Source organism: Zalophus californianus, chromosome 6 (assembly GCF_009762305.2).
Source record: "Zalophus californianus isolate mZalCal1 chromosome 6, mZalCal1.pri.v2, whole genome shotgun sequence".
In the NCBI taxonomy this organism is placed as follows: Eukaryota; Metazoa; Chordata; class Mammalia; order Carnivora; family Otariidae; genus Zalophus; species Zalophus californianus.
The window spans coordinates 41,773,956-41,846,044 of record NC_045600.1 but is presented as its reverse complement, the minus strand read 5'-3'; the positions used below and the strand labels follow the sequence as shown (position 1 = coordinate 41,846,044).

General features: G+C 41.1%; 2 protein-coding genes and 1 pseudogene across 7 annotated transcripts in view; 2 read left to right on the top strand and 1 right to left on the bottom strand.

Moving 5' to 3' along the window:
- Positions 1-5,022, top strand: part of NAA30 (N-alpha-acetyltransferase 30, NatC catalytic subunit) — a 19,955-nt gene extending 14,933 nt beyond the window's left edge. The window contains exon 5 of the mRNA XM_027571295.2: positions 1,587-5,022. Within this exon, the coding sequence (XP_027427096.1) occupies positions 1,587-1,724 (138 nt within the window). The 3' untranslated portion in view covers positions 1,725-5,022. The remainder of the gene's footprint in view (positions 1-1,586) is intronic.
- Positions 5,023-26,929: 21,907 nt separating this feature from the next.
- On the top strand, positions 26,930-27,989 carry LOC113909951 (annotated as a pseudogene).
- Positions 27,990-43,264: 15,275 nt separating this feature from the next.
- On the bottom strand, positions 43,265-70,337 carry CCDC198 (coiled-coil domain containing 198). 6 transcript variants are annotated; one of them, XM_027572530.2, is made up of 6 exons: positions 69,978-70,337; positions 67,000-67,082; positions 55,517-55,603; positions 54,051-54,152; positions 53,097-53,241; positions 43,265-45,577 (listed from the first exon to the last, which is right to left on the bottom strand). In XM_027572530.2, the coding sequence occupies exons 1-6, from the start codon at positions 70,198-70,200 to the stop codon at positions 45,342-45,344; spliced, it is 876 nt and encodes a 291-aa protein (XP_027428331.1). In that variant the 5' UTR covers positions 70,201-70,337; the 3' UTR covers positions 43,265-45,341. The 6 variants fall into 6 exon arrangements, with proteins under 6 accessions (XP_027428331.1, XP_027428332.1, XP_027428335.1 ...); XM_027572531.2 differs by having other exon boundaries at positions 53,097-53,238; XM_027572534.2 differs by having other exon boundaries at positions 66,953-67,082; positions 69,978-70,041.
- Between the last annotated feature and the right edge of the window lie 1,752 nt (positions 70,338-72,089).

Sequence of the window (72,089 nt, the reverse complement as noted above, 5' to 3'; positions counted from 1 at the left end):
TAATTACAGTGAAAGTTGATGGCAGCTTGGACTAGAATAGTATCATTAGGGATAGAAAGAAAAGGGTCGATTTGAGAAATTTAAGAGAGAATTGAAATACTCGGTGCTTGGTTGTTTGTAGGGGGGCGTGAGAAGAAAGAAGTTCAACAATGACTCTTGGTTTCAGGTTTAAGGGTTGGTAGGATGGAGATCTTGTTACTAAGATGTGGAATTGTGGAGGAGAAGTTGATCATGAGTTCAGTTTTGGATAGGTTGAGTTGAGATATATTCTTTTTCCTATTATTTACGTCCGTTTGAATTCTTGTCAGGTATTTTGATAGCTTGAGATAGAACAGAGAGACTCATAGGCTTTACTTGGGACTTTAATTATACTCTGCTTTTTTTGTCCCACTTCAAACACCTGAGGGTTATGACATCCCAGCAGTAACTGTGACTCACTGTGTTGGTAATTCTCAATGAGGTAGGTTGAGAATCAATAGAAAGGCAAATAGAGCTGTGTATCTAAAAGGTGGGAGGTTGGGATAGAGGATGTTTTGGTAGAGGAAGGTAGAAACAAATTAAAAAAAGGAAATCACACAATATCAAAAAGTATCACTTATTGTCAGGGCCATTGGTTCAGTAATATTAAAAAAGATTCAGAAGTCAATACTTTATGTGTTCTTCTGTTAAGTGTTGATATCCATAATATGTAGTCATTTTGTTCTCAGACTGTAGTCTCCCAACTAGCAGCATCAGCATCAACTAGCAATTTTTTAAAAATACAGATTCTTGGGCTCCATCCCAAATCTACTCAGAAACCCTGGAGGAGGGGTCTCAGCAATCTATTTTAACAAACCCTCCAGTTAACTAATGTTTGGGTACTTTTGGTCTAAAATCAGTAAAGGGTCAGATGAGTAAATATTTTAGACTTTGCAGACTATAGATCTCTGGTGCAGCTGTTCAACTCTGCTCCTTGTGTTGAGAAAGCAGTCCTAGACAGCATGTAAACAAATGGGCATGGTTGTGTTCCAGTAAAACTTTATTTACAGAAGCAGGCAATAGGCACATTTGGCCCAAGAGCTATAATTTGCAGATTCTGGTGTAGACTCTAGACAATATGGTAATTGTTGCCAGGATAAATGATGACAAATTAATGAAAATACAGGAGTTCAGAGGTCAATTTGAATAGTTTCAAGTACTGGTCAATTTTCTTCAAAGTTTTTATTGTAGATTTTTTTCTTTTCTTTGTCTTTTTGTCACACTATTTTTCTCCACAGGGAAGTAATTCATCTTTGTTTTAGTATAAAACATATATTCTCATTGCTAAAACTTTCAAAGATCACAAAAAAACCAATAGAACAGGACATGTTCACATTCCTACCTCTCCTTGCCCCAAGAGAAAATTACTATCACAATTTCCGTGACCATTTTTCTGGGTTCTTTCTGTACATCATTAACATTTATTGTTTCACCATCAATTTTAAAACAGATACGGTATGTTTTTCTTAAATATTTGAAATGCTTATATGGGATTTGTCAAATTATGAAATTACAAAATTAATTTCAAATATATGAAATTGTAACTTAGTTTTCTCCTCTTTTCAAAGGTTGTTTTGGAAACAGAAATAACGAATAAGTCTGCTTTGAAACTTTATGAAAATCTTGGTTTTGTTCGAGATAAGAGGCTGTTCAGATACTATTTAAATGGAGTTGATGCACTGCGACTTAAATTGTGGCTGCGTTGAGAAACTGACATCAAGGAACAACTTTCCAACCACGCAGAATCGACCTTTGCATGCAATGCAATTTGTACAAAATTGCTTTGCAGGTGGATTTAGTAATTTCCATGCAGCTCTTATCTGTCAGTGTCTCATTGAGTGTCGCACAATATTTGTTGCACTTTGGCATGGCGCATTTGTTCCGAATTAAAAGAGATTGTTTTAAACTTAAAGAGTTCTTTTGGTACCAGCAAGATGTGCCAGTTGATAGCCAAGATTTGTTTGTTCATTTGCAAAGTCTGCTGACAATGTCATTTACACAGTGATCATTTTGTCACAGAACCAGTAAGTGGAACATGATTTTTGTTCCTTAAAAAAGCCAATGTAGATTGTAAAAATCTCCAGGTTATACTAACATTTCACATGAAACCTGCCATAGTTTTCTGAAGAGGGTGGGGGAAAAACTTCAATTTTAGGTTTTATTTTTTCAATATTAAATTTTCCATTCTTGAATATTGGTACCTCAGTGATTAGTGAATGAAAAAAATGTTATGTAGGGTTGGGTGTGTCTTACAATGAGTAAAGATAACAATTAAATTGCGTCTGCCAGTGCCTGTGTAGATAAATATATTTGTCTTCATCTCTAGTTTTTGAATGCATGCTATCTTTTCCTTTTCTTTAAGGTCTTTGCAAGCAAACTTTTGTTTTTATTTAAATTCTAAATTTGATAATAAATTATTTCAGATTTTTATAATTTGGATACTTTTTTCCAGGTGAGTGACAGAGTGGTTTACTGTAAAGTCCCTTTTTTCCTTACAGTAAGAAGTTGAATCTACTTGGAAAATCTTTGAGAAATGACTCAAAAAGGGATGAGAAAAGTTGATGGAGCCGGGAATTGCTGGGTTTTTGGATGCACTTTTTTTTTGAGAGTGAGGGAATTTTTGGAAAAGAATAGAAAATTAATGTAAATTGGTATGATTTTATTTAATCAAAATTATCGCTAAGCTGTGACGAACAGCTTTTACAAAGCAGCTGGAACTTTTCCCACTTGATTTGGATTTCACATTGCTTCTATTTCTTAAAATGCTTCACTTTTGGTTCTTGGTCTTGGAAGTAAATTTCAAGGTGCATTGTATCCATTTTAAACTGATTTTATTTTATTTTCACTTATTTGAGCAAATTCTTGGGGAAGCTTTGCTTAGTCCTCAAAAAAACAAAAGGGAAAATTGTAAAAAATTTTTGGAATGAGTTCTATGGGTTTTCTTAATAGTTATTACCATGTTCAGTTACATTGTATTTTGGCCAATCTGTGCAGTGTAACAAATTTTAAAGTTAATTGCTTTCAATTGAGTCAGGAAACCTGTGATGGATAATTTAACTGGAAAACCTAGGTACCCATAAAAAAAAAAATTGATGCTCTGTGAAAAATGTTTTGTAGGATTCTATGTTGTTTTTTCTTTAATTTGGATATGCTTTACTTCTGCTCTAGGATTTGGTTTGAATTTTATTTTATGGCTATAATTACTGTATTTTTAAAAACCCTACCTCCATTAACAGTTGGTAAAAGCCCCCTTTCAGGAAAGTTTGTTGCCTTTTTTTTTTTTTTTTTTTTAAAGGAAAGCTGCTCCTTGCTCAGTGTAGTGTCTTGAAAGTGAACATGGTATTAAGTACTTTTAAAATAATGATACACAGATTTGGTGAAAATAAAATCTTCCTGCTGGTGGGATCATTTATAGTTCCTTATTTTTAAAGACAACTTTTTTTTTCCATTTTATGTTGCTCTTGAAAGTTTAATCGGCAGAATACTGATTACATTAAAAATGTGATGATCACACAATACTCAGCTTTCCAGCTGACGATTTTGAGTATGTCTATGCTCAAATGTCATTTGGGCTCTAGCATTTAGAGGAATGCCAATCCTAGTGATGCTTCTGTTATTTTTAATATGGAGGGAACTGAGCTAAAACAGTTATCAAATTTTATCTCACCACTTTATATTTGACTTGCTGAGAGTAATGATAGTTGATGAACATACAGTTGCTTGACTCACTAATGGGGACAGTTCCAAAGTAGATACATGCTGGATTTTCATTTCAACCATTATGTTTTTGGCACGTTGTCAATGAAACCATTTCTACTGACCTTTTGCCCCAGAATTGACCAGGTTTTGCTGAACTGACTGGGTGTTTTTGTAAACATGACCTTAACATGTGGCTAAAAAGTCAGATGGTTGCTGTATTGTTCAATTGATGTATGTTGAATATAAATGTCTCCCTTATGTCTTTCATTGGTTATGCAAAAATTGTTTACTTAAGTAGACTGAAATTTTACTTTCTAGCTTGATAACCCAGCATCAAAACTAAGTCTCCATTCCAGTTGAAGTAGCATCATACATTAATTTACTTTTTGATAGTGGGCTTTCATTTTTCTTAATATGATCTTAAAACAGTCCCATTTAAAATTGATAGAGTGAGTTCACTTGGCTAAAACTGAGCAAAATTGGTGCAACTTTCTTTTAACGGGGTGCTGCCTCTTTAAGACTGACTGTACTATCCACTGACACTGGTTTGGCAGTTGGTACTGCTGAACATTTTTATACATGCTACCATGAAGCTATATATGTTAGTATTGAAGAAGCTAACGGGTATACTATCTTTTTTGATATGTGGGCTGATTGTAATTTCCCTTACTTTAGGATGAAACTACTCTAGAGAAGTCCACAGATCAGAAACCAGACAGTAGTTTTTGAAGTTGAAGCCAACAAAATAAAAAAAAAAAAATTACTATTAAAAAATTGGTTTTGAGATTTTCTGCCTCTTCCCCAAATTACCCTCCCTACTTGCTTGACAAATCTATGTAAAGGAGTTTGTTTGTCACATGTTTTAATTTTACCTTGCCCTGTGTTACGGTATTGGCTGACATGTATAAGACTGGATGTGTATATTTATTATGGTGTCTAAAAATCATGAAGTTCATCACTTTCCAGGAGCATAGATAAAAGCAAATTGGTAGTGCATCAGAGTTACTTTTCAGTGCACCATGACATCACTAAAATGAGTGCTATAATGTTACAGGGCTTTCAGGTTTGTAAAAACATAACCATAAATTATATTGACGTCAGATATGAGTTGAGTATCTATAAAATATCACGTGTATCTCAAAATATTGGACTGCTGTTTGATGACTGGATATTGCTGCATAATTTTCTTCTATTGTCCCATATCCTTTTGGAGAGAGAGATTTAATGGGATTTGAAATGTGCAAGATGTCTAAATAAGATGCAGTCAAATAAAGTTGGTTAAGTTGTGTTTGCATTTTTCTTTTAGATACAGCTGTGTGCATTTTATGATTGAGTTGTTCTGCTTTTACCTAAGAAAAAAAGCCAAGCAATCCATTCAGTTCACCACTTCCTGCCTCCCATCCAAGAATTATTTGGAAGAAGTGATATATAATTGTTATCTACTTTGTGTTCTGACAAAGTAAATTTAAAAATAACAGCATGAATTTGATTTTCCTAAAAGTATTCAAAGTTAGTCAACTCAGATATCAGATATCAATACAAATGAGAGCATTTTTGCATGTATAAAACCAAAACTTGGTTTTTTTGTCCTTGTCCCATAGCAATTTATTCCTAAGACCGTTTTTATTTTAATTTACTACCTTTTTTGTTTGTACTTAAGTAATGTTTCTCCCCCCCCTTGTTAAGACACCAAAGTAGAATAGAGCAATATCTGGGCTATTTGCCTCATTCTTGTAAGAAGCTTTAGTAGTTATGTATGCTTTTATATTTAAAGATTTATGGATGTTAGTGGAAGAAAGATGTTTTAAATGTGAGTACTAAATTACTTTCATCATCCATGCAGTATTCACTTTGTTCTTTTATAGTTAGTAAAAATGGCTGAGTTCATGTTTTACTTGAATCTTAAATGGAACTCCTGAATACCTCAAAAATTGTCTAAAGATCAGAAAGTTGTTAGCATCCTTGGACACCTATGAACAGAGATCAGTATTAATCTGTAGCCCAGCGATATAGTGAGTGATAACTTTTAAACAACTTTTAAAAGAGTGAAAAATCTTATGAGCATATAGCACACTGCACTTTTTTTCAGATCAGTGCTGTCCAATGGCACTTTTTACAATAATAAAAATGTTCTTTGTGCTCTCCAGTATGGTAGCCACTAGTCACATACAGCTAGTGAGCCCTTGAAGAACAGCTAGTATGATTGAAGAACTGAATTTTTAATTTTAATTAATTGAAATTTAAGTAATCACAGGTGGTTAGTGGCTACTGTATTGGACAGCATAGCTTTAGATAATATTTAAGCAGTAGTAACTAAGGAAAGTATTTTTTCAATAGGATTTTTAAGACTACCAAGTTACTGAAATATGAAATGGAAGCATCAGGCTTAAAAATCTCTGAGCAAGGGAACGGCCGCACTGTTTATGTTGATTGTCTGTCGCATCCATACAGTATTTGACACCACCTCTCTCCTGTCCCCGTTGTGATGTAGCCCTTTTGAGAAAAGCGGCCCTTAAAGTTTTTATTTGGAAATTTTCTCGGTTGCAGAGATGCACAGATTCAAGTGCCAATAATTAGTTTCTGATGAGACTGTCATGTCTTTTTAGTGTTAAAATATTTTACATAGTTAAACCTAATAATTTCTCATTGTAGATGAATTTGAAGTCATTTCACCTCTGAATGAGATTGGTCATTTCTCATTTTACCAGTGTTCAAACTGGAACATAGAAATATATCATACTTGTACTTTAATTCTGGAAGATAATTCATACTGAAGCAAAGGCAATTGTTTTTGTTTTTGAGAGAACAAGATTTTGCTGTGTTCTCTGGCCATGTCGTGTGTCACCCTTGGTTCTAGCTGGTCATGTAGTTGGTGTAACTCATCAAAAGGACAGGAGTGGGGTTGAAAAACACCTGGCCAAGGGGAGTGCCAGGCTTGGTACGGTTTGTTCCCACTACTGGGGAAGAGCTCAAAGCATATGTTTGATAGCAATCAGTGTCTGATCGTCATATGAAAAGACCTAGGGATAACAAAGACCACCAAAGTGCCAAAATCTAATCCTAAAAAAAATGTGAACAATGCAGGGGTTATAATGTAAGGTTTTTATAATGCTAAGAAATAAGCTCATTTTTAGTTACGGAGTTTCATTACTACCTCTTTGCTGTATAAATATATCTCAGTTTTCTAATACCTCAATTTTCCTGAGAATCTGTATGTACGTTTTTGTAAATAAAAGAATTTACCATATGCTAGGGGAAGGACCTGGCTTTTAAAGAAATTGTATAAAGACCGTTGTTACTGGATTTGTTAAACAGTGAATCGATTTGAAACTTCTTTAAAACATTTTATAGCCTTTTCTGGTCCCCTTGACTGAGGTGTTTTGTTTTGTTTTCTTTCTTTTTTTAGTAAACATAATCTTATTTAGTGATATCTGTGTTCAGGAAGCATGTACACTCATTTGTTAATTTACAACTGCAAAGATTTGTATGTCTCCTATGTTTTCCTTTCATGCCAAAGAAACACTTTTTTAAAAGCCAGCAGGTTGCACGAACTTTTTTTTGCCCCTTATACAGGCATTCTTAAGTTTTATTTCCTGGGATTTAGATACTTTCCAGAAAAAATATCTTCAATTTTTTAGTTAAAGCTAGTGGTAATAATTTGTGAAAAGACATGTTTTTAGGAATGCATTAGTTCCATTAAGGAAGTAATGAGAGTTTTAAGGAACTGTGCTGCATTCAGTCCACAATTGCATGAACCTTTTTAAAGCCAGTATAAGATATAATTGCTAAATTGTGTGTGTGTATGTGAACTACTCAGGATTCAATGGCATAACATGTAGGGGATTGATCACTATTATCTGTAGGGCCAGATTTCCCATGATTGCACATGGCTGTTGACCTTATTTTTAAGGGGGCTAAACCTGCTGCCTTTAAACTTTGCTATCTCCCTTCCTCCAACTGTGGCTGTAAACAGTGACTCTGCATAGTCAGCTAGCATTATACTTGATTCTACTGTGAATGCAAATAAAATTTGTTAAGTCCATCAAGTATTAACTAGGTAAATGTAAACTGATTTCAACCTTGTCTTTGGCCAAGTCTACTTGATAGCTTATGATAATTTGGAAGTGAATTACATCAATATGAATGTGAACATTGTGTTTGAGTTATTGTGGGAATAATTATTCATATTTGGAACTGATAACATTTATTTAAAAGTGTTTATTTCCATCCTTATGGGGCACGTTTCTTAACCTCTCTGAGCCTTTAGTGATTACTACCCGAAAGGCATATTCTGAAGAAAAAATGAGATAATTTGTATAATTTACCTTAACAATTCCTAGTAGCTTACTGCACAGTAAAAAATAAATGATTATTATTGGCATTTAATATTGGTATATCTATTAATATACATGCCATATGAGTATATAGTAATTTTGTATTTTGGCATTGGGTTTTGTAGAGCCATTTAAACAGTGAAAGTCATCTAAATATTATATATTAGATCTTATGAGAGTAGCCCAAACTAGCAAGTGAAGAAAAAAAACTTTGTCTTTTTATTGTAGAGAATATTAAAATAGGTAGAAGACTAGAATGATCTCTTTGTGTACTTAACTAGGTCCAACACCCATGGCCAATCTGGCCCTGTCCATTCCCCACCATCCCTTCTCACATTTTTTCCGAAACAAATCCCAGAGATTGTATCTTACCTACAAATATTTCAGTACTTATCTCAAATGGTAAGGTCTCATTTTAAATAAAACCACAATACCATTACACACAATAATCTTTAATCATCATATAACCAGTATTAGTGCTCCAATTTCTAGGAAATTGTTTTTAATAGTATTGAGATGCGTAAAAAGTGGAGGGTAAATATAATGAATACAGAGGAGGCCACTTTTGCAAAGAGGATGAAAGATTTCTGTTATAAGGACAATAGACCCCCAAGTAGGTAAATTTGGAGGTACAGACAAATGATTAAGGGGAGGAAAGTGGGAAAGCAGAGTAAGGTTGAAAGCAGGGGCTGTGTCTTGCATCCCCATTACCTGTGGGCATAGTAAGACACAGATGTTTATTGGGGGGAAAATGGAATTGATAAATCTGGTGAAATTGCCAACAGTGACAAAGGAATGACTCTTAGGAGAAGGGGTTAGGCTTTTGAAATAAAATCAACAAACCATGGCAGAAAAGACGGTGAGCAGGAAAGAAAATGGGTGGTAAAATGGGCAGAAAATTTTAATGGAGATGGCTCAGCAAGTGAATGCAGGGTTTTTGTTGTTTTTTCTTTTGGAAGAAGATGAAGTGGGGAAAGGTAAGGATCACCTTATAATCAAACACCCCGATACTGTGGTCAAAAGAGATCAGTAGAGGAATAATTCAGGATAAATTCATCACAGCCATTTTTAGAATTTATAAGAAAGTCAAACTACATGGCCAGAAATGCATCAGATCAGGAGACTTATTTTGTACCGTAGCTTACACTAAATGTGTATAGAGTATGAATTACCTACACGATTGTGGCTCTCATCTCAAACCAGTGAGTTCAATTTTCTTTTTGTTTAAAAGAGCACCTGACTGGAGAAACAGAACACCTGGGCGTATTTGCACAACTTACTGAGGAGAGGATCAGTGTGGTCTGGCCTGATACGGGATACTTGGAGCTGCTGGGGTGTGACCCCCTCAGCTTGAGGTGGAGAGACCTATGATTAATGTTCTTTCTCCAGTGCTGTGAGGGCGGTAGAGTAATAGCGGTGGTAAGTCGGATATCGGCAAGGCTGCCTTACAGTTTTCAAAGCAGTTTCACCGACTTTCACTCAATCGTCCAAAAGGTCTTTTGAGATGGAAAGATAAAACCAATACTCAAAGTGCTTAAATGACACCTCCGTCTGAGGTCACACAGCAGTGATGAGACCCGAACCCAGGCCTCCTGAGTCTCCTCTATCTTGTTTTCTTCCTACCACACATGGATGATGAAACCCAAAGACAACAGAGTCCAGTATGTTTAATTCTGGTGGATAAAATTGAAACTTTAATGAATTCTACTAAATTATTTAAATTCAGCCGTTGGATTCAGCATAAGCTTTCAATGCTCTCTTAAACTGTTTAATAGGTCCAATTTGTAAAATCCATGGAAGGATTTAGGATCAAGTGATTCTTAATATCTAATTGGTTTCTAATAATTAGGTCTATAGTATCTTTCAAGAGGACTGATACTGGTTTCTTTTTTTTTTTTTAAAGATTTTATTTATTTATTTGACAAAGACACAGCGAGAGAGGGAACACAAGCGGGGGAGCGGGAGAGGGAGAAGCAGGCTTCCTACAGAGCTGGGAGCCCGATGCGGGGCTCGATCCCAGGGCCTTGGGATCAGGACCTGAGCTGAAGGCAGTTGCTTAATGACTGAGCCACCCAGGCGCCCCGGTTTCTTTTTTAAAACAAAGTTTCCTTATGCATTGTCCCATTCTGTGAAGGTTGAAATGAATACTTATATTTAATTTTAAATTTTCCAAATGTTGTGCTTTAGCCTGTAACTCTCTTGCCATATTTCCAGTAAACTTTTACTTGTCAAATTTCAAATAAGCCCATGGAAATACTTTTTTTTTTAAGAGAAAGAATGAAGTTCATAGGAAAACTACCTTGATTATTAATCAAGTTTGAAGTCCAATTAAAGTATGTAAAAATAGTTAAAAACACCTTGCAAAATCGGTCATACTAATATTCTCTTTATAGTGCTAAGCCTATGTTAGAGCAAACATTAAGACATTATTTTTGTGTATATATGTATGTGTGTGTATGTATGTATCCGTGTGTATATGTATATACGTGTGAATATATTTTTTAAAGAGACCCTTTTCCTGGTGGTAAAAACTTGCTTGAATTAGAGTAGCAACTGGTAGTTATAAAATGTGAAGTGACTGGGTTTGCCTATAAAGCTGCCTTGAAACACAGTAGGATGCTTATAGGCAAAACCGGTGCCACTTGGTAACACTGGTCAGGTCAGGAATGTTGAGCATAGGATGAAAGAAGAACTTTGTCATCTCCCTACTCATAAAAACGGGGTTATCAATATTTGCCTTTCAGGTGGGTGATGTCGGTTCCACTGGAATGGGACTCCACGACAGCAGGGAATTTGTTCATGGCTGTATGTTTTCACTGCCTAGAACAGTGCCTGGAACATATTAGGCATAAAATAAATGTTTATTACATAAATGTATTAATTGATGCAGATTGCTTTTTAAGGTGCACAACAGAAAGTTTTCAGACTTAAAATCAGAGGCATCAAAGGTGTTAACTGGCTAGCCAGTCGATCTTTATGTATTTCCCTCCCTCCCTTTCTCTCCCCCTCCTACATTCTTCATGGGAAGTATACATCCTCTGCTGACATTCTTTACCTTTACAGCATAAGGTCATGAGATATGATGTTCTGCCAGGAGGCAATAGCTCTATTCCGTTATCTAGTAAACAATTCCCAAGCCCCTGCGCTGGGCCAGGCATCGTGCTGGGCACTAAGAAGACAGAGCCAGTCAAATGGCTCTTGAAAGGTTCACAGGCCAACCTGCTCTGTGTGATATGCAGAGGTGATCACCAGATTATTATGATTGCAGAGATGTTGACAAGGCAAAAACTCTGGAGACTCAGTAAGATCCCAGATATTTTTCTTTCTGAATTATTTTCCTGCGCTTTTTAATAGAGAAAGGCCTACTGTATTGTGAAGATAAAGATTTTTTTTTATCATGTCAGACATTCAAATCCTCAGGCACAGAAATCCAAATACAATTAACCCTGAATCGTAAATTAGACCTAGGAATTTGAACAAGGAGGTTTTATGGAAATTGAGATATCTGATTCATATATTTTATTCCAAATGAAATAACTTTTCATAAACCTAATGCAGTTGGACATGTATTTTGTTTTAAAGTTATCCATACCTAACTTCAGTTATGAGGAATAACTTAAGTGATTTTAAAACTAACAGTGCTTTTAAAACTTACAGTGTACATGTTCAAGTTTGTCTAACCTGTAACTTAAATTTTCCCATTCTTCGGCCACCTGATATTGCTACTTGTCTCCCCCACCCCAAGAACCTTGTCAGATCAGCTATCCACTCCACTTGCTGGCAAGGCCAAGAACAGGAACATACATTTTCCGGCAGAGCAGCCTACTGACAGCAAGGAGAATCAAGGCCAAAAAACAGGGTCATTTTTATATACAGAAAAATAGATGGAAGTAAAAGGGATCCAGCCAGCTAGGGCCAACAATCTGGTTATTTACATAGGCAGAAGAAGGGGAGAGAGTATTAGCAGAGATTTTTGTGGACTGAAGTAGAGGGTTCTGAGTCTTTATACAGAATGATTTTACTTTTTACAAAAAGACATTTTAAAATATTGTAAGGATATTATTTTTTTCCAAATGAATGTCAGCAAAAATCATCACATCTACCTTGAAGCTTTTTTGCTTAGTTTGCCTTAACGGGGGAAAATATGATTGACTTCTCTGTGTGTGTGAGTCAACCATATTTTTGACTTGGTTGGCAAGTACTGAATTCTCTTTTGAATGGTCACATAACTATTGTGTGAGCCTCATTTTTTTTAACCTTCAGGGATTTAATTAACTACCAGCTTATGTATTTGGATAGGTAGGTAGAGGGATACCTGGGAAGTAATTTTAATCCTTTCGGTCCCAAATCTGAGCATGGACAATGAATCCGCATTGGGCAGACAATGGGAAACCATGCAGCACAAACCCCAAAGGAGTGGTGGATTGCTGCGGGCATTAGAAGAGATGTTTCAGTTCCCAGCTGGGACACATCATTTAGTCCTCTGACCTTTACTGAGCATGCACTATGTGCTAGACGTTGCGCCTGGCACTGTAGAAGAAAACCTCCACTCCTTTCACATCAAGTAGTCCATGAGGTCCAAGTCGGCAGAAGTCTAGGGAAGGGAAGACAAAGTGCTAATGGAAAGCCTGGGGATCCTGGAGTTCTTTGTATTCTCCAAACAGTCCGTATATTCTAATGGGAAGCTTGGGAACACTTAAATAAGCATTCAGATGTGTGGTGAGTCAGAGCTGTGCAAGGCAAATTTTGAAAGATTAATTAAGAAACGAGGGAGAAGTCCTCTTCCCTGTAAGCAGTTTCAAACTGGGCGTTGCAAGTAGTGCGGTTTGGCTGGATCTTTTCAGCAGACTAATTTTCTCTTTTCGGGTCATAACCAGCATCGTGTAGCCTCTCTCTGTCCCTCCTCTTCAAGGCAAAATTCAAGAAAGCCGTGTGCGAGTACTGTGTGTGTGTGTGTGTGTGTGTGTGTGTGTGTGTGCTTCAAGGCAAAATTCAAGAAAGCCGTGTGCGAGTAGTGTGTGTGTGTGTGTGTGTGTGTGTGTGTGTGTGTGTGTGTGTGTGTGTGTGTGTGTGTGTGTGTGTGTGTGTGTCCCTCGGCCGGCTGCGCTGCTGCCCCCTTCTGGAAGCATCTCGGCCACAGAGGGCCGCCGCGCCCAGTGGTAGGCGCGTCAGAGCGTCGCGCGTATCGGAAGGCTGAAGGCCGGGTCTGGGGGGCAGTCAAGGCGCAGTGGTCCTGCCGGGTGGGGCCGAGGGGCCAGCCCAGCGCCCAGCCCAGCGCCCAGCCCAGCGCGCACACTCCCCGTGCCAGCCCAGCCGCCCTCTCTGCTCAAGCCTGCTCCCTCCGACTCCTCCCTGACAGCTTCCATCTCAGTCCGCTCGCCGTTAACAGGTAACGCTCGCTCCGCGTGCCTCGAGGGCTCAGAGGCTGGTGGAGCGACTGAGGCCCTTCCGGAAAACAGCGGCCAGACTCGCCATCTTTGTGTTTCTGCCGGCCAGGGACGACGGGCTATTGGAGGCCTGTGGCGGGAAAACGAGAGCCGCCACCAGGGTCGTGGTGTAAGGGGAGGATCATGAAAAGACTCAGCCCCATCGAAATGAAGTCGGGGTGAAAAGCACTGCTTGGGAGTCAGAGAGCTTTGGGTTCAAATCATGGCTGTGTTTGCCTTTGGATGAGTTATTTGGATACTTGGAACCTCCATTTTCTCATCTGGAAAATAGAAATAATAAAAGTGACTTCATTTATTTGCGGTGCTGATTGGATATTAGCAAGGGCTGTGACATGATATACTCAAATGTATCATCATCATCATTTAATGCTGAAGTATTCAGAGCCTGTTTCACACAAGGCAGTCCCAGGACAGAGCATCAACCTCTCCAGCTCTCTGGGGTCTGAGGATATAAGGGTAGAAGCCAAATATAAGACTACACAAGTAGTGGCTGCCATCTGGGCTGAAGAGCCCAGCCTCTGATCCTTTTGGACCTTTGGGACAAATGTGACCAAAGTCAGGCCACCAAGGCCTGGATGATAATGTTCTACAACCAGAGGAGTCCTGTATTTGGGAATGACGTCGAAAGACAAATACCGCATGATCTCACTTACACGAGGAAACTAACATAGTGAAACTCGTAGAAGCAGCGTGTAGAATGGTGGGTGCCAGAGGCTGGGAGTGGCGGATGGAGAATGAGAAGATGTTGATCAGGGGGTATAAAGCTTCACTTCTGCTGGTTGGATGAGTTTTGGAGATCTAACATACTGCAAAGTGACTGTAGTTAACAATACTGTATTGTATACCTGAAACTTGCTAAGAGAATAGATCTTAAGTGTTCTCACCACACACACACACACACACACACACACACACACACACACACACAAAAGGGAACAAGGAAATAGTAACTATATGAGGTAATGGATATGTTTTTTATCTTCATTGCAGTGATCATTTCACAATGTATATGTATATCAAAACACCCAATGGTACACCTTAAGTATATACAATTTTTATTTGTCAGTCATACCTCAGTAAAACTGTGTGTGTGTTGTGTGTGTGTGAGAGAGAGAGAGAGAAAGAAAGAGAGAGATTCCCAGTCCTGCTTTCCATACCCCAATTCTCACTAAACTTGTCTCCCAGCTGAAGATGGATAGATCCAGACTTGACGAGTATGAATTCTTGGGCAGGAGCATTTTCTAATAGACTTCATGCTTCCACTATACTTCCCTCAGATCTGCTATGGTGCTGTGGTGGTGATCTAGGTAAAATGACATAATTGCAAAAGAAGAGGGGATAGGAAGCAATAAATTTAATCTAGAATATTTACAAATAATATGTATCACATCCATAGCTATTTGTGACTTATTCCTGATAGTAGTTAACACATACATATTTGCAAAAGGTGTTCTTTTTCATAGAGTTAATGGCATCCCTATAATGATGTCACTTGAGCCCACGTGATTCTGATATACTTTCTTGAATGGAAGAGAAATGAGTAGGGTTCCTCCAGGAGATGTGTAAGGAGGTGTGTCACACTTTAAATATCATCCATAGTGTGCAGCAACAGAAAACAAGTTCGAGAGCTGCTAGGACTGAACTAGGAGTTGGGGATCATGATTTTCTTCCAGGTTTGTCCCGACTCTTGGATACTCCCATTTTGTTTTAGTACATACTGTTCGGGAGTAGCTGTTTGACATAAGTAACACTCAACTGAGGAAGAAAGAATGTTGAGTCAAGAGTCTCTAAGAATATAGAGGAAAATGAATTAAAAATGGCAATAAGTATTTTTCAGTGTCTTTTATAAACAACCTCTTCTGTCTGCCTTTTAACCAAAGCCAACTAAAGGTAGCTAAACACTTAGCAGTTGGCCATGACAGTGAGACGACCAGAGGCGTTGGCAGTACGGAGGTCAGCTCGGACTGAGGTAGCTCTTATTTGCAGAGCACTTTCCCTCTTGCTTGGGTTTGGGTTGAGATGTTTACCTTAAATTGGTTTCTATCTGGGCACCTTAGGATTTCTCTTCACTGAGATGGTATATCTGTCACAGAATCTTGCCCTGAGTTATTACTATAAACTGGAGTCTAGAAAAAAACAGAGAATGTTGAGGCATAGCACACAGCATCTTGTATTGTGGTTAATTATATGGGCTTTGATATTAGAAAGTCTGGGTTCAAAGCCAGATGCAGCCGCTTACTGGCTTGTTGATCCTGGAGAGTTTAATCACTCAGAGCATCTGGTTTCCTTTACTGTAACATGAAGAGAATAATGATAGTCCTTTATTTCACAGGAAAATAGGCAGGATCAAATAAAACAACGTAGGTAACATATTTGGGAGAGGGCCTGCCACAGAGTAAGTATTTAATACACGCGACTTGCCCGTATTATTGTTATTAGTGGAAAATATCAGGACTTGCATTTTGCAAAATACAAAAAGCAAGTACCTGTTGTTTTTAGCAATGAAGATCTGAATATTATGTGAGTTTCGAAGATGGGAATTGGGGCAAGAGAATCAAACTGTGGACACAAGGTCCGTCTTTGCAATGGGTTTCATCCCAGGAAGCTATGGGCAGAGCCTTCAGCTACGTCGTTATCCTACACTCAGCTGAGATCTGTCATCTGACAGGAGGGGCTGCATTTCTTACTGCAAAGCTCTGAGCATCCTGGACAATACCTTCTTCCACCTGGATTGAGTTACTGATGGTCCTTACAGGGCTCTCTTCCTCAAGGCTAGATGTGTACTACTCACTTATTTATGGAGATTAAATCTTTCCTTTTATATTTAATCCACTCTTCAGAGTTGGCACTTGGGATGACTTTTTTTCTTTTTTAATGAAATTTCCAATTTCTGAGATTAGGGTATGCCTACTTAAAAAACTTTTTATTTTAAAATAATTTCAAATTTACAGAAAATTTGCAACAGATTATTATGTTATCATTATTATCAAAGGACTCCTATATATCTTTCATCAAGATTTCCCAATTGTTAATGTAGGGAACCACTCAGAACCTCAGAGTTGGTATAAAGATTATTTCAAGCTCAAGATATTTGAGAATCAAGAGATGCAGGAAGAAACCTTCCTGGGGCTTTCCTTATCTGACTAAAAGCAGCAATTTCTGGAAAATAAGACTACCATAAATTCCTTCTTTTGGGAAGATCTACTCCCAGAAGGGTAAACCTGAATAAAGCCTTCCCCAAATTCCTTCACTGGGGAGTTTTATGGCCCAGAGGGAGACAGAAAGATCATTCATACCTCTGTAGACAAACACTATCACTTTCTTATCTCTCAATAGTTCTCCTAAAAACCCGTTTTTCCTAAAGAAACTTATTTATTCTTCCCAGAAAAGCCTTTCTGTCTCCTTTCCCTCCATCAAGTTAGGTATATAAGCCTCTCACTCAAACCAGTTAAGAAGCCAGCTACTTCTTTTCTCACTTGCTCCCTGTGTACATGAATAAATCTTTTTCTTCTGTTAATCTTTTTTTTTTTTTTTGTCAGCTTAATACGCAGCCCCAGGGAAAGAAACTAACAGGAGAGATGACAAGTTTTGCTTCCTCTACATTAACATTTTACCACGTTTGCCTTATCATTTCCTCTCTCATGGATATTCCTTAATTTTTTCCAAACCATTTGAGAGTTGTAGACTTGAGCCTCCTTTGTCCCTTCATACTTCAACGTGTATTTCCTAAAAATAAAGGCTCTCTTTTATATAACCACAAGAAATTGATGTTGAACAATATTATCATCTAATCCACAGACCTCACTAAAAATTTGCTGATTGTCCCAGTAACGACCCAATGATATCCTTTATAGTTCCAGGATCCAGTCTAGGATCATGAGTTGTATTTAGTTGTCATTTCTTTTAGTCTCCCTCAATACACAACAGTTCCCTAGTCTTTCCTTATCTTTTATGACATTGACAGTTCTAAAAATTTACTCTGTAAAATAGTTCTCAATTTGGTTTTCTTTGGTGTTTCTGCATGGTTGGATTCAGATTATACATTTCTGACAGGAACATACCAAAGTGATGTGTTCTTCTCAGTGTATAACATCAAAGGGCACATAGTATTTATTTGTCCTATTACTGTTGTTGCTCCCTTGTGTCAATTGGTTAAGATGGTGTCTGCCTGGTTACTTTATTATAAATTAGTAACTACTACTTACTTATCTATTAATAAGCAATGAATAAGCATTTTGTGGGGAGATGTATTGAGATTATCTAAATATTACGCTCATCAAATTTTCACTCATTAGTTTTCGCATCTATTGATGATTCATGATTATATCAATTAGTACCATGACAGTTGCCAAATGGTGATTTGCTAAGTCTGTTATTCCTCTATATTTGTTATTTGGAATCCTCTTATAAGGTAGAGCTTTTCATTTCCTTTCATTTATTTATATAGTAATTAATTTATATCCATATGGACTCATGGACTTCTATTTTGTTCAGTATGTTATAACCTGTTCCTATTATTATTTATTAGCCCCTCAAGCTGGCTCCTGGGTCCTTTATACATGCCCCTATCATTCTTTGAGCACTTCTTCACTTTCTGGCACAACATGATGCTCTAGGCTCACCTGCTATTTCCCTACAGCAGCCCTGGAATCAGTTATTTCTTTAAAGAGTTCTGGATTCTTTTAGTGGAGAATGGAATTTAGAAACCATGAACCTGGTGCTCACTGGTACTGGAATATCATTGCTTTTAGGTCTTCTCAGCAGATTAGGAAATATGACACACTCACATGTATACACACAACTATCTATCTATCCGTCCGTCCATCCATCCATCCATTTCTCCATCTATCTGTATATCCTAAAAACCATGAATTTACACAGATACCTTCAATTCCAATCCAACAACACAGGGTTTATCCTTTTCTCTCTTACCTATTTGTAACTCCCTTCTCCATCACTGAAAAACCTGGCTGCCACTAACCTCAATACATGTACTTAGTTGGTCGATTCTCCTGTGGGTAACCAGTATCCTAACCACACAATGAGTCTCTTTGGCTCCAGCCCCACTGACCAAATTTTTACCTTAACTATGGGAAATGGAAGGGGAAGAGACAGTATATTTCTTTTCTTTTTTTTCTTTAAAAATTTTTGTTGTTATGTTAATCACCATACATTACATCATTAGTTTGTGATGTAGTGTTCCATGATTCATTGTGCATAATACCCAGTGCTCCACACAGAATGTGCCCTCTTTAATACCCATCACCAGGCTAACCCATCCCCCCGCCCCCTCCCCTCTAGAACCCTCAGTTTGTTTTTCAGAGTCCATCATCTCTTATGGTTCGTCTCCCCCTCCGATTTACCCCCCTTCATTCTTCCCCTCCTGCTAGCTGCTGCTTCTTTTTTTATTTTCTTAACATATATTGCATGATTTGTTTCAGAGGTACAGATCTCTGATTCAGCAGTCTTGCACAATTCACAGCGCTCACCATAGCACATACCCTCCCCAATGTCTATCACCCAGTCACCCCATCCTCCCACCCCCCACCACTCCAGCAACCCTCAGTTTGTTTCCTGAGATTAAGAATTCCTCATATCAGTGAGGTCATATGATACATGTCATTCTCTGATTGACTTCTTTCACTCAGCATAACACCCTCCAGTTCCATCCACGTCATTGCAAATGGCAAGATCTCATTCCTTTTCATGGCTGCATAATATTCCATTGTATATATATATCACATCTTCTTTATCCATTCATCTGTCAATGGACATCTTGGCTCTTTCCACAATTTGGCTATTGTGGACATTGCTGCTATAAATATTGGAGTGCACGTACCCCTTCGGATCCCTACCTTTGTATCTTTGTGGTAACTACCCAGTAGTGCAACTCCTGGATCGTATGGTAGCTCTATTTTCAACTGTTTGAGGAACGTCCATACTGTTTTCCAGAGTAGTTGCACCAGCTTGCATTCCCACCAACAGTGTAGGAGGGTTCCCCTTTCTCCGCATCCCCACCAACATCTGTCGTTTCCTGACTTGTTAATTTTAGACATTCTGACTGGTGTGAGGTGGGATCTCATTGAGGTTTTGATTTGGACTTCCCTGATGCCAAGCGATGGTGAGGACTTTTTCATGTGTCTGTTGCCCATTTGGATGTCTTCTTTGGAAAAATGTCTGTTCATGTCTTCTGCCCATTTCTTGATTGGATTATTTGTTCTTTGGGTGTTGAGTTTGATAAGTTCTTTATAGATTTTGGATACTAGCCCTTTATCTCATATGTCATTTGCAAATATTTTCTCCCATTCTGTCGGTTGTCTTTTGGTTTTGTGGACTGTTTCTTTTGCCGTGCAAAAGCTTTTTATCTTGATGAAATCCCAATAGTTCATTTTTGCCCTTGCTTCCCTTGCCTTTGGCAATGTTTCTAGGAAGAAGTTGCTGTGGCTGAGGTCGAAGAGGTTGCTGCCTGTGTTCTCCTTTAGGATTTTGATGGACTCCTGTCTCACATCTAGGTCTTTCAAACATTTTGAGTCTATTTTTGTGTGTGGTGTAAGGAAATGGTCCCGTTTCATTCTTCTGCATGTGGCTGTCCAATTTTCCCAACACCATTTGTTGAAGAGACTGTCTTTTTTCCATTGGACATTCTTTCCTGCTTTGTCAAAGATCAGTTGACCATAGAGTTGAGGGTCCATTTCTGGGCTCTTCTATTCTGTTCCATTGATCTATGTGTCTGTTTTTGTGCCAGTACCATACTGTGTTGATGATGACAGCTTTGTAATAGAGCTGGAAGTCCGGAATTGTGATGCCACCAGCTTTGCTTTTCTTTTTCGACATTCCTCTGGCTATCCGGGGTCTTTTCTGGTTCCATACAAATTTTAGGATTATTTGTTCCATTTCTTTGAAAAAAGTGGATGGTATTTTGATGGGGATTGATTGAATGTGTAGATTGCTCTAGGTAGCATTGACATCTTCACAATGTTTGTTCTTCCAATCCATGAGCATGGAACGTTTTTCCATTTCTTTGTGTCTTCCTCAATTTCTTTCATGAGCATTTTATAGTTTTCTGAGTACAGATCCTTTGCCTCTTTGGTTAGATTTATTCCTAGGTATCTTATGGTTTTGGGTGCAACTGTAAATGGGATCGACTCCTTGATTTGTCTCTCTTCTGTCTTGTTGTTGGTGTATAGGAATGCCATTGATTTTATATCCTGCCACTTGACTGAATTCCTGTATGAGTTCTAGCAGTTTTGGGGTGGAGTCTTTTGGGTTTTCCACCTACAGTATCATATCATCTGCAAAGAGTGAGAGTTTGACTTCCTCTTTGCTGATTTGGATGCCTTTGATTTCTTTTTGTTGTCTGATTGCTGTGGCTAGGACTTCTAATACGATGTTGAATAGCAGTGGTGATAGGGGACATCCCTGCTGCGTTCCTAACCTTAGGGGGAAAGCTCTCAGCTTTTCCCCATTGAGAATGATATTCGCTGTAGGTTTTTCATAGATGGCTTTTATGATATTGAAGTATGTACCCTCTATCCCTATACTCTGAAGAGTTTTGATCGAGAAAGGATGCTGTACTTTGTCAAATGCTTTTTTGCATCTATTGAGAGGATCGTATGATTCTTGTTCTTTCCTTTGTTAATATATTGTATCACGTTGATTGATTTGCGGATGTTGAACCAACCTTGCAGCCCAGGGATAAATCCCACTTGGTCGTGGTGAATAACCCTTTTAATGTACTCTTGGATCCTATTGGCTGGTATTTTGATGAGAATTTTTGCATCCATGTTCATCAAGGATATTGGTCTGTAATTCTCCTTTTGATGGGGTCTTTGTCTGGTTTTGGGATCAAGGTAATGGTGGCCTCATAAAATGAGTTTGGAAGTTTTCCTTTCATTTCTATTTTTTGGAACAGTTTCAGAAGAATAGGTATTAATTCTTCTTGAAATGTTTGGTAGAATTCCCCTGGGAAGCCATCTGGCCCTGGGCTTTTGTTTCTTGGGAGATTTTTGATGACTGCTTCAATTTCCTTAGTGGTTATAGGTCTGTTCGGGTTTTCTATTTCTTCCTGGTTCAATTTTGGTAGTTGATACATCTCTAGGAATGCATCCATTTCTTCCAGGTTATCTAATTTGCTGGCATAGAGTTGCTCATAATATGTTCTTATAATTGTTTGTATTTCTTTGGTGTTGGTTGTGATCTCTCCTCTTTCATTCATGATTTTGTTGATTTGGGTCCTTTCTCTTTTCTTTTTGATAAGTCCGGCCAGGGGTTTATCAATCTTGTTAATTCTTTCAAAGAACCAGCTCCTAGTTTCATTGATCTGTTCTACTGTTCTTTTGGTTTCTATTTCATTGATTTCTGCTCTGATCTTTATTATTTCTCTTTTCCTGCTGGGTTTAGGCTTTATTTGCTGTTCTTTCTCCAGCTCCTTTAGGTGTAGGATTAAGTTGTGTATTTGAGACCTTTCTTGTTCCTTGAGAAAGGCTTGTATTGCTATATACTTTCCTCTCAGGACTGCCTTTGCTGCATCCCAAAGATTTTGAACAGTTGTGTTTTCATTTTCATTGGTTTCCATGATTTTTTTTTTAATTCATCTTTAATTTCCTGGTTGACCCATTCATTCTTTAGTAGGATGCTCTTTAGCCTCCATGTATTTGAGTTCTTTCTGACTTTCCTGTTGTGATAGAGTTCTAGTTTCAAAGCACTGTGGTCTGAAAATATGCAGGGAATAATCCCAAACTTTTGGTACTGGTTGAGACCTGATTTGTGACCTAGGATGTGATCTATTCTGGAGAATGTTCCATGGGCACTAGAGAAGAATGTGTATTCCGTTGTTTTGGGATGGAATGTTCTGAATATGTCTGTGAAGTCCATTTGGTCCAGTGTGTCATATAAAGTCTTTATTTCCTTGTTGATCTTTTGCTTAGGTGATCTGTCCATTTCAGTTAGGGGGATGTTAAAGTCCCCCACTATTATTGTATTGTTGTCAATGTGTTTCTTTGCTTTTGTTATTAATTGCCTTATATAATTGGCTGCTCCCATGTTAGAGGCATAGATATTTACAATTGTTAGATCTTCTTGTTGGATAGACCCTTTAAGTAGGATATAGTGTCCTTCCTCATCTCTTATTACAGTCTTTGGTCTAAAATCTAATTTGTCTGATATAAGGATTGCCACCCCAGCTTTCTTTTGGTGTCCATTAGCATGGGAAATGGTTTTCCACCCCCTCACTTTCAATGTGGGGGTGTCTTTGGGTCTAAAACGAGTCTCTTGCAGACAGCATATCGATGGGTCTTGTTTTTTAATCCAATCTGATAGCCTGTGTCTTTTGATTGTGGCATTGAGCCCATTTACATTCAGGGTAACTATTGAAAGATAGGAATTTAGTGCCATGGTATTGCCTGTAAGGTGACTGTTACTGTATATTGTCTGTGTTCATTTCTGATCTATGCTGCTTTTAGGCTCTCTCTTTGCTTAGAGGACCCCTTTCAATATTTCTTGGAGGGCTGCTTTCGTGTTTGCAAATTCCTTTAGTTTTTGTTTGTCCTGGAACCTTTTTATCTCTCCTTCTATTTTCAATGACAGCCTAGCTGGATCTAGTATTCTTGGCTGCATATTTTTCTCGTTTAGTGCTCTGAAGATATCATGCCAGTCCTTTCTGGCCTGCCAGGTCTCTGTGGATAGGTCTGTTGCCAATCTAATGTTTCTACCATTGTAGGTTACATATCTCTTCTCCCGAGCTGCTTTCAAAATTTTCTCTTTGTCTCTGAGACTCGTAAGTTTTACTGTAAGATGTCAGGGTGTTGACCTATTTTTATTGATTTTGAGAGGGGTTCTCTGTGCCTCCTGGATTTTGATGCCTGTTTCCTTCCCCACACTAGGGAAGTTCTCTGCTATAATTTGCTCCAATATACCTTCTGCCCCTCTCTCTCTCTTTCTTCTTCTTCTGGGATCCCAATTATCCTAATGTTGTTTCGTCTTATCGTATCGCTTATCTCTCGAATTCTGCCCTCGTGATCCAGTAGTTGTTTCTCTCTTTTTCTCAGCTTCTTTATTTTCCATCATTTGGTCTTCTATATTGCTGATTCTCTCTTCTGCTTCATCTATCCTAGCAGTTAGTGCCCCCATTTTTGATTGCACCTCATTAATAGCCTTTTTGATTTTGACTTGGTTAGATTTTAGTTCTTTTATTTCTCCAGAAAGGGTGTCTCTAATAACTTCCATGCTTTTTTCAAGCGCAGCTAGTATCTTTAAAATCATGATTCTGAACTCTAGGTCTGACATCGCACTAATGTCCATATTGAGTTAGGTCCGTGGCAGACGGTACTACCTCTTGTTCTTTTTGTTGAGGTGATTTTTTTCATCTTATCATTTTGTCCAGAGGAGAATAGTTGAATGAGAGAACAAAATGCTAACAGGTTAACAACGTCCCCAGAAAATATACTCTAAACAAATCAGAAAAGACCTGAAACCAGGGGAAAAGAAATGGAAAGAAAGAAAAAAGAAAGAGAAAAAAAAGAGAAAAAGATAAAAACAAAAACAGAATAAAACAAATAAAACAGGATATGATCAAATATGATCAGGCTGCTGCATAGATCAGTGCCACACACTAGATTTTGGGTGTATTTTGGTCTGTTAGAAGAAAGTGCCTCCTAAAATTTTAAAGAAAGAAAGACTTATATATGTACAAAATGAGGGTTGATACAATGAAGGGATGGAATATGAGTGTAAAGATGAAAATTATAAAAAATTTTATAAAAGGAATTGATAAGCAGGTGTTTGAAAAAAGAAAGAAGAGAATTAAAAAAATTAAAGAAAGAAAGAAAAAAAGGGGAGAGAATGTGATCAGGCAGGAGATTAGAACAAAGCCATACACTAGAGATTTAGGGTATATTTTGATCTGTTAGAAGAAACTGTATCTCAGAATTTTAAAGAGAGAACAACATATATATATATATATATATATATATATATATATATATATATGCCAAAAATACGGGTAACTACTATGAAGGGATAGAATATGACTCTAAAAATAAAAAATAAAAATGTTTTTTTTAAAAAAGGGATTGATAAGATGTTGTTTGAAAAAGGGAAAAAGAAAAATTTAAAAAAATACAGGTAAAAGAAATTAACTTTGAAAGACTAATGAATCATGGTAAAAAAGCCATGAATTCTATATGCAGTATTCCCCTAACACTGGAGTTCTCCCGTTCTCATTGATCAGTAAACTTGGTCTTGGCTGGCTGTTCTTGCTGATCTTCTGGGGGAGGGGCCTGTTGCCATGGTTCCCAAATGTCTTTGCTGGAGGCGGAATTGCCCCGCCCTTGTCAGTCTGGGCTAAGTCATCTGCTCGGGTTTGCTCTCGGGAGCTTTTGTTCCCTGCAAGCTCTCGGTACAGCTTTGGAGGATGAGAGTGAAAATGGCGGTCTCACAATCTCTGCCCGGAGGAGCTGAGAACTTGGGGCCCCGCTCCTCAGTGCACCCCCAGAGAAAAGCAGTCAGTCACTCCCGTGTCCCCGGTCTCCAGCTGCACTCCGTGCTCACCCAGCCTGTGACTGAGCGTTTCTATCTCTGGCACCCGACTCTGTGTGGAGTCTCCAAACCCAGCAGATCCCTGCGGTGCGCTCCCGCGCCGCTCCTCCCGGGGGAGGAAGGGGAGTCTCCCCGGCTCTGCCGCTTGTTGGGTCCCTGCTGGAGGAGCAGTGGCCCAACTGGGCCGCAGATCACAGCTCATGGCAACCCCGAGCTGAGAGCCCGCACCTCGGCTCCGTCCCTGCAGCCAGCTCCCCCGCTCCGATACCTGGGAGCTCTGCCGCACTCAGGCACCCCCGGTCTTTCTGTGACCCCGAGGGTCCTGAGACCACACTGTCCCACGAGCGTTCCACCCCCCGCTTTGCCACTGGAGCGACGTCCCTCAGCGGAGCCGACTTCTAAAAGTTCCAATTTTGTGCTCCGCGGTTCTATCACTTGCCAGAAGCAGCCGACAGAGGCCCCCTCCCCCGCTGTCTATCCTCCCAAATATCGCCTCCAATTCACTTCTCCACACGTCCTACCTTCCAGAAAGTGGTCGCTTTTCTGTTCAGAGTTGTTGCTATTCTTTTCTTCGATCTCCTGTTGAGTTCGTAGGTGTTCAGAATGGTTTGATCCCTATCCAGCTGAATTCCTGGGACCAGACGAAATCCAGGTCTCCTACTCCTCCGCCATCTTGTTCCGCCCAGTATATTTATTTTCTTTAATGAAGCCTGAAGTGGAAGTTCTGCTCCTCAGTGTAATGTAAGATGTTTTTCCTACTTAACTCTCATTCTAAGTTCAAAGCAGACAAGTAAAAGCCTGAAGTGAAGGTTCACATTCAGTTGTTACAGCTAGTGATTGACTTGGCCAGTGGTTATCTACTGTGCTTATTCTTATTATCAGAGGCTGATATAACACCCTAGTGAAGCCATTAGTCAATCATTTTTATTACCTTATGGACAGATCTGCCCATTTTAGTGCAACCAATGTGTTTGATTAATGTAGGTAAAATACCAAAACTCAGATTTTGCCACCAGTTTACACATGCCAGATTTCACTCATTTCTAAAATTATAACCAATATTTTGAAATTCAGCACTTCAATATACTTAACCACTGTTCTGGCTTGAAGTATTATTTATGATATATAGCCCTTGAAGCCTTAGTAGTTTGAATGAGTTTACTTAACCAGTCCTCAAACTTTAATGAGCATCCAAATTCCTGTGGTGATGGTTAACAGTGTGGGTCCCTGTGCACACACCCAGAGATTCTGATTCAGTAGTGCTGGGGATTGCCTCCATTTTAATGAGATCCCTGGAAGTTTCAGGAGTAAGTGGCCCAGGGACCACACCTTGAGAAACACTGAGTTAGCACATTTTCACTCAAGTTCAGGAGAATTCTAGTTTAGAAGCTGTAGTTGGTCATAGGTAGTCATGTGCAAGGTAGAATTGGTCATTATGTAGCTGAGGGGCAGGGTTGCAAGAGCACCTGGCTCCGGGGATGCCAACCAGACCAGGATTGGCCACTTTTCTGAGGACAAAATCCAAAGACAGAGACATGAGTGGTGGTGAAACAAAAAAGGGATTTATTTCAGTGAGGCCAACACCAGGAAGACAGCAGACTAACATCTCAAAGCCTGTCTCCAAAGTGCCAGAAATACTTCCAGGTTTATATGAGGAAAATATGGGACAAAGTTTGGTGGATAGGTGCAGGTGGGCAGTGAAGGTCAAGTTGATCATTGTGGGCTCAGTCACACAGGGTCTTGCCGGTTCAGTGCAGTCCTTATTGTGTGAGGGGGTAGTTTCAGGTCCCATTAGGAGATGCTTTGCCTGAAGAGACTTTTGCCTGAGTTAAGAGATGGGCTGGAAAGAAGATTATTTAATCAATTAGAAAGTTTGGGGTCAAGAGTAGAAGCGGCGGTGGCGGCGGCCCAAAGCGTAGGGAAGGAGGAAGGCAGGGAGCTTAGGAGCGGGAGCTGGAGTCGCGGCGGTGGAGACCCCTGTGCGGTGCGGAGGGGGCAACGGCCCCGGCTCTGACCCGCGCCGGGGGGGTGGGCCATGGTGGAGATCAGCGACCTGGACCGGCAGATCGAGCAACTGCGGCGCTGCGAGCTCATCAAAGAGAGTGAAGTCAAGGCCCTGTGCGCTAAGGCCAGAGAGATCTTGGTAGAGGATAGCAACGTACAGAGGGTGGACTTGCCAGTCACAGTGTGCGGCAACATCCATGGGCAATTCTATGACCTCAAGGAGCTGTTCAGAGTGGGTGGCGACGTCCCTGAGACCAACTACCTCTTCATGGGGGATTTTGTGGATCGTGGTTTCTACAGCGTCGAAACGTTCCTCTTGCTGCTGGCACTTAAGGTTCGCTATCCTGACCGCATCACCCTGATCCGGGGCAACCATGAGAGCCGCCAGATCACCCAGGTCTATGGCTTCTACGACAAGTGTCTGCGCAAATACGGCTCGGTGACCGTGTGGCGCTACTGCACTGAGATCTTTGACTACCTCAGCCTGTCGGCCACCATAGATAGCAAGACCTTCTGCGTGCACGGGGGCCTCTCCCCCTCTATCCAGACCCTGGACCAGATCCGAACGATTGACTGAAAGCAAGCGGTGCCCCACGATGGGCCCATGTGTGACCTGCTCTGGTCTGACCCCGAAGACACAAGAGGCTGGGGTGTGAGCCCCTGCGGGGCTGGCTACCTGTTTGGCAGTGGCGTGATGGCCCAGTTCGATGTGGCCAACGACATTGACATGATCTGCCGTGCCCACCAACTGGTGATGGAAGGTTACAAGTGGCACTTCAATGAGACTGTGCTCACTGTGTGGTTGGCACCCAACTATTGCTACCGCTGTGGGAACGTGGCAGCCATCTTGGAGCTGGATGAGCATCTCCAGAAAGATTTCATCTTCGAGGCTGCTCCCCAGGAGACCCGCGGCATCCCTTCCAAGAAGCCCGTGGCCGATTACTTCCTGTGATCCCTCCAGCCCCTGCCCCTCCAGCCTCTCTGGCCCTCGGACCACTGTGACTCTGCTCTGCCTCCCTACGGAGGCTGGGCATCCGGGGGGGGGGGGGCTGTCTGGGCTCTGCTCTCCCCCCAGAGAGGGCGCTGTGAGGGTGAGGACTTTCTCTGGAGAGGCTCGGAGCCTCAGCTCCATGCTCCTCTCTTTTCTCCCCACTTGAACCATGGAGTTTCCAATAATTTTTTGGTTTTCTTTTTTCCTTTTTTTTGGTTTGTTTTTAGATAAAAAAATTTTGAGAGAAAAAAAGAAAAATTCTAATAAAAGGAGAAAAATGGTAAAAAAAAAAAAAAAAGAAAGTTTGGGGTCAAAATGGAAGTGGTTGAAGTCCTTTTTCATTAAGACCCATGCAAGCTTTCATAGTCAACAAGTGTATCGGTAGGATGAAAATTGGCTTCCAGCATCTACAATTACAGGACAGATGCATCAGTTTGTTCATCAACATTCGTGTGTCAAGGCTGTGTGATGTTGGTCCGACAAGGGTGGCATCAAAGCCAGAACCTTGGTCGACCAGGCAAAGCTGCAGCATGTTGTCCCCCAGGCAGCCAACCTGAAGGACCAGGCTTTCAGGACTTTGGGTTTGGCTGGCTAGTGTTCTTATTAACTAAGACTCAGAAGTGACTGGAGACAGAGTACACATGCCACATGATCCTGGTTAAAGTCTGTTTCCTTTCTTTGGTTTTCCCTGTGGAACAAGGACAGATGACTGAAAAAATTATTGTCTTCAGCAGAAAGAAAGCAACTATCAATCATCACATATTTAATCACTTATTCTGAGGGCTTTCACAAAGAGTGTTGCATTCAATCATCATAAATTACCTGGTGAGGTGACTTTATTATCACAGTTCCACAGATGAGGAAAGGGAGGTGCAGAGAGTATGAAGTTTGTGTGTGATTACACAGCTAGTAAGTGGACATGAAGAGTTTTGACTCTTGGTCTTTCATCTTTAAATCCAGTGCTTTGTGCAATGAACATTGTATCGGGCAACCTCTTGTATTTTGACTTTGCTTTTCTTTTCCAAAGGATGCTATTCAGGAAAACAGACACTGTCATGGATGAAAGTAAGCCTGACAGTAGGACTCGTGCATGTTGGGAGCATCCATACTAGCCTCCTTCTCTCCTCTGCCCATATCTACAATCATTAGAGAAAACAGTAGACCCTTGTCTGCTACAGTCCTGGGTCTTGCCCTCTCATGGTGGAGTGGGAACCAGGCTTTGGTTATGCAAAGTGAAAGCGAAGATCCTCTTCTGAAGTGGAAATATTTCATAGAGGGTTTTCTTCCTTTACATTTGTACAATAAAAAGGACCATTTGGGTGATTTCACAAGAAAAGACCAACTTGCCCTCCAAGGATTACTGTAGAGCTCATCACCTCCAGATCTAAAGTGCTACTTTGGATACCTCCCACCTCCATCAGCTCCTTCCTCTCAACATTTTGGCTCAGTGCCCATTATAGGAGTCAAGAGTCCCATGGTCCTTAGACCTCAATGGCAGCACTTGTGCTCATAACCCAGAAACTTGAACTGACCAACATCTCCCCACTTGTAAGAGCCAGAACCAGAACCCAAAGCCAGATCTCCTGACATCAAGTGATTCCTTTTTCCTCAGAGCCTGGCAGTGGGTGTGAGTGTGTGTGAGTGTGGTGGGTGGGGTGTTGAGAGGCTAGACAGTAGTCCCCAGCTCTCTCCTGATAGTCTCCCAGATTTTGTGTAAAATACTTGGATCAGTCCAATTCATGGTCCCTTTTCCTGGCACCCTACAACTCAACCCATCCAGTGGTGCAGCAGCACAGTAGCCCCTAAAGCTCGGTGCTTTGGGGGGATGCCACAGAAATAATACCAAGAGTATAATATGAGACATCTATACCCATCATCATATCTAATCCATCACCAAGTTGGACTAATTTTAACCCCATAAATATCTGCCCAATGATTCCCCTTCTCTCCAGCTCTATTGTCACCATTCCAGCATAAGCCGTTATTGTTTGTTTTTAGTGGGGCTGCTGCAAGAGTCTCCTAGGGTCTCCCTCCTTTGTATACTCTGGTGCCTCCTTCAGTGTATTCTCCTCCCTGCATCCCAAGGTCAAGGGCTTCTCTCTTGACAGTCCTAAACAGCTTTTCCCTAACTGTTTTGTCTGTGTAATATCCATTTATTCTTCAGATCTCAGCACCAGCAAAGGTCACTTCCTTAGGGAGGGTGGGTGTCCTTGCCTTGCAAGTTCTTATGCTGCTTGCTCTTATGGAAATTTCCTCTTTATAACTTCATGGCATTTACCTCCACTGATGATTAAACATTCATCTGCATGACTGTTGCATTAATGGCTGTCTCCTCTACTAGACTATAAAATCCATGAGAAAGGGGGATACATCTGTATCATTCTTTTTCTCTCCTTTCCCTCCTCTATTTCTTCCTACTTCCCTTCTCCCACCTCACTTGGTTTGTGTGTGTGTGTGTGTGTGTGTGTGTGTGTGTGTGTGTGTGTGTGTTTGCCATAGGAATTCTGTCTTCTCACTGAGCAAAAGGTATGAACTATTCTACATTGAAAAGGAAAAGATGGAAGTTAATTCTCTTGAAGGGCAGGCTTCCAAAGATCTGAGATGTTCCACTAAAGTCTAAGTTAAAGTAATTCTGCCAGGGCCCCCTACCACCTTTTAAGCTTATAACACATTTCTCTCGTTTGTGCTTTTGTTTTTGCTTTTTTCATTCTTCCACAGTTTTATTTATTAAATTTTCAATAGAAACTTCCAAAAAGAAACAGGTGAAAATAGTATTACGAACTTTCATGTACTGTCGCCAGCTTCAACAATTAACCACGTCTTGCCAAGCTTGCCTCCATCTTTCTCCTTCCACTTTTGTTGGTGGTGGGGGTGGTGGTGGCGAAGTAATTTAAAGCAAATGCGGGCATCATATCATTTTATCCACAAATAGCTCAGTAATTAACACACAAAGATTTTTAAAAATATTACCCCTAACAATAATAATACTTTCATGTAATTTTAATAACGTCTCATTCCCCGTCCATGCTCAAAGCTTCTCCATCCTCCAAAAACGATTCTATAATTGGTTCATTTAGGTTAGGATCAAACAAGGTCCACACGTGGCATCGTAGCCTAAGTCTCTTTTAACCTGTAACTATTCCCTCTTCTCCCATCTTTTAAAATTCCACTTGTTTGTTGAAGACATTGGGTCGTTTATGAGGTACAATTTCCCACCTTCTAGATTTGGCTGATTGGCTCCTCGTCCAACTTGTTCTTTTATCTGCTAGGTCTTCTGTTTGTTCTTCTATTACTTTCAAACTAGCAGTGAGATCTCGAGACTTGATTAGATTCAGATGCACCCTCTTTGGCAAGAACAACTCCTAGGTGGTGCTGTGTACCTCTTGCATCACATCAGTAGACATATGATGTCCCATTTTTAGTGATGTTAAGATTGATCCGGAGATTAGACTAATGGGAGACAATTCTCCATGGGGCTCTTGCATCTCCCTAGGTTTTGCAAGACAAGATTTTCACTGCCTTTTGTCTACATTATCTTTTCAAGGATGTTTGCGTATGAAGAAAGAGATGGTGTTTGTTGCTGGAACAAAGGACAGACAAGCTTGTTGTACAGTGTCAAATATCAGAATTCCCTAAGCTTGGGGTTCCTTTCCTATAAAGCAACCCCCTACGTGTACAAGGTCATCTGACTCTTTTCCTGTTGCTCTATTAGAAATGAGGCTCAGGGAACCAGTGTAAAAATGATGATACTAAAAATAGCCACTGCTTTTGCTGTAATTGATGGTCCCGGATCTCTGTATGAGACTGGATTCTCCAGACACACACACACACACACACACACACACACACACACACACACACACACGGCAGAGGGGGCGGGGGCAGGGAGAGAGACAGAGACACAGAGACTGATATGCTGTGAGGAGCTAGCTCACATAATCCTCCTGATTATGGAGGCCAAGAAGGCCAAGATTATAATCATGCAGTTGCGAGAGCGCAGAGAATCGCTGGTTTAACTTCCGGTCCACGTCCGAAGGCCTGAGCAAGCAGGAGAGCCCCTAGTGGGATAGTGGTAAGTTTCAGTCCGAATCCAGGTCTGAAGGCAGGGGAAGTCTGCAATGTTTCAGCTCCAATACAGAGGTAATTTTTTCTTTTTCAGCTTTTTGTTCTATTCAGGCCTTGGGTGGAGTGGAGGAGGCCCACCCACATGGGGAAGGGCAATCTGCTTTACTCAGTCTACATTCAAATGTTAATCTTATCCAGAAGCACCCTCACAGACACACCCCAAAATAATGTTTAAGCAAATATTTGGATACCCCATGGCCCAGTCAAGCTAACATATAAAATTAACCATGGGACTCTTTAACCCAGAGTCTATACCTTTAATCAGTTTCTGTGAAATTTGGCAGGTTAATCTGTTAGCTTGTAAATAGAGTAAAATTTCAAACCCTTCACAGCTCTTGATACATACCTCAATAAAAAATAAAAAGATTGGTCAGTGGGTTCAAGTTGTGTCAGCCTGATCTCTCCATTATGAAACTTCTATCACCTTTTCATCTAAAGATTTAGTATGCATTGATTTTCGTTGCTTAGATTCATTATTTTATTAGGGGTTGCAAAGTGGTGTCCATCTAATTGTATCATTCTGTTTGCATTTATTTAGTAGGAATGTTTCTAAAAAGAAGAATTTTCTTTCACACTATTTGGTTATGCTGAAATCCAATTTATGCAGGAAAGGCAGGATTAATTGCTAGTTCTTTCCTGTTATTTACTAATTTTAAGAATAATGAGTTGGTGTGGTTGAAATCTCCAAAGTGATCATTATGTTTGCCTTTATTATGAACTTACGGATTTTTTTTATATTTCATATTTTTAATTCATTGCAGTTATTCTCTTTGCTCAAATTAATCCATCTTTGGCCATTTGGAACCCCTTTGGATGATTACTGTCACCTTTAAATATGATTGCAATAGTACTTGATAATTTCTTCACTTTCTTGCCCAACAAAGTGGCCCGGATCATCTTGCACACTCCTCCTGCTGCTTACTGGAATCAGTCATTTCTCCAAAGAGTCCTGATTTCTATTGGTAGGACATGGTCTTTAGAAGACACAATTTGGATTGAGGGGGTACTCAAAGCTACTGGCTTATTATTGTTTCCAGGCCCTCTTAGTGGCTAGAGCTGGGAAATACATTTTTTTTAAACTTTTTTTTTTAAAGATTTTATTTATTTATTAGAGAGAGAGAATGAGAGATAGAGAGCACGAGAGGGAAGAGGGTCAGAGGGAGAAGCAGACTCCCTGCTGAGCAAGGAGCCCGATGTGGGACTCGATCCCGGGACTCCAGGATCATGACCTGAGCCGAAGGCAGTCGTTTAACCAACTGAGCCACCCAGGCGCCCTACATATTTTTTTTTTTAAAGAAAAAGAATCATGCATTCATATTGAAATTTCCAATTCAAATTTTAGGGTATAGAGTTTTACTGCACTTCTTCAATTTTAGATTTATCTTTTATGCTGAAAATCTTGGTTCATAATTATTTACATGTTTTAGTCTATAACAAACACATGATCATTTCAAATATTACTACTATCAGTAAGATAACCAGTACAATTCATGTTATTTATGGTTCTTTTACCCTTAGGCTTTTATCTTATATTCCACTCAGGATATGGAGTTAAAATGCTGTATTTCACAGTTACTTGAAACAATTATTTTCTGTGTGGTTATGCCACTAATTTGAAATACTTAGGTTTATTTGTTTTCAATATTTACACAATGCTTTTTAATTTTTGATTTAATTTTATTCTTGCTTATATAAAATATTTATACAATTCCAAATCCTCTACCTACCCTGTTCAGCTGTATCAAAACTTGAGGTGGGGGACGCCTGGGTGGCTCCGTCGGTTAAGCGTCTGCCTTTGGCTCAGGTCATGATCCCAGGGTCCTGGGATCGAGCCCCACATCGGGCTCCCTGCTCAGCGGGGAGCCTGCTTCTCCCTCTGCCTGCCCCTTCCCCTGTTTGTGCGTGCAGTCTCTCTCTCTCTGACAAATAAATAAATAAAATCTTAAAAAACAAAACAAAACAAAACAAAACTCGAGGTGGTCTTTTCCTACCACCTATTCATTCATTCCTTTATTCATTCAACAGATATTTGTGAAGCACCTGCGCTAGGCTAGTGTGGGGTCTACAGTAGGGAACAAACCAGACGGCAGTCCTTACCCCCATGGAGCTTGTATCTTAGTGTGATGTTTGGAGAAACAACTCTCTTGACAATCTCTGCAGTTCTCCCTTACACCTTCTCTTCCTGTCCCCCCTTGGTTTCTCTTCTCTTCTCCAGGGACTCTGCATTTTTGAAGCAGAAGTTGCAAGTGGTCTTGGGTGGTGAAGGAAAAAGAAAATTTCCCTCAGTGCCTTTTTCTGTTTTCTCTAAATTCACATTATATTACTAAGTTACTTCATATTTCTGAGGCTGAATTTATACATATGAAAAATGTATTCCCCATACTCTTGAATCTGGGTTAGGCCTCTGACAGCTTTGACCAACTGAACATGACAAAAGTAACACTATGCCAGTCTCAAGTCTAGCCTTTAAGAGAACTGATAGTTTGCATTTCTTTCTTGGAAGCAGTTGCCATGTCAAAAGGAAGCCCAAGCAGCCACAAAGAGACTCCGATGGAAAAGAGGGAAAAGAATTGAAGTCCTGGGCTGAGAGTTTCCAGATGGTAGCCAACCACAATTTGCCAACACGTGAGTGAGCCATCTCGACGTGAATCTTCTAGTACCAGAAGTGCCCACCAATGTCCTACGGTACAGAGATAAGCTGCCTACCAAGCTCCAACCAAACTGCAAAATTTGAGCAAAAAATAATTATTTGAAGCCACTAAATTTTGAAGTGGTTTGTTATGCAGCAATAGAGAAGTAACATAGTAGGTCCTTATTGAGAAGTATTCCTATTCTAGAATATTTAAAAGTATTTACAAGGCTTAGATGGACCTTAAATCTCTGGCCAGAAACCATGAGTTTTTGCTCAGGATCTGATGCAGCTGTGTGTCATCAGGGATTTCTGTTCACATCTTACCATTTAGATTAAGAAACTGTAATGAAGACTGTCATCTACAATTCAAAGATTTCTAGCTCTGGCAATACTTTTTCTTGTCTGTATTTGCTGCAATCTTCCTATTCCTTGTCTTTGGACCTCCATGTTGATTTGCTGATGATAAGTTTTATTATCATTATAATCATACCCCTTTACAAGTCATAGTTCTTATAGGCCAATTAACTAGTTTTCATTTATTGAGAAAACTTGCAACTCATTTGTGTCTATAGGAGTATTTTTTTTTAATTTTATTTATTTATTTATTTATTTGAGAGAGAGAGCATGAGCATGTGTGAGCTGGGGAAGGGACATAGAGGGAGGGAGAAGGAGAGGGAAAGAATCTCAAGCAGACTCTGAGTCAAGCACAGAGCCGGAAGTGGGGCTTCATCTCACAACCCCAAGATCATGACCTGAGCCAAAACCAAGATTTGGAAGCTCAACCAAATGAGCCACCCAGGCACCCCCATGTTTTAAATCAGAACTGCAATAGATTGATTGATTACGATAGAATCAGATGACCCCAAGGGATTTCAAAACTCCGCTGGCTTAGCTTTCCCTCACTTGTAGACAAATAGATATTTCATTTCCCAATATTTCCAGGCAGATCCCAGCCTGCAGGGTAAAGGGAAGAGATGCAGAGTAGCCCAGCAGATTTGGAAGAGGAGATAGAGATGGGGAAAAAATTAAAAATGGGAGTAGGGAAGGGAGACTAAATAACGGGACAGACTCTGCCCTCAGAATTCAGTGGGTGATGCACCTTGTCCTGATGAAACCTCAGCCTGGTCTGCAGGGCATCACTGGGTAGTACCTGTGGATGGCTCGATGTGTCTGCCTCTATGAGCTCCCAGCTTATTGGTCATTAGATATTATTTTCAACACTTGGTATGTCCTACATAGCCTATATTTAGGAATACTTCTGAAACACGACGTCAGGAAAGAAGCCATCAGCTAGATAACATGGACTTTGCGAAGAGTAATGGGAAAAACTGAAGTCAGCTCAGTACAAGACAGATCCCCTGACCTTTTTTCCAGAAAGGGGGATAAGGAATGCCTGGCAGGTGACTCAAACCCCAGAGAGGAGAACAAGCAGGGGAAGAAATGCTGGGCTGGGTGAGAGGACTAAAAGATGTAGAAAACAGTCTCACTGGTCCCAACTTTTTGTGATTACTCCCCCCTACTTTTTCTTTCTTTTTCCTTTTTAAACTAAGGAGGCATGTAATGAGGATGGCCAGCAGAGGGCCTTCAAATGAACATTAGCATGGAACACTTTCATGTCTGTGTGAGATCTTTGAGCTTTTGATTTTCTTCCCTATAAGATTTTATTTTAAGAAAATGAAAAAAAAAACACCTCTTCACATTTTATCGGGAAATAGTAGTAAAAGAATACAGACCTCGATGCATGTCGCTGGCATTAGGATTGTTTGCAGTATTTCAAGGAGAACCAGGTACTTCAGCAAAAGGTCAGTAGGTGGCAAACTTCTACAACCCTTAGACTGAAGGCCTGTAATGGGTAGATTCCATTCTAGATAAATACTGGAGGCTCTTGCTTCATTTTTGGGGGTGGGGATGGGTGGTGGTTGGTTTGTGTGTGTGTGTGTGTGTGTGTGGGTGTGTGTCTGTTTGTGTGTGTCTGTGTTATGTTGTAAAACACACTGAGTGAAAAATAAGTCTCTTTTCAAATAATTATTAAGACATTTACCAATTAAGCTAAATAGGCATGCATCAAAATCAGTCATCCCGTCTCTCATGAAGGTCACCTCTGAGTGTGCTTAGTTATCTCAACCCCTGTGGGAGAGAGGGTGGGATTAGAAGGTCCCTAAGTTCTCCTTCATTTAGAGACTCTGGTGTGAGGTGTTCCACTTGATCCTAAGTCTTATCTGCCCTTAATAAGCCTCCCCGTGTCTTATGAGCTGGAAGTTGATGGAGAGAGTTCCCAACTTACATGGTGAGATAAGGCTTGGATTATATTTTTGGAGGTAATTATTTTTGGGCAATGTTGAAGGATGACAGGAACATCTGAGTAAGTCTATTGGCATACAAAGAAATAGGACATTGTAAAATAACATTGTGTTTCTTTCCTGAAAACCTGGATTCAACGTTAGCATCTTTCATTCCTGGAATCTCCAAATTTAGAGTTTGTACTAATGAATTCTGGAGAGAAATTATTTCTTTATCCGTTCTCTCAGAGGGCCATTTCCTGGTAAAAGGCTGTTTCAGAACTCCCGCAATCTTCTCCATCACTGACGTGTTGTTCTTGGATGGGATGGTGCCATTGCTTTGCTTTACACCTGAGTGATGTGTTAGGGACATAGCCAGTCCCTAAACATCCATTTGTTGTGGACATCTGCTGCGTTTATTCAGTGTCCTTGAATCCCTTCTTGGGGAAGACTGTGCATCCCAACTCCATGTAGTTCTGCAAGGCTCTCAATCACCTGGGCCTGCCCTCCCAAAGTGTGGAGATGTGAAGCAGCATGGCCATTGGATCCTTTTGGGGATTTGATTTTCATGCTGGAGGGGGAGCATGCAATATGATATTTTATTTCCATCCTTGCTAAACCTGAAGGATATATAACTTTGGCTGCTAATGGTATGATGCCTGTTATACACTCTAAAGTCTACTTTGTCTAATACTAAGATGGCCACTCCAGGTTTCCTTTGATTAGTGTTGGCATGGTACACCTTGTTCATCCTTTTACTTTTAATCTAGTTGTGACATTATATTTAAAGTTTGTTTCTTGCAGAGAACACAGAGTTGGTTCTTACTCTTTCATTCAATCTGGCCACCTCTGTGTTTAAACTGTATTGCTGGGGTGCTTGGGTGGCTCAGCAGGCTAAGTGGCTGCCTTCGGCTCAGGTCATGATCTCAGGGTCCTGGGATAGAGCCCCATGTTGGGCTCTTTGCTCAGCAGAGAGTCTGTTTCCCCCCTCCCTCTGCCTGCCGCTCCCCCTGCTTGTGCTCTCTCTCTCTGTCAAATAAATAAATAAATAAATAAATAAATAAATAAATAAATAAATAAAATCTTAAAAAAAAACTGTGTTGTTGACCATTTACATTTAATATGATCATTGAGGGATCATGTAGAGATCATAGGTAGATTCCTACTCAGTCCTATTTAGAGAACCAGGCTAGAGCCATACTGATTGATTGCTACCTGTGCTCTGAGTATAGTTAAATATTTTGCCTGTCACTGCAGCCCTTTAGGAAGATTTGTTGACCTAAAAGCATAAAAGCTATGTCTGTCTCTGCAGGGTGGATAGAAACATATATTTTGAGGGGGGGGTTTAAAAAAAATAAAAATCATGCGCCCTCTTTGTAGCAACATCTGGGGGCTACAGCAGGCTACTGATGGCAACACAGCATGTTTCTGCAGACAGGGCCTTCCTACTGCACCTCCCAAGCCTTGACTCCTGCGGGTTACAGAGAGAATGCCGGAAAAGGTTTTCCAAGGCCTCCAAAGAGATGAGAGGAGGAGGAAAACTGAGAGCCATGGGGACTCTGTACAGCACGTGGGACGGACAGCCCACTTCTGGGACTGCAGAGAAAGTAGAGTTGATTCTTGGAGGATGAGTAGCACCATCTAAACTGAGGTGGGGCCCAAGTCAGCAGGACAGAACCACGGAACTTGCAAATGAGCAGTCATTCTACAAGGTTCGTGCTGAGAGTACAGGAGGAAGTAACATCAGCCAGGGAGGTCGGGGTGAATGCTAAGGACAGGGAGGTCGATGCCCAATATCATCAAGATGAGTATATCTCAGCTGAAGCCCGAGAGGACAAAGGGCAGCACTGATGAAGTATTCCCCACCTCTCCCAAGGACAGGGTCATCATCCAGGCCTGTCCTTACCCCAGACAGGGACCCTGGCTGGGGAGAGAATCCTAACAGAATGCATTTTAAGCCAGAAGTGCCTGAAGTACTTTGAACTGGGAAGGGGACAGATTCGACCAGTAATGGAAGTGAGAACTTGAGAGCTAGGGTTACAGAGAAAGAACATTCCAAGAGACTATGCTCTGACACTTTTCCCTTAGTAACCCCACGATTTATCCTTGAACATTTCCCTTGGCCCATTGGTATTTTTATTTCTGTTGGATAAATTCCGAGAAATGATTTGCAAAGGCTGTTGACTTTAAAAGATACCTCTTTTATCCAGACACCAATTTAATTCCATTATTTAAAAGTTTTTCAATTGATTCCTTTGGGCAGTGTAGGCATATGATCACCTCATCTGTGAATCATGGTACATTTATTTTCACAGTTCCATGGTTATGTACTTTTGTTTCATGTCTTGGCGAACAGACCAGACTTCTAGAACCATAAAACATTCTAATTTTGTTTCTAATTTCAATGGGAATAATACAGCTACTTAACTAACATGTACTGAGCAGTTATTATGTGTCAGGTACTGTCCCAAGCACCATATATGTATTATCTTATTTCTCCATCACTATCATAATTTCCATTTTACAGTGAAGAGACTGTGACCAGCGAGGTTAAATTGCTTACCTAAGATGAGAAGTGGCGGAGTTGGGATGTAAACTCTGACTCTAGAGCCTGTTGGTCTTCACCTCTAGACAGATGTGCTGCTAAATGTTTAACAACCAGCTCTCCGAAAAACACTGATTTATAACATTTGCCATTTTTTTGTGTGATGTAAATACGCCCTCTGTGGCTGACATGACATCACTGAACCTGGATTTGGGAAGAGATGCTCATAATTCCTCTGGCAAGCTAAGACCGGCCACTGTAACCAGTTCTAAGCACCACAGCCTCTAGTGTGACACCATGAGGCACAGAGGTGGTGTTGTGTAAGGAATCTATTAGTGGGATTCTTTGGTTTTAAGAAATAGAAAATCAAGCGGAGCTGGCCCAAGCAGAAGGTGGAATTTACTAGAAGGAAACAGTCTCAGAATGAAGAGCAGGAAGCAACAGGGCCTCAGGAGGGCTAGGGATGAAGACCAGATGTGCTATGGGGCCTTGATGGGTCCCTTGTGCCTCAGTCTCTGTTTACTGCAGGGCAGTGCTCCTATGTCTCTGGCCCACAGAGCAGAACCTACCAGCCATTGTTCCTGAACTTACTCACCAATGTTCTTTCCACCAGCAGAGACCGAGGTCCTCTCTGACTGGCTCAGTTGGGTCAAGAGTCAGTCCCAGGTCAGTCAGCTATGGCCAAGTGGCTTTAGTGGGTCTGTGTGCCTCTGCTCATGATCATATTGGGGATGTCAGTCTAGATTAGGACCAAGCCCTTCTGCCTTTGAAATTCTATTACACTTAAAACTCATCATCATGCTGTGGTCCTCTGGGTTCCCCTCCATCTGCGCCCTGATGACCTTTCTGACTGAGGTTATCCCTGTCAGTCTCCTCTTTGCTCCGTCTGCCATGCTGGCCTTTCTGTTGGCCCTTGCGCATTACCAGCTCATTCTTACCTCAGGGCCTTTGTACTTGCTCTCCATCCCCCGCCAGGCTTCTCATGGCTCACACCACCCCCTTCATTCAGAGCATCCCTCCCTGAGCACCCGCTTGCAACAGTCCACTCCATCCATGCCACCCTCCTACCTGCTTCATTTTTCTTCAAAGATGACCTGAAATTGTATCGTGTATTTGACTGTCTGCTCCCCACTGGAACATAATCCATGGGCCTCAGAACATTGTCCTGTTTATGGCTTGTATTTTCAGCATCTGGAATGGTGCTTGGCATGTAGTAGATACTCAAAACCTATTTGTTGAATGCATGATTCAATGAATGAATGAATGAATATATGAATGAGTTGCAGACTTACTACGAAATATACACTTAAAAATAAACTTTAACTGTTATCTGAGTTTTCAGATGTGTTTTTGCTTATTCTGTACTTGAATAAAATAGTGTTTCTTTAAAAATGAGATGTAATCCAGATTTTTAGTGGTCTGACCTTTCCTAACCTATCCCTTAGCCCACCTTCTCCCAGGCTTCCCTAGAATATTCTAAGTTAGTGACCTTTTGCAGTATTATGTGGAAATAGGCTTTCCTTGTTCATTCAAGGCAGAAAATAGTTGATATGAATAATGATTTGATGATAAGTATGCTGTCCTGGTAAGAAAGGGAGTGGTTTGGAGAGCTGGTGTTTTGTTTTCCTTTTTTAAAGGCTCTGAGCAAGCAGAAAACAGTATCCATTTGTTTACGTGACTATTTCACAGATGACTTTGGCAAGAGTCATCTTTAGTTAAATCCCAGCATAGTAACCCAGAATTATCCTCCGAAGAGACAGATGAAGAAAAATGGCTTCCTACCTGAAAAAAAATTTTTGAAAAAAAAGCATATTTCCAAAAGGATACAAAAAAAAAAAAAAAAAGGAGAGGGGGCATTTCTCTTTCTCATAAAAAATTCAGAGCAAGAAGGACAATACTATTTTCATAAGAGAAAGCATGCATTAGGCCATAGATAAGCCTTTTTTTTTTTTTTTCCAAAGCAGGAGATTTTCAGTTGAAGAAAACTGACAACTTTGCCTCCAGGCTGAATTTTATAGTTTTTGCCAACAATAGCTGTATTTACTGATGGCCCTACGTTGCCCCCCAACAAATTCAAGATTAAGTAAAGGACTGGTGTTCTCAGACAATCACCAACAAAACGGACATTTTCTTCCTGTTTGTGGAGCTCCAGGCTTCATGTCCTTACCTTTGAAAAATTACCTCAGAAGTTGTTGCTTTTAAAGATAGAAGTTGATAGAGCTGGTAAAATAGAATGTTCGTACCGCTCAAGCTGTAGTTTTCAACCTTAGCTGCACCCTAGCTTCACCTGGGAACTTAAAAAGGTGGTATTTTGATAGGGACTGCATTGAATATGTAGACTGTTTTGGGTGGTATAGACGTTTTCACGATGTTTGTTCTTCCAGTCCATGAGCATGGAATGTTCTTCCATTTCTTTTTTTTTTTCCCTTAAAGATTTTATTTATTTATTTGAGAGAGAGAGAGAGAGCATAAGCAGGGGCAGAGGGAGAAGCAGGCTCCCTGCTGAGCAGGGAGCCCGACTTGGGGCTCGATCCCAGGACCCCAGGATCATGACCTGAGCCAAAGGCAGATGCTTAACCGACTGAGCCACCCGGGCACCCTGTTTTTTCATTTCTTTGTGTCCTCTTCAATTTCTTTCCTAAGTGTTCTATAGTTTTTAGAGTACAGATTTTTTACCTCTTTGGTTGGGTTTTGGGAACTTAAAAAGGAAACACCAACCCAATGCCAGAGTTCTATCCCAGCCCAGGTAAATGGGAAGGTGGGCCCATTAATCCTCATTGCTGTTAGTTTTCTGGTTGTCAGGTGATTCTAACCTAACCCGTGGCTGCATTGAGAAGCATTGCGCTCCAGCCCTTGCCACAGGGTGCTACCGAATCCCATCCTGGATGGGGCATCTGGTGGGGTTGCGCACAATCCTGCTCCCCAGCCAAACGGTGGAGAAAGCAAGTTTGTCTTGGCTCTCCTCTCCTCTGCCCTTGTGTGTCCCTCTCCTCACTCCTGGAAACTTGCCCTCCCGAGCTATTTCTCAGGCGTTCTTATCCTGTCCTGTGCCCACCGTGAAGCTATCAGGCTCTAAGGAAACGCTTCCTTGCTAAAAAATAATCCTACAGAGCTCTCTCCCTTTTCAGGGTAGTATTATCCCTCTCAAAAACAAACAACAACAACAACAACAAAAACCTAAAATCCAAAAAATCCGCCATGTAATAGAAAAAAAATGTGGAAGGCCACATAATGCAGCTGGTGAGTTCGAGGTAAAATTGAGGAGAGGGGGAAGTTGCTCCGGGCTCCCCTCAGGCCCCTCCTGGTCGGCAACAGTCTACTCCAAAGGGCCACTCTGCGGGACCACTCTGGCAAGTTACCTAACCTCTCTGTGCCCCAGTTTCCTCGTCTGTAAAAGGGGGGGTGATGTTCATACCAATGCACAGAGTTGTCGTGAGGACTTCAAACAGAAAGCATTCGGGGAGTACTGCCACAGTGAGCAGTCAATGCCCACTAGCAGTTATTACTATCATCACTATTACCATAATTTCAAATTCTTTTTCTTTTTTTAAGATTTTATTTATTTATTTGACAGAGAGAGACACAGAGAGAGCAGGAACACAAGCAGGGGGAGGGGGAGAGGGAGAAGCAGGGTTCCCGCTGAGCAGGGAGCCCGATGCGGGACTCGATCCCAGGACCCTGGGATCATGACCTGAGTCGAAGGCAGACGCTTAACGACTGAGCCACCCAGGTGCCCCATAATTTCAAATTCTTGAATTTATAATCAAGTGAGGGGGAATTCCACATGGAGCGAGCAAATACATTCCAACAGGGAAAACATTCTTCGGATAGAGTCTTGAAAAATATTTTGAGCTGTGACATCCTCACTGGCATATGTGTCTTGCTCCAATATCCCAAGGCAATGCTTAATTTATGCCCTCCATTTAGATGTATAAATTCCAAAAGCTTTTGAAAAAAATCCCCCCCCCCTTTTTTAACTGTATCATCAACCTTGTATGTCTGTGAGTCTTGGGAAATGACGGAGATTAGAATGAACAACCGCATAGCTGGGGAGAAACAAGCACCTCTCTAATTGCCTAGTTAACACAGAAGTTAACAAATTCAACAAACATTTCATAATAAACTCTGTGCCAGATGTCGTGCTAGGAAGTGCGGGTGCCACAGGGAGGAGACACGGCCGGTGCCCGGATGGAGCTCACAGGCCAGGAAGCTGAGAGAAGGGGTGTCGTCCAATCTCAAGTCATAGCCCAGAGCGATGAAGACATGCTTGGGCCCCCGCTCTCTTCAGCAACTGTTCTAAGCTCTTCCAGGTAAACCGTAATGTGTGAGGACATGAGGAATGGGTTGGACTCATTTCTCCTCTCAGAGATCTTACTTTTTCAAGAAGGCTGGCTGGTCAAGCAACTTATGTATTGCATTGCAGCAAATATGCTTCTCACTGACCACAGAAAAGTCGGACGTGGGAACAGAAATGCCCAGGGATGACCTAAGTGTCTTCCATCCTCTCAAGAACACGAAGGTTTTTCCCCTGACTCAGCAGGCTTCTTAGTGACTGATCTGAATGCACTGAATGTCAAATTTGGGTGGTGTTTCCCTATTTTTGTTTTCTTTTTAGATGTTTCCTACAGAAGGCTTAAACGGATGTTTTCATTTTGTTTTGTTTTAAAGTTTCCCTAAATTCTTAGAAGCTTCTGAATGGCTTACAAGTATTTTTAGATTATGCTAAGAGTGGAGCCTAATTTTACACAAAAGAAGCTCTTAAAATCGCCTAAAAATCTGATTTTTGTTAATAGAGTCACTTTGGGGACTGAACATTTCTAGGATTCCTTTTAGTCTTAAAGAGTCCTAAGATCTACCTCATAATCTAAGAGATCTTTATTAACTTTTGAAATTTCATTCGCCTTGACCTTCCACACCTGACCTTATCCCATCTCTTTCCTGCAGCCTCTCTGTTATAACAAGCCGCTAACTCCCAAGGAGTGACTTCCGTGGGCTTAGTGTCTAATGTAGTATTACTGTGACTTTTCTTTAAAAACTCGTTTTTATTTGTATAAAATCTACTTTCCCATCTATTTGTTTTATAAGACCTAATTTGCTTTTTAAAAGTATGGTGTGGTGGCAGGTCTCAAAGAGGAACTCCAACAGAGCACTCTGCAATTTGTGCCCTGTGTAGCCCTCTCTTTCATGGCCTGTGACTTGCTTTAACCAATAGGATGTGGTGAGAGTGGTGGGGAGCCCGTTCCATTTGGAGGATTTAAGAGGACTGGCAGGTCTGCTGCCTCCTTTTGGAACACTTGCTGTGGAGAGTCCTGGGCTGATATAAAAGTTCACTACTATGATGGAGGGACCACTTGGAGAAACCATGTAAAGAGGCTCTGAGACTATAGGGGAAGGGGTCAGGTCCAGCAGCCTGCACAACCTGGTTGAACCTTCAGATGATTCCAGTCTAGCTGCCGTCTGACTTTAACTACATAAAAGATCCCACGAGAGGCCAGCAGAACCATCCAGCTGAACCCCACAAGCCACCGAAAAGAGGGACAATCAAATGCCCTAAGTTTTGAGGCAGTTAGGCAGCATAGTTAATAATATAGGACAAACCTGTTAACTGTAAGACTCCAGATGAAAAGACAGCGATGGGTTTCCTCCAAATAATTCATACAACTAACCTGAAGAACTTTTACAGGGAAGCAAGCTTTCAATGCGCTCAGTTTCTAGGTTAGCGAACAGCACTTTTATTCTCGATCAAAAAACTCATCAAAAACTGGGATTCTCTCTGTCCTGGTCCTCACCAGTGCCTGTGGTTTCTTCTCACTTTTTGTCAACTCCTCTGAGTCAGAGCTAGAACTGTCCCAGAGAAGCTGGCCCCGGGCCTCTTGTTCACGGAGCCACGTTTCCATTTTGCCAATTTTCCGGGGACAACAGTCATTCCTTGCTTGATGTTCCCCCAAATCTTCATTCTGTGAATTTCCTACAAAAAATTTAAAGTTTAATTAATTCTTTTTCTCCTAACAGTGATTTGTTTGTTTATTAAGTGCCTAGATGTTTATGAACACAGAATAATGTGCTTGGTATTCTTTTTGAAATATATACATATGTTGAAATATATATCATATATATTTACATATGAGTTCAACTTTATATATATATATATATAAAGCTCTGTAAGCATTAAAAGTGTTTTTCTTGTTGTTTAAAATTCTTAAAAATCTTCTGAAAGTCACAAGAATAATACAATACATACCTATATATCCCAACTCATTGACATTTTGTCACAATATTGCTTTCATTTTATACATGCATGCATGCACTCCTGCTTTTCAGCTGAGCTATTTGAGAATTAGCTGCAGTTACAACCCCCCCCCAAATACATCACCACAAATCTAACAGCAAGGGTGCTTTTCCTACTTAACTACAACTATTGCACTTAGAAAATTTAACATTGATATATTACTGTTTTCTAATATATGGTCCACATTCTAATATTCATGGTTGTCCCAGTGATGCTCTTTATAGCTGCTTTTTGTTTGCCTGTTTGTGTTTTATTTTTTAGATCCAGGATCCAATCTAGGATTATGTATTGCATAATCTTCCCTATCTGTTTCTTTTCTTTTTTCTCTTCTTTCTCTCCCTCCTCTGCCCTCCTCCTTCTCTCTCTCCCTCATTCTCACTCTCGACCCCTCTCTTCCTCTTCCTCCAAACCCTCTTCATTGTCTTCTTCTTTTTCCCTAACACTGACATTCTTAAAGGATCCAGATCTGGGCGCCTGGGTGGCTCCGTCGTTAAGCGTCTGCCTTGGGCTCAGGTCATGATCGCAGGGTCCTGGGATCGAGCCCCGCATCGGGCTCCCCGCTCGGCGGGAAGACTGCTTCTCCCTCTCCCACTCCCCCTGCTTGTGTTCCCTCTCTTGCTGTGTCTCTCTCTGTCAAATAAATTAAAAAAAAAAAAAATCCAGATCAATTGTTTTGCAGAATGGCCCTAAATTTGGGTTTGTCTGTTTCCTTATGATTAGATTACGGTTAAGCATTTTTGGCAAGAGTATTGCACGGGTGATGTCACCTAGTGCAATTTCTTCAACAGCTACTATGTGCGAGGTGCATGACACCTGACCTTCCTATCCACTCTCACCTCATATAGAATCGCCTATGAAGCCTTTTAGAAACACAAATGTTTGGGCTGCACCCTAGACCTGTAGAACTAGATAGCTCAAAGGGTCATGCATTTTCTTTTACTTTCTATACTTTCTAGAAGAGATTTAATCATTTATTTTTTGACATAGGATATTATGTATGTATGTATGTATGTAGCTTTTTATTTAAGCTGTACCCAGTGCCCTTTTAAAATGCACTTCAGGGGGGGCGCCTGGGTGGCTCAGTCAGTTAAGTGTCCAACTCTTGATTTCAGCTCAGGTCATGATCTCGGGGTCATGGGATCCAGCCCCAGGTCGGGCTCCATGCTCAGTGGGGAATCTGCTTGAGATTCTCTCCCTACCCCTCCCTGCCCGGCTCATGCTCTCTCTCTTTCTCCCCCTCAAATAAATAAATAAAACTTAAAAAAAAAATTTTTTTTAATGCACTTCAGAACAACAGGTGCTTTATTCAAGCAAGGCTGGCTTTTAACAAAACAAAAACAATGGCCACTTCTGAGCTAGGAAAATCATCCTGGGTCAAAACCCAGAATGTCCCCTCCATCTGGTTGAACCATCTGTAACGTTTGGATGTCATCTTAAGGATAATTGTTTATTAAACTTATGGCATATTTTATTTAAGCCCTTGATAGCTGACGTTGCGTACTGTTATGCGGCATACTGTTACACAAGAAAATCAAGCATCTCAATGCGAGCGTTTGTGCCTTGTGATCCATCAATTTCCTTTCTGCCTTGGTGAGGGGCCACTTGAATGTTATTATAATTATTGTTATTGTCTATACACATAGTAGTGACCAAAAACCATAGTTAATTCATGTCTGCAGCCCTAATCTCTCTCCTGAGCTACAATACACTTTTGTTTGTATAATCAGACGCCTCCATTTTTGTCTCCTGGCAACATGTCACCCTTGCCTTCTCTTTCTCTTTCAAACCCTCATTTCCTCCCAGTTAGCCTAATTCAGCAAACTGCCCTAGCTTTGCCCCTTTGTCTGCCTAGTTCTTCAAGAGTGACCCAAGAAACCTCCCTGTCTTCTTGCTCTCTCCACGAATCCACCTGCGATCCATCACCGGGTTCTTCCAATTCTGTCTCCTACATATCTCACATCCGGCTCCTTCTCTTCTGTCACTCTGCTCTCCTGGTCCAAGCACCATCTCTCACTTGCACTTCTGCTATGTCCTTATCACTTGTCTCCCCATGTCCTCTTGCATTCTCCTCCCATCCATCCTCCACAGGGTAGACAGAGTGATGCTTAAAAATGTAAGCCTGATTGTGTGGCTCCCCTGACCTTTCAGTGGCTTCCCATTGATCTTAAATTCAAGTTCAAAGTCCTTATTTGACTCAACTTGCAAGACCCTGTGTGCTCTGTACCCTGCCTGTGCCTCCAGAGCCATCTCTGATCACTACCTGAATCTCTCTTTCCTACCCAGTGTCTAGAATCTGCCAGCTTCCTTCCTACTCAAGAGATTTTGCACACACTGTGACCATTAACAGTTTGGAATGTTCCAGCATCTTGGTCCTCACACATACATGGATTCCTGTCTCTTTTGTCCAGCTACTTCCTGTGTTAGTCTAAATATCACTTCCTCGTGGAAACCTGACTCTCTCAGATCTCTCAACTGAGGTCTCCCAGTTATACTGTCACCGGACTTCTCCTTGTTCCTTGTCTGTACTATTGCAAAGCCAGGAACCACATCTATGAATACATGAGTGAGCAAGTGGGCCATTGGAGAATTTGGGGAGGCGAGAAGTATTGGTAACTAGGACTGGGAAAGACTTCATTCCTTGGGGCCAGGGGGTGTAACCATTTCTACTCTGCCAATGAGCCAAGAACTACTAGAGGCATCGTGCAGACTGGGAACAGCAATTTGCGGACTAGAGGCAGGAGCTTTGAAACAGGAAGAGAATGTTTGTTAATGGTGGAGTCTAATGCAATATTAATAACAGCTTAAGTCCCACCCTGCTCTTGATGCTATGATAACACAGGTCTAAAGTTAGTGCGTGAAGCCAAATTCACATGGTCTATTTTATCCTTGGATCTCTCTTAAATCATTCATAAAGTATTATGTACATAGTTTTGTATACATAGCATTAAAGTTTAAGAACTTCTCAGCTAGATGTCTTTTTACTTGTTACATTTTTATAAATCCCTGCTTGATTCTCTGGGGTTGCTAGACTTAAGGAAAAAGAAAAAGAAAAATACGTTGAAAAACCTAAATGGGTTTTGGGTGAGCAGAGCAGAGGAGAGTGTGTCCAACTTCAAAATTAATTTGGGAAGAGAGAAAAGCAACAGAGACCAGTGGGGGAAAAATAGGGAGTGATTTCAGGTAGTTCAAGGATTCTCTAAAGTGTTAAAAGTGTCTGATGGTTATGTATTTTATAATATATGTATGTTTTAGCAAAATGTATCACCATTCCATCAAACCCGTAATTCCACACTTATTTCATAGACAAGGCTGAATTTAAAACAGACACACACACACACACATACACACAAACCCTCAGGATACTTTAAAGAACAATACTAAGTAGATAATGGTGCGGGTGGCCCAAAAAGACCAGAATTGTGAAGGTGACAATGTTTCAAAGGTGCCGCTTCCCCTGAAGTAGATAGTGATTTTCACTATAAGACCTCAGTTCCATCTTTCTTCAGTTGCCTCTATTTCCATGCATGGGCTTGGCACTTTACATTTTGATGTGCTTTTACACATATTGGATTAATTTTTCCATAAACCCTACATGGCAGGCAAGGCTTTATTCCTGTTTTACAGATGTGGAGACTGAGGTTCAGAGAGGTTAAGCAACTGGAGCTTAGCTAGTTAGACAGCTAATCTCTGTCTATATGTAGAATAAAGCTATCTAGAAAAATATACAGCTAATGTTTATTGAGAGGCTACTGTGTACCAGGCACTGTTCTGGAAACAAAAAGCTCCCAGGGAGTTTACATTTAGAAATGTATTTCTTGGGGCTCAAATGAAGAACTTTGATTTATGCCATGTCTCTGGAGGTACTGAGCTTCTCAGATGCAAAGTTGCCACCTGAAAGAGATATGTCTTTGATAAAGCTATCTAGAAAAATATATAGCTAATGTTTATTGAGAGGCTACCGTGTACCAGGCACTGTTCTAGAAACAAAAGCTCCCATGGAGTTTACATTTAGAAATGTATTTCTTGGGGCTCAAATGAAGAACTTTGATTTCAAGTTCACTGCTTTTTCTACCCACGACCTTATACTAGATCACGGCTTCTGGAAAAGGCAGGAGCCACATAAACATGTTAAATCTCATGAAATTGTACACCCATAGAACAATGTTCACTTTGTGTAAGTTAGGAACAAGTGAGCCATCATATAAATTATAAGTAATTTATTGTATAAGTTGTATGTATTTATCATACAATTATACAAGTCATGTGTAATTCATTATATAAATAGATATGAAATGTATTTGAAGTGGGTAAATGTAAGGTATATGTAAAACTTCATTTTAAAGAGGCGGCAGAAAACAAAGACCAACCTTTATCTTATAAGAGACCTAAAACTCTCATCCCACCTTCCCAAAGAGGGAACAAGAATGGGCAAATATAGCATTAAATAAGAGGAGGTGGGTACAGCAGAATCTTAGTGACCAGAACTGGACTAGCAGGAAGCTCCTGTAAATCTATGATCTTGACTTTGCCCCACTTTCAGGAGAAAGCAAAACGAACTGCTTTTAGTAGACAGAGAGAGAAAGCAAAGATGCTACCTGGGAATAAGGAAAAAGGAATCATTGCTTGAGCACATGCCTATTGCGGTGGTGAAATCTGTGGGCTTGGCAGAGGGGCGGCCAAGGTTGAGGAGTCACTCCCCTCTATTTGCAGACTTTGCCAAGGTTGTCCTGGACAGAGCTCCAAGTCCCTGGATTCCTGATGAGGGTATAGGAGGGGTGGGGGTGGTAGAGTGAGCCTTTGGAGTCAGAAAGACCTGGCGTTGAACTCTGGCTCTGTCACATGAGAGCTAGCACTAACTCCTTCACAACAAGGAGGTGCAACAAGCAAGCACTCAACAAACCTTAGCCAGAGGGGCGCCTGGGTGGTTCAGTCAGTTAAGCGTCCGACTCTTGGTTTCGGCTCAGGTCATGATCTCAGGGTTGTGAGGTCAAGTCCCAAGTCTGGCTCCACACTCAGCACGGAGTCTTCTTGAGATTTTTCTCTCCCTCTCCTTTTGCCCCTCCCCGCACTCCCGTGCTCTCTCCCTCTCTCTAAAATCAATCAATCAATTTTTAAACCTTGACTACAACAAAATGAAGCAGCTGTAAAAAGCATCAGGAATGCAGAGAAACCCTCTTCTGTATGCCACCATCTTTCCTGGGCCCCTCCAGATCTGGGGCATCTTCCAAAGATTTTACCAATGTTGGTTTTTCTTGGCTTGCCCTCAAGCAACGACTCTAAGTATCTAACTTAAGCTGAGACACTTTTGGGGGTTGTTTTGGCAATAGGTTCTAAACTGTAAAAGTTGTTTATCTCTGTGTGTACATAGCATATTTCATTCTGGCACTGGGAGTATAGGTTCAATAGATTCCCCAAGTAGATGTTCAATTATTCAGCCTCTTCTTATTTAGTTAACTTATTAAGCATCCTGTTCTTCCGAGCAGGAGCAGTGTCTCTTTCACCTGGCAACTTTGCATCTGAGAAGCTCAGGACGTCCAGAGACATGAGACATGGCATTTCTGTAGATCTCTCAGCGGTCAGTCCTGCTGATGTGGGGATTTGGCTCACGGCACAGCAAACTGTGCGTGTGACCAAGATTATACATCCAAATATCCCCCCCATTGCCCTGGGGGGATATGGACCGGGCAAACTTAATGGGGCTGCAACTGGTGGAACTACACAGCACAGAGGCTATGAACAGGATGTCTGTTGGAAATCACGGAGTAGTCTGGCCTGGTTGGAGGCAAAGTCGGGCACAAGAATGGCAGCAGAGACAGCCACAAGGGTAGGCAACAAGTAGATCCTAAAGGCTTAGAGTACCAGGATTAAGAGCTTATTTTTTAAATTTTTATTTACTTATTATTTTTTAGAGGGAGGAGAGAGAGAAGGAAAGGGAGGGAGAGAAGTTAAAGCAGGCTCCATGCCCAGTGTGGAGCCCTATGTGGGGCTCCATCTCACGACCCTGAGATCATGACCTGAGCTGAAATCAAGAGTCAGATGCTCAACTGAGTGAGCCACCCAGGCGCCCCTCACTGAGGATTTTTTTTAAGCAAGAGAATGATATGGTCAGATTGGCATTTTATAAGATTACTTGGCTATTAGCTCTGTGCTTCTGAAATGATCGTGCATGAGAATCACCTCAGCATCTTGATAAAATGGTTCAGTAGGTCCGGAGTGTGGCCTGAAATTCTGCATTTCTAATAAACTCCCCGGTGACGGAGATGCTGCTGGTCTGTGGCCAATACTTTGATTACCAAGTAGAGCTGTGGTTCTTAAACTTTAAGGGTATCAGAATCACCTAAGGGGGTGTTAAACCCAGATGGCTGGCCTCTGCCCCTACATTTCCTGATTCAATCACTCTGGCTGGGACCCAGCCACGCCGCGGGGTGATGCTGGGGCTGCTGGCCTGGGGACGGTCCCAAGAACCATCAGGACAGAGGGCTGATGGAAGCAGGGCGAGACTTGAGGGAGGAACACAGTCAGGAGGTTGGAGCCACAGCCCTGGTGTGACACAATGCCCTGCGGGTGGCACTGGGAATGTGGAAAGGTACGAGTTCCGTGCCAGGTGACATGACAGGACTTTGTGACTGACCAGCTGCAGGGAGGAGGAGGCCTGGAAAGGCCTCAGGTCTCTGGCCTGAGAGTGTGGAGGGCTCACCCACTCCTGCAGATGCAGCAGGAGCAAGCCTGGGGTGGGCCGTGATGCTGGCTTCAGTTTTAGACGGTCCGAATGAGCTTCGGCGGGCTGGCGGGGGAGAAGCGGGATGGCGGCAGGTGTCTACAGAGGGCAGCAGACTGACTGATACCGGTTTGCTATTTAATAGAAGTCCACGTGCTTCATTCTCTTTAACCACAAGCTGAGGCTCTTTTGCCTCTCCTCTTCCTACGGATGGAGCAGGCATGGCCAGAATGCCCGTGAAGCCCGGGAGACCTCTGAAAAGAGACATCTTCCTACAGTGTTTGAGCTTCTGTCTTTTCCTCCCAGCCACTCCAAATTACATGACAGTGTGATCCCTACTTTCCAGGAAGTACATTAGCAGCAGAAACCCAAGGCTACTTGCTGTCCCTCCACCCCCCTCCCCGCACCGGAAGTTTATTTGATGAAATTTTAAAAACACCTGAAATATTTTATTCTGCTAAAAAAATTTGTATGACTGACCTGGACTTCTTCTGTTCAAGGTTTCATCCGGCAACAAGGTTGGAAGACCCCTGTCATGTCTTGGGATGCTTTGAAGGATTTTCTTGGCTTTACGGTCCCTCGGTTTTGGCTTATTAATTCTTGCCTCCCTGTGAAGACTCTTCTTCTGAAAATGATCAGCTATAATGGATTAGTGTTCTCCCCCCTGAGCTCCTGTCACCAGAATAGGTCACCAGATCAGCCACTTTGCAAGTTGTGTGCTTATGTGTATTCTGGTCCCCTAACCAGAACACAGTTTTTTTTTTTCCTATTAGAAGGTACAGAAACTTTCTCTAGGCACAGGCTTGTTAGGAGAGAGGAGAGTATGCCCACAGTCTCAAAAAGGCATGGCTTGATTTAAGAGGAGGACCTTTGTAAAAACATTTGTTGGTAGGCCACCGATGTACTTGGGATTGCAGAAGACAGTGACTTTAGGCTTAAATTCCAGAGTGAGGAGTGGAATATGACAATTACAGGAGACATGACTGTAAAGGGGTTTGTTACCAGAGATGGTTCTTGTAGGATAATCCCATGGTGTGCAGAATGGAGGATGCCTAGGTATCAAAATAAAGACCCACTCACCTCCCTCTAATCTCCTAAACTGAGACAAGTGATCTCACCTCATTTTCCTGCTGGAGCCAGAATGTCATAGGAGCAATTTGTGAAGAGGAAAAAGAAAAAGAGGAAAGCAAGAACAGAGAGACTTGGGACACAGATTCATTCTTGTGATTGAAAACAAAGAAAAGGCTCAACAGGGTTGGTGGCAGAAGGGATCTTGCTGATGTTTCCCAATTCCAGTAGTTGAGGCTTCGGTGCCAATGACCAAATTTAAAATAAGTAAAGCCTGGGGACAGATGCTAAACCATTCAAGTGTGAGGGCAGTGATGATGTGGAGTAAACGTGGTAAATATGACACTCCTCTCTTCTCATACTTACCTCTTGTCTGTTACGGTTCATTTCCAGCATTTGCATCTTATGTAAATATTGTCTTTTCCCGGGAGTGTACCCTGGAGTTTGCATCTTCTTTTCCAGTTCCAGCTGCGAAAGATGACACACTCGTTAGAATGGGGTAATTTGTTACTGACTCTGCAATCCACAACTTTAAATTTTTTTTTTTTTTGGAACAGAGTGAGATCTTCATCAGCCATCAGTTATAATCCATCGAGATCTCTTGTGATGTCAAAGGTGGATCGTTGTAGCTCCCCACTGGGTCCTTTGTGTAGCTCTCCGTGAATGGAACTTTGCTGTGCGTATAACGTAGTTTCTAAGGCTCCTGTAGAGTTTTGCACACCTTAAATGGAACTATGTTTCCACATCTCATTGTGATGAACTATCGCTTACCCTGTCAATAGATGCTTATCACTATCTCCCCAGAAATGTGTTCTGGTTGGATAAGATTGGCCTCTTTCTTCCAGCCTCTTCTGCCATTGTCTGGCCGTGGCATTGGAGGGGAGCCACTGAATGGCTAAATGGAACCCATTTCTGTAGCCTGTACCCCCATATGCCAATATAAGTCCTGGTATATTAGGAAGTTGATTATTTGTGACTTTGGTGATCTCCCCTGGTGCAGCATAAACCCCAGGGGGACAGTGCAGACAGTTATTAAGGGCGACCAGGGGTGAAAACACCTTTGTTCGCCCCTTGCTGTGGCCAGGAGAGGGAAGGGATACGGCAGCCAGATGTGCTCCGTGATACCTTTTTGCTGCCCTGGGGACAGGGACTGTGTTGGCTGCTGCGAGCCTCCTGAGGGGACCATCTCTACAGTTCTGCCAGCATTGCACACCTGGCCTTGACCTCTTTTACCAAATCAGCCAGGTGTGCAGCCTAGCTGGTTCCAAAATGAAGCGGGAGTGGAAAGTGTTGAAAGTTTACTACCTCCCAGTTTTCACGTCTACACGAGGGGCATTTTCCCAGCAGAAGCTGACGAATGAATAAAAGGAAAAAGCTCTTCAGAAGACCTTTTCCAAGGATTCCTTTTTGGGGAGGTGATGGTAAATAAGTTAGGAACACCTCGTAGAAGTGATTTCCCCTGAAAACTGAGACTGAGGAGAAAGGTTTAACCTGAGGAGAAGAATAAAAAGAAAGAATTTTGCCAGATTTTTCATACATTTGAACACTTCTAGAATTACCAATGTCCAAGTAAAATTCCTCTCTCTTATCTGCATCTCCCTGTTTTCACCAGGAAGTGGAGAAGGGCCCAGAGTTTACCTCAGAGACAAGAGTCTTTGCCAGCTGGAGGCAGGCCCAGGAGAGAATGGATAGTTCTGGAAGGTCCTAACGCTGAGTGACTTCATAGTCAGATTTGGCTTTGAGGTCTTCTGTGCAAGCAGTATATGAAAAGGAGAGCGCCCCCCCCTCCCCGCCCCCGTTACCCACCCCCTCCAGTGAGTGCTGCAGTTCACCTTTGCTTTGTGAGTTGTTCTGGCTTCTTGCTGGCTCAGGAGCATTTCAGAAGTAATTACTTGTGGCAGGTCAATGGGTTCAAGCTTCTAGAAGTCCAACATTTAGAGCATTCAGCATTCCTCATGCCATGAGATGATGAAACATAAAAGCCAGGCATTAAACTATCTTAATACTTTGCCAAAGCAGCACTTATTCCTGAGAGCACATAGGGAAGGCGAATTCAACAGGACTGTGGTCGTATCAGTGCAAAAGACTTTTCAACTCATCTGGGTTCTTTATTGTTCTATTGCACTGCTGCCAGGGACTTATTGATCTAAATATTGGTCAGAGAGTCAAAACGCTAAGAATCCTTTTCTGTCTGCATCGACGGACCGAGTCCAAAGTTATCAGACAACTAGGGGCTTAGAGTATTAGAGATGAAAGAGGCACCAGGAATTTGTTTTATTCATTCCTTAACCACCCAGTGGACCCTTCCAGTCCTTAGGGAAGTGACCTGTATTAAGCTCTCCAGAGAAGCTCCCTCAGCCTCCTCCATAATAATCACTGGCACCCAGGAGGCGCATTTAAAATGAAAGTGCAGTGGGCTTACAAATCTTAGATGTGGTCTTTTTTTGTTTTATTTTGTTTGCCTTTTTTTTTTTTTTCTAGCCGGGGCTTGTCTTTATGGGGGAGATCATGTTAAGAGTTTCAAAGGGTCATTAAGACTGGTAAGCCAATGATGAACCAGTGGGTCTGCCTTTAGCCCTACTTGCCTCGGATGACTTAATGCTCTGGCAGTAGTTGAGCAGGCCTGGGAGACAAAGGTGGGTCTCTCCACACTGACATGCGGGCAGGGACCTTGGAGGGCCGTAGAATTTATCTATTCACTCAGTGAGTATATACTGGACAGCTAGTGTGTGCCACGCATGGGGGTGCAGTTGTCAACAAACATGGTCCCTATGGAGCTTATAATTGGTGGGGGAACCAATACATTTTGCTTGTATGATTATTCATTGATAATTACCAACTGTGATCAGTGCTTTGAAGAAAAAGTCTACAGGGTAGGACAATGACAGTATATAACCAGAGAACTCCACATTGGGAATGGAGGGTGTTTATGAATTGAATTGTGCCCCCCACCCCAATTCATATCTTGAGGTCTTAACCCCCATAATCATAATCTCAGAATGTGACCTTATTTGGAAATAGGGTCCTTGCAGATGTAATTAAAGATGAGGTCATACTGGAGCAGGGTGACCCTTAATCCAATATGTCTGGTGTCCTCATTAAAAAAGGGAAATTTGTATGTTCACAGGGACAACACCATGTGAAGATGAAGGCAGAGATCGGGGTGATGCTTCTACAAGCCAAGGAGTGACAAAGATTGCCAGGAAACCACTGGAAGTTAAGAGAGAGACATGGAACAGATCCTTCTTCTGCTCAGCTCTCAGAAGGAACCAACCCTGCGAACACTTTGATCTTGGACTTCCTGCATCTGGACTGTGAGATAATACATTTCTATTGTTTTAAGCCCCACAGTTTGTTGTACTTTGTTACAGCAGCCCTAGAAAATTAGTGCAAGGGGGGAGGAGTAAGGGGGCAGTCCAAGAAAGTTTCCTGAGGAAGTAATTTCTAGCCGAAGTTGGACATTCAGGAAATTTTAGGGGACTAAGGTGTTCCAGATAGAGGGAATAACATGCACAAACACCCCAGGTAGGAAAGAGCAGGATCTGTTGAGGGAACTGCAGGAAGTCAGTTGACTGCAGTTCGGAGTAAAGGGAAGAACTGCTCAAATGAGGCTGCAGAGGTAGTAGGCAGGGGCAAGGTCTTACAGGGCCTGATGGAGCTTCTAAAGATGTTGGTCTTCTTAAGAGCAATGGGCAGCCATTGACATATATCAAGCAAAGTAGTGACATGATTACATTTGCTTTTAAAAAATGATCACTCTAGCTGCACTGTGGAAACTAGAGAAGAGCAATCCCTGATGCGGTGAGGGCAGTTAGGAGGGACAACAGTGATGGGCTCCGGGCTCCTGGAGGAAATCAATGGGCTCTACAAATATTTAAAACTGACCAAACAAGATTTGTTATAGTTGGTGAGGAACAGTGAAGGGTCCAAATGGCCTCCAAATACAAAGGATGGATAGTGTTATCATTCACTGAGATGGGAACCCTAGGGAAGGCCAGATGTGAATGAGATATAACAGGAGGATACAGATTCAATTTAGAGCAGGTTGAGGTTGAGATGCCTTTGAGGCCTACCAGTGTAGATGTTGAGTAGATAATGAGATATACAGGCGTGGAGCTCACAGGAGAGGTCTGTGCTAGAGATGCATATTTGGGGATCATCCCTGAGTAGAGAATAACTGAAACCATAGTCATGGGTCAGACCATCTTGACCGTAAGGTCGAGAGTGAAAAGAGCAGAGCCAAGGACTGAAGACTTGAGGAGCTCCAACCTGAGAAGCTGGTGGATGGGGACAAGCTGGCCAAGGACACGGAGAAGAGATGTTTCGAGAAGTAGGAGGAAAGTGAGGAGGACACCGCACTGCAGCAAACAGTGTGAGCACCCCTCCCACCTCAGTCCAATGCTAAAGGCAAATGATGATTTATTTTGAAATTATTTTTCATTTTTAGTCTGATGGGTTGCATTATCAAGGGGTAGACCTGGAAGCCAGCTTGGCTTTCAAGGTGACCAGAGTGAAAAGAGAGAGGAAGGGGACAGGGAAATGGATGCTGAGCAGCCAGCACTCATGGCGAGCATGACCTGTGCCTCCTGCTACTTCTCTGTAGAACAATTCCCTGGTCTTTGGGCCTGGGCCTGAGCTGTTCTAGGGAGAACAAACCACATTCCTTTCTGCTGGCACAGCCCAAAGCTCACCAAACAAGGACAAAAACGAGGGCAACGCATTTGGAGACAGGGAGGAGAGACAAATAATCTTTAGTTTAGACATGTGCCTGTGCCAGACAATTTGCATTTGTGGTAGAAAGTGGTTCCCTATTCCATTCTCACCTTAGGTGGAGAAAGTGGGGGTTTTAGCATAAGAACTGCGCAAGGATGTCATGAGAGGTGATGAGGACTAGTAAGAGAGAGGTGTGTCTGGCTCTCTTCTCTGCTGGGCAAATGGGACCTGTTGGCATGAGAGGTAGCAGCCGATCAGATCAGAACCTGTGGGGAATGGAGACCAAAAGGAAAGAGCTATCCAGGCACCTGTGGGAAGGAGAATTAGCAGTGACCGAAGGGGGGTATTCAGGGCCTGACGGGTGGACAAGGAAGTGTTTGTGCCATTTCCTGGACTTGGTTCAGGATCTAGTTCTTCCTGGTGATGAGGCTCATGAGCCTTTACAGTTGCCCTTGTCTGTCATTCCCAGGGTCACAATATGTCATCTGGTTCAATCCTCCTGTGAACCCTGTGGGGAACTCTGATGATCCCCCAATTGTCGAGAGGTTAATAACTTGTCCAAGGTTTCACATCTAGAAAATGACAAATTTAGAATTCAAACTCAGGTTTGAATCCATTTCCAAATCCCATGCTCCTTCCTCTTCTACTTGTTCCTAACCCTGGTTTATCATCAGAATCTCCTGAAATTAAACACACACACACACACACACACACACACACACACACACACACACACACACACCAAAAAACCTGGGCTATTCACTGGGGATTGTGATTCAACAGGTCTAGAATATGTCCTGGGAATGAATATACATATTATATATATAAATAATAAACTTTAATTTTTAGGGCAGATTTAGGCTCATAGCAAAACTGGAAAGTACAGAGAGTTCCCAGATACTCCCTGCCCCCACGTATGCACAACCTCCTCCACTACCAACATCCCTCACCAGAGCGGTACATCTGTTAACAATTGATAAACCTACATTCACACGTCATTATTACTGAAAGTCCATAGTTTAAGGTTCACTCTTGGTGTTGTACAGCCTATGGATTTGGGCAAATGTATAATTACATGTATCCACCGATGTAGTATCCTACAGAATAGTTTCATTGCCCTAAAAATCCTTTGTGTTTTGTCCATTCATCTCTCCCTTCCTCCTCTTATCCCCTGGCAACCACTGATCTTTTTACCATCTCTGTTGTTTTGCCTTTTCTGAAATGCCACTATTTTTGGAATCATATATTATATAGCCTTTTCAGATTGGTCTCTTTCACTTAACAATACACATTTAAATTTTTTCCATATAAGGGCACCTGGGTGGCTCAGTCGGTTAAGTCTCCGACTCTTGATTTCAGCTCAGGTCATGATCTCAGGGTTGTGAGATCAAGCCCCATGTTGGGCTCCACGCTCAGCACGGAGTCTGCTTCTCTGTCTCTCTCTTAGCCTCTCGCCTGCTCATTGTTTTTTTTCTCTCTCTCAAATAAATAAATAAGTCTTTAAATTTTCTCCATATCTCCATCATAGCTTGGGAGTTGATTTCTTTTAGTGCTGAATAATATTCCATTATATGGATGTACCACAGTTTCTTCATCCATTCAACTCCCTAAGGACTTCTTGGTTACATCCAAATTTTGGAAATTATGAATAAAGCTGCCATACTAATCCCTGTGCAGGTTTTTGTGTGGACATCAATTTTCAATTCATTTGGGCAAATATTAAGGCTCACAATTGCTGGGTTGTATGGGAAGAGTATGTTTAGTTTTATAAGAAGTTCCTGCTGCTCCACATCCTTGCCAACATTTGGTGTTGTCAGTGTTTTGGATTTTGGCCATTCTAATACGTGTATAGTGGTATCTCATTGTTGTTTTAATTTGCATTTCCCTGATGACATATGATGTTGAACGTATTTTCATATGCTTACTTGCCCTCTTTGATCTTCTCTACTTGCCTTCTTATTCTATTGACAATGTCAAGAGCAGAGCAGAGCAGAAGGTTTGAATTTCAATGAAGTCCCGCTTCTCAGTCGTTTCTTTGGAATATATCTCCTGGGGATTCTGATGATTTTCTAGGCTGGGGTCCCCTGGTTCCCATACTGCCTCAAGTGAATAGAGGAACTACATCAGAGTGGACCACAGAGGATTTGTTTGTGGTGCATTATTGAAAAATTGAATCTGAAGACTCCAGCTATTTGAATATTTTCAGCTTTTCAAAACAATCTATTCAGAGATTCTTAGGGCCAGCTTTTTCTTTGAAAATATAAATATATATTCTTCTATTTTCAGCCTCATTGTATTTAAACCCGTAATTCTGATAAGAGTTAAAGAGTAGGTATCTTTAAGAACTCTCTCCAGGCAATTACTTTCTTCCTGGCCTTTGAGAAGAACTGAAGAATCGCACTATTCCTCCACAAAGGGCACTAGATGGCAGCAACTAACATTGCACATCCCTCCCATAAGTATTTGCACTTGGCCTGAGAAGCACTGCAGAAAAAATTGTTGGAAAATTGGCTTCTCTAAACAAACCAGTCAAATGAAATTGCCCCAGAATTCTGGGTCCATATCAATGTTCCTTTTCCCTGCTTGGGAAGCAAACTGCCTCACTTCATCATCTTCAGAGAGAATACAAGGGAAGGAATTACTGGAGAACTGGTATGGTAGAATGACACCTTTTTTTATCTCATGTTATAAAAAATGTACTGTCTGTCGAAAGGTTTCTGGGTTATTTGGCTTCTCAAGTGAAACAAATGGTCAGGCTAATCAGTTGAAGTGTCAGCTGGAAACTCCGAAATGGAGATTAAATCAAGCAGAAGTCACTGAGCTTGGTGACACACTAACCTGAGATGGTTGTTCCTACATAGTAACAGGAAGAGAAAGAAGGGCAGGAGAAGCTCAAAGAAACTGCAACATTTGTTTGGCACCATAACTTAAGAATGTATGTCCTTTAAGGTTCTCAGAAGAAGGTAAAGGTGTCCAGGGCAACTTGAAGCACGAAATCATGAGCTCAAGGAGGAATTTCTGGTCAAGGCATTACAACGAGTTCACGCTTCAATAATTTTCTTTGCCCCAAACATCTAGCGATGAAATATAAAACATAAAGCCAAAAAGATGTGGTTGGGCTTTAATACAAGATATGTATCTCCATGGACCAGGAAACAAGCAGAAATACATACTTAGAGGAAGCTGATCCATAAGGCATTTGGGGCTCCTGATGGCTGTGAGTTATTTCTAGAGATTAAAGGGGACCTAAAGATGCGCCATGTGAGATGGCAAACTAGAGCCAGGATCACAACTTGACATCAGAGACTGAGTTGTTCTCTGCCTTTCTACCCAGTACAGGAGAGCTGCATCAAAATGTAAGTTGGAAGATTTGTTTTACAAGCATTATCAAAACGCTGAACATGAAGAATATTAAGTAACCATAAAAAAGGATGAGATCTTGCCATTTGCTCCAACATGGACAGACCTACAGAGTATAGTGTTAAGTGAAATAAGTCAGACTGAGAAAGACAAATACCATGATTTCACTCACGATATTCATAATAGGAGGGGAAATCCCCCACAATGTTATTTTGATGGTAAGCATTGACTTGCGTAGGGTACAGCCTCCGGTTATTCAAACACTAATCTAGGTGTTAATGTGATATTATTTTGTAGAGGTGATTAAAGTCTATAAGCATTTGACTTTTTTTTTTTTAAAGATTTTATTTATTTTGAGAGAGAGAGCGTGCACAAAGCCGGGGGTGGGGCGCAGAGACAGAGGGGGAGAGAGAACCCCAAACAGACTCCATGCTGAACATGGAGCCTGACTCAGGGCTCGATCTCAGGACCCTGAGATCACTATCCAAGTCGAAATCAAGAGTTGGACACTTAGCTGACTGGGCCACCCAGGCACCCTCATAATGATTTAAGTAAGGAGGATTATTTTAGATAATTTGAGTGGGCCTGATTCAATCAGTTGAAAGGTCTTAAGAGCAAAGCTGAGGCTCCCTTGAAGAACAGAAAATTCTACGTATGGACAGCAGCTTCAGCTCATGCCTTGCAGTTGCAGCCCGACCTCCCTGATGGCCTGCCCTGTGGATTTCAGACTTGCCCTGCCAGTCTCCACATTCATGTAAGCCAATTCCTTGCAATATTATATATATAATCTTCTACTGGTTTTGTTTCTCTGGTTGAACACTCACTGATACACGTACCTAGAAACAAACCTAAGAAAAAAACCTCACACAAAACCCCCGTGGAGAAATTATGAAACGTTATTAAAAGATCTAAAAGAAAATCAGAGTAAATTGAGATTTATGCAATGTGTGTGGTTTAGAAGACTCAGTATTATAAATGTGGTCAATTTTCCCCAATTAATCTATGAATGCATTTCAATCAAAATGTTAGCAAGGTTTTTAATGGACTTGATAAAAAGCTCCAAACTTCACATGGAAGAGCAAAGCACCATAAATAACAAAGATAATTCTGAAAAAGAAAAATAAAAGGACTTATTGTTTTAGATATTAAGACTTAAAGATACATAATTAAGACTGAGAAATTCCTATGGAGATACACAAATAGACCAATGCAACAGAAGAGAGAGCCTGAAAACAGACTCATGAAGCTCTGGAAACTGAATATGGGACCAAAGTAACTTTTTAAATCAATGGTCAAAGAAGGATGATTCCATAAAGAGTATTGGGACAATAGATTTTTTTTTAAAAGATTTTATTTATTTATTTGACAGAGAGAGACACAGCGAGAGAGGGAACACAAGCAGGGGGAGTGGGAGAGGGAGAAGCAGGCTTCCTGCTGAGTAGGGAGCCCGATGCGGGGCTCCATCCCAGGACCCTGGGATCATGACCTGAGCCGAAGTCAGGCGCTTAATGACTGAGCCACCCAGGCGCCCCAGGACAACAGATTATTCAAATGAAAATAAAGTAGTTAAATTCCAAATTCACATCTGCACACAAATGAATTTCAGATGGATTAAGGCCTAAATGTGAAAAGGTAAATATTATAAATTTCAGAAAGAAGTAAAGAAGAGAAGCGCTTGCATGGCTCAGTTGTTTAAGCATCTGCTTTCGGCTCAGGTCATGGTCCCTGGGTCCTAGGATGGAGCCCCGAGTCGGGCTCCCCACTCAGTGGGGAGACTATTTCTCCTTCTGCTTCCCCCTGCTTGTGTTCGTTCTCGCTTACTCTCTCTCTCTCAAATAAATAAAATCTTAAAAAAAAGAATTAAAGAAGAATATCTTTATGACCTTGGGGAAAATAAAAATTTCTTAGACAAAATACAAGAAATACAAAACATAAAGACTAAGATTGAGAAATTTGACAACATTTAAAGTGGACATCTTTGTGTTCACACACACACACACACACACACACACACACACACACACGCAAAATGAAAAGGCAAACCATAAATGAAGAAAAGATATTTGTAACACGTGTAACTAACGAAGGGCTAGATCTAAGATATATAAAGCACTCTCACAAATCACAAAGAAACAGATAATCAAAAATGGGCAAGGAGAAAAGATAAGGAAAGGGAATACATTTGTGACGAACTATATAATACTGAAAACAACACAATAAAACCATCCAGGTCAGAACCGCCTTCCTTATCTCCCACCTGCAGGGCTTATACTCATCTTTCCCCCTTTGCATTCCTTCATTCAACATTTATTCAACTCATATTTATTGATCACCTATTATGTGCCAGATACTGTTCTAGACACTGAGATACATTAGTGAAGACAACAGACAAAAATCTCTGCCTGTGGGAAAGATAATATTCTAGCGCTGGCGGGGAGGTGATAAACAAAATACACAGTGAACGTAATAGAAGTCAATTGCCTGGTGTGTTAGACGTCAGTGTTCTGAGGAAAAGAAAAGATAGTGGTGGTTCACGGTCAGGAGTGTCAGGGTAAGGGTTCCAACTGTCACGAGGTTATCATTATAGGTTGTCCTACTGCCTGTAGGACAGTGAGATTTAAGAAAATCTTGGGAGATGAAAGAGGAAGTCATCTGAGGAAATCACATTACATGGGGCCCCGGGGGTGGGGGCGGTTGACCATCTCCCCCTTAGGTGGAACCGGAGATGGTTGGATGAGAAGGTGAATCAGGCCAGGAGGGACAATGTGATCACATTTGCAACACGAGGTGAGCACGTTGGATTCAGAGTTCCCTGGCAGAGACTCTCTGAATTCAGCAGCCCCGATTTGGAGAACTTTAGTTCATGACCTGCTCTTTACTTGAGGAGTAGATGTTTAGGAAGTGGAGAGTGCCAAATGTGCAACTCAAATTATTTAGGATGCAATTAGATTTGGTTTAATAATTAAAAATACTTTTAGAATTTTCTTTGGCAGAGATTAGGCTATTAATTAGCATGTCATGGGAACCCAGCATTTATTTTTCTCTCAAAAACCCATTTGTGGTGGAAAATGTGCTGAGCCTCATTTGTGAAGATAATTATAGTTGATATCTTTGGGAGTGTCTGCCAAGTTCCCAGTGATTTCCCTCTTCTCTGGGAGCTGCTTCCACAATTTATTGGGATGGGGGATGGGGGCTTCTCTGCCCACATTTCTACTGCATGAGCATATCCTCTGGTCATAGCTTATTGGAACAGAACTGGAATCATGAACAAAGCTGAGCCAGTAAGATCTTTCCTCCCAGGAATTTCGAATTGGAGCCAAGAGAGCCAGGCTGATCTGTCTGTTTGACTGGAACTATAAAATGTAAGTTCAGGAATTGCGGGTGGCCATATTTCACCAAGTGGTCTTGAGGAGCAGAGAAAGTCGATTTGCAGGAAGAATAAAGCAAATGCACAGAGAATAGCTTAGGGGAGACACAGAGAGAGTTGTGCCTTTCAGGTTCCAAGGCAAAGCTGAAGCCCAACTGCTTCCCAGCTCTTGGGTTCAACAAACACTCCCGTATCTTCATAATCCCATGACATTGGCAGCTAGTCAATTAGACTTACAATTCCGGGATACTATAGGTCTGCAATAGCAGGGAGAATGCATTTTGAATTTTATTCCCACCAGGGATAATGGGGCTCATTGTCATTCATTCACCATTCATTCATAAGCTTTTTGGGGGGTACATATTAAGTGTTAGTGACTGAAGATATAAGACAGAATAAGACATAGTCTTTGCACTCGAATGATTCGTTTGTCTTGATTTTTCAGGTGGTTGGTTAGGATGTGGGGATAGAGTCTTTGGTTCTGAAACACTAAAGTTCTCCTTTTGAGCTTGAACTGATCTGAGAATCAAAGCCTAATTTTAGCTGCTTTAGGGTTGATAGACATAAAAAGTACTTTGTGAACTACAAACTGCTACACAAATACTTTTCACTGGTTATAGTGATATCTCCTACTTGAGTTATTCAGCTTACTGCCTCCACCGGAACATGTATTAAGCACATTCCTCTGAAGAGGTACGTTTGATTTAGGAAGAAAACTAAGTTTTTAAATTGTCCAGTTTAGCTAGAGATTTGCTCAAGAGTTTTAAAATAATATATCAGTTCGATATAATTATACTTTATTTTTATTTAAATAAAAATGTTTTGAGATTTCCAGTATTTTGGGAAAAATGCTTCTTTTGTGAACAAAAGATATAATCACTTCAAACAATGATTGTGAGCTTCTGGAGAAGACAGGTAAATAAAAACCAACTGAAACAGAAATAACCCCCAACAAATGAACTAAAATACCTCTGGGATTTGTCCAGATATCTGGGTGAATTGTGTAGCAGGTGGGATTTGGCTCCAATTCTTTTCTTTTCTTTTCTTTTTTTTTTTCCCCAATGTCAGTGATAGATCCTGCTCACAGGAGAACCCAAACAACCCCTTCTCTTAGCTGATGCTCATTTTCAAGGATCCACTCAGATCTCTTTCCCTTTCTACGATGAAGAGTTCTTAGAATTTATAGCTCTCTGGAGGGAATTCATTAAATATTTATTAAGGTGAATGCATTTAAAGCTCTTGCTTTGCTGCCTTGGAATCCAATGTCCTCAATTTCAGCAACCAGTTAACATTTAGAACAATAGAAGTTTAGGGATAGAAGGTCTGTAGAGATCAATGATGCTGATAGTTAAGAGCATGGGCTTTGGAGATCTGGTTGATATCTGACCTACACTGTCCTTGGACAAGTTACTTAATTCTCTAAACCACATGTATTAAGCAAAGATAATACCTCCTTTCTCCTAGAGGAGTATGAAGATTAAATGACTGACACTGATCAAGTTGTGCAGTCTATCTGACTTGAAGTAGGTGCTAATTAAATAGTCCTAGCTGTTATGATTGTTATTATTATTTGTTACAAGTGATTTCTCCATAGTCCTCTAGCTCATCAGTGCCAGATGCAGGTCTTTTGAATCACATGGCACCTGTGTCTTTGATACTATGTTTCCTTCTTTTGGGGGTGGTCTTAAAAGTGAAATCATTACAAAAGGAAATCCTAAAGAAATAAGGTCTTTGTAACTGACAGCATTCTCTTCAACAACATTCTCATTCTTACTAACTTAGTCATTTGCAATATCCCTCCTTTATTAGAGTTAAAAAGGGATGTTACCATGAAATCCAAGAAATTCCTTATGAAGCCTTTTAAATTCATCTTACTTGAAGTCTTCGGGGTGGATGACTTTTAATAATACTTGTTTCTCCGTGTTCCAGTGGGATGTCAAAATACATGGCCCTGGGCACTTGAAGGATTGAGAGAGAAATAAAAACAAACCATAAACATATATACAATGGAATATTACTCAGCCATCAGAAAGGATGAATACCCAACTTTTACATTAACATGGATGGGACTGGAGGAGATTATGCTAAGTGAGATAAGTCAAGCAGAGAAAGTCAATTATCGTATGGTTTCACTTATTCGTGGAACATGAGGAACAGCTGGAGGACATTAGGAGAAGGCAGGGAAGAATGAAGGGGGGGATTGGAGGGAGAGATGAACCATGAGAGACTATGGACTCTGAGAAACGAACTGAGGGTTCTAGAGGGGAGGGGGGAGGGGGGATGGGTTAGCCTGGTGATGGGTATTAAGGAGGGCACGTTCTGCATGGAGCACTGGGTGTTATACAAAAACACTGGATCGGGGATCACCACATCAAAAACTAATGATGTATTGTATGGTGACTAACATAATATAATAAAATTAAAAAATAAATTAAAAATAAATAAATAAATTTATAAATATTAAAAAACCTATAAACAAATTGACTATTAAATTAGACTAATCATTAGATTTTGTTAATACAATTTGGGACCTTTTTAGTTATACCTGTCTAACCTGTATGTTGAATGTGGAGATGAAACACATAAGGCAGGGGTCCTACATGAATGCAAAGGATAAAATTTAGCCTAGCCCCAGGATTTAATTTTTGCTTTCCTCATCTCTTCTCTGGATTCATACTGGATGGAATTTATATTAGATTTATATTATAATGGATTGGAAAAATAAAAAATGTATTGACTACAAATATTTTTCAAACACAGAATTTGGTCTGGAAAAGAGAAACTTTTTCGTTTGTTTTAATTTCATGAAATTGCTCCAAAATAAATTTCGGAAATCAGAAAAAAATATATCTTTAAGAAATGAAAATAAATTGTCTTTTCAGATGAAATAGATGGATGGTGGACCGATAGATGGGTAGATATTAAATAGATGATCAAAAAAATGGAGCATGAGTTTGGACAGGAGTATGCAATATTTAGTATTGTATGTTCCCAATTAAATAGTCCCTCCAACTAGGGGAAGAAATTCCCACAAGTTGCCCTACAATACAACACATCAATATTCTTTCCTGATGAAGCAAGCTAGGGCTCCAGAGCTAAGCCTTGTTAGGAAACAGAGCTGGGACTCAAGAGGTCCATTATGGGTTTTAGTTTTTAGCTTGATTACCCCGGGGCGGTAGGACTGCTACCATGATCAACGCTGCATGAAGGAAATCTTGTCTTTTCCTCTTAGTAATCGGGAAGCATCCTGATTTCCAGATTGTTGCAGAGACTATCCCACAGTTTCACTTTGCATTTTAAATGGAAAAATCCCTGCGTAATTATGTGTTTCTATCCTTACAACATTTGAACGACTACCTTAAAAACTTCACCATGTCTGTATTTTCTCTCAGGAGATGCTGGCACATTGAACAAGACAGAAACAGCAGCAATGGCAACAACAACACAAAAACATTTTCAATTAAGAAATGTAAGTATTTCTGGCAACATGTTTTTCAGCAGCCTGACTCCTCCTGATTTTTGTGTTATGATTTGAGTGGTAACACCTCATTATTTAATTCAATTCATCCAAAATGGCAGAGGCTATGTCAGGCAGTTTTATTTTTACCCTTGATTTATAGGTGAAGGAAATTGGTGCAGTAATTTTCCCAAACTCATATAATTTGGCATTTGGTGGAGCTGAGTTAGAATACGGGTCTCTTAAAATTAGTGATCAGAATGTTCGCCATCCATCCCTTTGTTATTTTTAATGTGATTTTGTCATTTCAAAAATAAGATTATTTTCCAGGTGGGACTCTAATGCATTAGAATCAGTTTTCGCTATTCAGTTACCAGAATCTTAAAACTCTGTATACATGGTTTGAATAAAAAAAGGAACTCTTCAATGAAACTACAGGAAAATTCCCATTCACATGCTTAGGAAGTAGGAGACATAAAAATAGGCCATATCCCCCGTCAAAGGTTGTCAGTTCTTCAGAAAATAGCCATGGGAATCAGTCTGGGTGAGATCTACCTGACACTGAAAGAGAATATAAGGCTTTCTGGCCAAGTTGGCCAGTAATGGGAACTTTTTGTGTTATTGATCCAGAATATAAGTAAAGAAAACATTACATAGATCTATACATATGCATTATATACTTGTATTTCTCTTCCCAAGTTAGAATCACTGTTTAATTATCATTGTGGTTGTCATAAAAATTTTACATGTCTTATAAAATATCCCAGGATAATTTATAGCCACTTCAGGCTCAGAGCTTCCAATCCTAATGGGGGAAAATTCTCTTAGTTCTGCAGATGACAGAACTTAGTTCATATTCTGCGTGAAGAATGTGGGGTTGGGGAGGGAGGGACTCATCCTATCTGTTCTGCAATAAATCAGTTCTGTTTGGGGTGGTTTCCAAATTCACATTAGGATGAATTCACTCCCAAAGTGTTGCTTTCAAAACAACAAAGGCTGATGCACTAAATGGTTCTGAAGAGAATGATTTAAATTTAGAATCTAACTGAAACATATGATTGTCATAATTTATCACGTCTTATCTATATAATTTTAATCGTCTGGCAAAGCTAGGTATAAACATTGAAAGCACTATAAACTAAGCTGAAACAAAATGGTTTTTTCCTTCTCGTGCGGAACGGTAAAAAGCCCTCGGTGCAGAGTTTACACACCGGTTCTAATGTACCCGGAATACTCGACAAACACGCAGCCGCAGCCTCGAGTTGAAAGCTGGCCCCTTAGGTTTCAGCCGTTTAGAAACTTCCTGATAGGATTATGGAGACAGACAGTCCCGTACGTCTGTCGATAGCTTCCCCTGGCCGGACTCCGCAAACCTCACAACGGGTGTCACACGTACCTGCCGAGTGTCTTCCACACCCCGTCTCTCGGAGAGGAGGTGGCTGCCTTTCCAAAGCTGTATTCTGATCCTGCAGCCTTGTGAACACATAGGAACTCTTTCCTTCCAGATTCTGGCCGAACGCAAAGGCCATGGGGCTGGCCGAGGGAGCCCCTTCCTCTTTGTTTTGCAAGGGTGCTACTTTGGTCACCCGAGGGTGAGCCTTAGAATGACTCAGGCCCATTTCACGGTAAAGGTATTCAAAGCACAACCACGGTGAAAGTGGTTTGGGGCCTTGAACTTAGCTTGTCCTAATTAAGGTCCGTCAGAATTTTTACCGCAGCTCCACAAAACACTTCACGGCATCTTTCTAGCTTTCTTTCACCACACAGTAAACCCTCTGGCCACTGCCTGGGAGGCTGGTTTCCATGGAGATGTCCCTTCAGCTCCTACTCTGCCATTCCAGGCCCAAAGAATCCAGTTAAACATTGACTTGGTTGTGCTACTTTGTGAAAGACTCAGTGGTAGGAACAGAAGCCACTGTTGATCATTAAACAAATCTCTAACACCAGGAAGGCCATTAACCAGGATGGAGAGCAGAGGTTTAAAGAAGTCTTAAACTTGACCCTCTTATTGCACGTACTCTTCAATACCATCTTTGAGAACTACCGGCTGAGAATAGCTAAATCACCTTCAGAGATGAGGGGATGCATGCTAATCATCATTTGTTGATCTTTAATTTTAATTGAAGCATTTCTTTTCCTAATAGGATAGGTAACAGCAGCGTGGCTAAAATAATTTTATTTTTCTTTCAATACCTTGAATTGCCTTTGAAGGGGATTAATACATTACAGGAGGGCACGAAGACAATAGAATTTTTTTTTCCCAGGGACAAGGGGACACACTTTTTCTTCTTTTTTTGATGTATAGTTAAGATAAAATTTTGTATTAGATTTAGGTGTACAACATAGTGATTCGACGATTCTATACACTACACTATCCTCACCATGATAAGCATAATTACCATCTGTCACCATACAAGGTTACTAGAATGTTATGACTATATTTCCTATGCTGTGACTTACTGATTTTATATCCAGAAGTTTGTACCTCTTAATCCCCTTCACCTACTTCACTCATTCCCCCAGCCCTCTCTGCTTCAGCAAGACCAGTTTGTTCTCTGTATTTATGATTCTGTTTTTGTTTTTTGTTCATTCATTCTGTTTTTTAGGCTCTGCCTATAAATGAAATCATATGGTATTTGTCTTTCTCTGTCTGACATATTTCTCTTAGCATAATATGCTCTAGCTTCATGCATGTTGTTGCAAATGGCAAGATGATTCTTTTTATTTTAAAGATTTTATTTATTTATTTGAGAGAGAGAGAATGAGAGATAGAGAGCACGAGAGGGAAGAGGGTCAGAGGGAGAAGCAGACTCCCCGCTGAGCAGGGAGCCCGATGTGGAACTTGATCCCAGGACTCCCGGATCATGACCTGGGCGGAAGGCAGTCGCTTAACCAACTGAGCCACCCAGGCGCCCAAGATGATTCTTTTTTATGGTTAATATTCCATTGTGTGTGTCTGTGTTTGTGTGTGTGTATGTGCGTGTGTGTATACCTCCTTTATCCATTCATCTATTGATGGACACTTGGGGGCTGCATCCAAATCTTGGCTATTGTAAATAATGCTGCAATAAACATAGGGGTGCATGTATCTCTTTGAATTAGTGTTTTCTCTTTCTTTGAGTAAATATCCAAGGGACAAACTTCTTGAATAGAGGGTTCAAATAAACCTTGAGTTTTCAAAGATAGCTTATTAACAGTGCTTTAAAAATGGACCAAAAAAACTGGAAGAAAAGGTGCTGAAATGTTAGGTAGTGATTTTTGAATGGGATTATGGGTGATTTTTATTTTATTTTTCATACTTAGAAACAAAGCTCACTTTCAAGTATTAATTGTTCATGATCACATATTACTTATGTTTTCATCATTTCCCTGTAGAGAAGTTCGGAGAAATATATTTTTTTATTTTTGCAAAATCTACTTGCTAAGAGGCTGGCATGGATTTAGAAAGTCTCACTAGCCAATAGAGTTCATCTAAAAAGATATCTGAGTTTAATTTTTTCCTACTTAA

What these genes read in the sequence shown, in the direction of transcription:
- CCDC198 (XM_027572530.2), bottom strand. Translation starts at nt 70,200, where the DNA reads ATGGGCCTGAGTCATTCTAAGGCTCACCCTCGGGTGACCAAAGTAGCA. An exon ending in ATCCACCCCGAAGACTTCAA is followed by an intron (nt 55,604 to 66,999) that starts GTAAGATGAATT and finishes TTGGACTTCTAG; the next exon opens with AAGCTTGAACCCATTGACCT. An exon ending in TGAACCGTAACAGACAAGAG is followed by an intron (nt 53,242 to 54,050) that starts GTAAGTATGAGA and finishes GATCATTTTCAG; the next exon opens with AAGAAGAGTCTTCACAGGGA.